This window comes from Haemaphysalis longicornis, unplaced genomic scaffold (assembly GCF_048455015.1).
Source record: "Haemaphysalis longicornis isolate Haplotype H1 unplaced genomic scaffold, Haemaphysalis longicornis Haplotype H1 scaffold_2, whole genome shotgun sequence".
Lineage (NCBI taxonomy): Eukaryota > Metazoa > Arthropoda > Arachnida > Ixodida > Ixodidae > Haemaphysalis > Haemaphysalis longicornis.
In genome coordinates this window covers 247,740,000-247,800,947 of record NW_027526295.1, presented here as the reverse complement: position 1 = coordinate 247,800,947, position 60,948 = coordinate 247,740,000, and the positions used below count along the sequence as shown (strand labels likewise).

At 49.3% G+C, this 60,948-nt stretch overlaps 2 protein-coding genes across 4 annotated transcripts; both read right to left on the bottom strand.

Moving 5' to 3' along the window:
• Window positions 1-807: 807 nt before the first annotated feature.
• LOC144170339 ((3R)-3-hydroxyacyl-CoA dehydrogenase-like) lies at window positions 808-19,340 on the bottom strand. 3 transcript variants are annotated; one of them, XM_077700079.1, is made up of 5 exons: window positions 19,196-19,261; window positions 18,529-18,599; window positions 7,100-7,492; window positions 5,084-5,277; window positions 808-2,284 (listed from the first exon to the last, which is right to left on the bottom strand). In XM_077700079.1, the coding sequence occupies exons 3-5, from the start codon at window positions 7,248-7,250 to the stop codon at window positions 1,880-1,882; spliced, it is 750 nt and encodes a 249-aa protein (XP_077556205.1). In that variant the 5' UTR covers window positions 7,251-7,492; window positions 18,529-18,599; window positions 19,196-19,261; the 3' UTR covers window positions 808-1,879. The 3 variants fall into 3 exon arrangements, with proteins under 3 accessions (XP_077556205.1, XP_077556204.1, XP_077556206.1); XM_077700078.1 differs by lacking the exon at window positions 18,529-18,599 and having other exon boundaries at window positions 19,196-19,340; XM_077700080.1 differs by lacking the exons at window positions 18,529-18,599; window positions 19,196-19,261 and adding an exon at window positions 18,981-19,172.
• A 5,479-nt stretch (window positions 19,341-24,819) lies between these two features.
• On the bottom strand, window positions 24,820-35,833 carry LOC144170335 ((3R)-3-hydroxyacyl-CoA dehydrogenase-like). The gene is made up of 4 exons (XM_077700076.1): window positions 35,747-35,833; window positions 33,245-33,645; window positions 29,707-29,900; window positions 24,820-26,375 (listed from the first exon to the last, which is right to left on the bottom strand). The coding sequence occupies exons 2-4, from the start codon at window positions 33,393-33,395 to the stop codon at window positions 25,971-25,973; spliced, it is 750 nt and encodes a 249-aa protein (XP_077556202.1). The 5' UTR covers window positions 33,396-33,645; window positions 35,747-35,833; the 3' UTR covers window positions 24,820-25,970.
• Between the last annotated feature and the right edge of the window lie 25,115 nt (window positions 35,834-60,948).

Sequence of the window (60,948 nt, the reverse complement as noted above, 5' to 3'; positions counted from 1 at the left end):
AATCGCCAGCGAGTTGCAGAAGATCCGCAGTTACGAGATCGCGTACACTGTACACACTTTAATGACCGCGTGTTCATGGCTATTTGGAGGCTAAGGACGATACGACGCAGACAACTTGGCCGAATCTCGCAGCATAATCACTCATAAACTTAGCCGAACCAAGCATAAGCTCGGTGGGGCCGCCAGCTCTGCAGCTTCTCCAGCCTTGCACCACTGGTGCAAGCTGCACCTTGTTTTTTTATTTCTGATCCTCTCCAACGTTGGCTAGTCATACGAACTAAAACTGACCTTGTCTCTTTAAATTCCTCGTGGATGTTTTCCTGCACATGCCCCCAACTTTCTACCCTACTTCGGCCTGCTGATTATGTCGCGGTCATGCTCCACTATCCCATGTTATCTGCGCTTGCCAAAAACTCCCCGTTCCCGAAATGCCCCCCGAGAAACGGTGGGAAGCTGCGCTGCGCAGCTCAGGCCCGGATCTACAGCCACTTTTGGTTGCAAGAGCTGCCGAGGTCGCTGATCAGTTCACGCTAACAGCCATCGACGCGACCTAACCACTACTTCCGCTTTGAAAGTGCATCATCACTGATGATCCTCGAAATTAAGATTGCCCTTTCTTCCTTTCTTTCCTGCTATTGTTGCTCTACTTGTCTTCTATTGTTTCATTGCTCTGCCAAAACAAAAGCTTTCGCTTTTTCAGAACACTTCAATAAAGATTGATCGATTGATTGATTGATTGATTGATTGATTGATTGATTGATTGATTGATTGATTGATTGATTGATTGATTGATTGATTGATTGATTGATTGAGATGATAGCAATGCAGGCCTCACACACCAAGTTTATTTCCAAATATTCAGTTTACAACACCAGCGTAGGACATTCCGGAGCAGCGTCGAGTGATACGTTGGATGATTCAATTTTGAGGCGCCCCTTTCCATTCATACTATGTTTTCTTACAAGAAAACCCTTATTTTCTCGTCTTAACCCTGCGGGAATGATTTCTCGTTGCACGGCTGAGGCTCACTGAATAAAATAGATAACGACTGACACCGTTCGAATATTCATAAACTGGCTAAAAATCAACACTGAGCATGCACGTACATTTGTCGAGCGAAGCTGTCTATGGGTCTTCCATGAGTTTAGCCTTCGTAAACAGGTGTCCACTCCGCCGGCGTGGTCTAGAACTATCTCGGCGCACTCTTTTATCCGGTCACGTGTTCCACTCAGAGGTTCTGGCTCCGCTAGGGCCAGAACTCCCTTCCGGCTGCGTTGTCTCTTCGCTACAACTATTCCGCTCGATTTGCATGGAGCGGCCCTACCACAATTTTGACCACAGTGCTCCGCCAGCCAGACAAGACTTGCACTGGCTTGCACAGAATCCGCGTTGCTTGCACATTCGTCAGCGAGCCCTCGGAGCTCGCCTGAGAAGTGAACCTTTGTTCCAGGGTGTCCTACGCACAAGATAGGGGTTTTTCGCCAGTTCGTCTCTTTGTTTACATGTTTATTCCCCCCCCCCCCCAAATCACAGGATTAATAAATCTTTTCGCACTATTTCAAGGACAGCGAACATCCTTGTCCTCTACGCATTTTGCCACTCCCATTGAAGTTTAGAGCGCCCAAATACACGCACCTTATACACACAGCCCGTGCCCTCAACAAAGCCATACTGGTCTTGAGAGCAAAAAAAAAAAAAACAGCTTTGCACCACTCAGAGCACGCACTGCTACAGCCCTGGATTGCTTTAAGTTAGCTACAGAGGCCCCTAAGACAAGGGGGTTACGCAAGTGGGCGTGTGAACCCAATCACCACGAGCCCGCCTGGCAGCTGTCTGACGTAGCAGCTGGCCAAAGCTGCGAACAGCAGGATGCGAGCGCTCACATGCAGAATCCGCCCGTCACCTCGAAGGCGGCGCCGGTAACGTAAGAGCTGTTCGGGAAGCACAGAAAGGCAATGGCCTCGGCCACTTCCTCGGGCTGGCCAAACCGCTTTAAGGGAGTGCTGGCTTCCAAGAGCTTCTCCGCGCTTTCATCAACCAGTGCGATGGCCATCGGCGTACGTGTAGCCCCCGGAAGGACGGCATTACAGCGGATGCCATGCGGGCCCAACTCCTGCGCCGCTGTCTTGGTGAGGGCGACCACGGCCCCCTTCGTGGCTGTGTACGCTCCGAAGTTGGCCATTCCCGTCTTGGCCGCGATGCTGGCGACGTTTACGATGACTCCATTCGGCACGGCCGATGCGATCATGCTTCTTGCGGCCTCCCGCGTCATAAGGAACGTGCCCTGCGGGGAATACACAGCGTCCGTATACGTGATGACCAGGCGTACGACCATTCGGACTGCACAAATCTCTGCGCCCCAGCATGTGCGTAGGCTGAATGGCTCAAAGAATAACGTGTAACCACTCCAGCCGGACTGGATAGCTCTCCTCCAGTGCCCACACCAATCAAATAAGGTGAGTAGTCTTTAGAGATGCCTTGAAATAACACTAAAGCATTGCGCTTGTGTTTAGTCTTGCTCTTTTAACAACAAACTAGTACCCTTCTACCTTGATACCGAAATACAATTTGCACTAACTTGTCAAAACGTTTAGCGGTACACCATAGTCCCTTCTTTTGGACGTTCTTATACCGGCCAGGATAATCTGAGCGTTTAATATTAATTAGGCGCATCGAAATGATTTAAGTTCAACTGCAGCCCTGCGTATGCTTTAGCACACTTTTAGCAGTCAGAGAAAAAACACATCATGGGGGTCGACGTGGTTCCCGAACAGAGGTGATGACAACATAATGACTTCTAGCATCGCTAAATGGTCAGTGTGACAATAAAGGAAAGTACTGTTGCTCCGAAATATGACGTAGCTCCAACTCTCGTACGTGTCGCCTAAATTTCAAATATCCCTCCCTTTTTAGCACTACCTTGATGTTACGAAATGTGCATACTAGGTGGCGCCGCATGTCCGAAGATAAGCTCAGAGAAAAAATGGAACGTGGAGTGTAACCAAGGGGGTTGCATAAATACGACCCAGAATTCATAGATGTATTTTTCCGTAACAATTAAACAGAACTTAACTTCTTGGCTTTCTTAAACAGCCGTAATGTTTTACGAAAAGCCAAATTTCAACCACGTGCCTTGCGGAGAAGTCAAGCAAACAGATTTGCTTGCGGTAAAGCTTCATTTTTAAATGCAAAGCATTTCTTTAACTAACTCACGATGTCACCCGTTCTTGGCGTCTGTAGTTGTCCGCATCGCTTCCCTCGACATGCCCGGCTCAGACGTTTCGCTATCGGCGCGATCAACATTCGATAGCGCGCCCAGACCCGTTTCAAGGACACTCTCTCCCCTCTCTCGGCCTCAACGTGCGCCGAGGCTGCCATTTTTACTGCTGACGAGCGCTGTCTCGTCAGCAGTTGCCACAAGTGCAACAACATTAACGTAACGCAAACTACTTAACGTCGTGCGCCCCCGGAAATGCTCTGCATTTGATCGTGCCCCTCGCGAGGGGGATGTTTCACTGCGTCGCCATGCGAACAGTTTGCCACGCTTTAGTTTCAGTTCCGTTTATCCCCGCCGCGGCCGTGGAGAGGCGGCCGGCCGCGACTCTCGCCACCGCGGCGCTGCGGTTGCGAGTTGCGCTAGGAAAGCGAGCGTCGTCTGCTAGCGGGGAGCGGAACGCGTTCCGCTCGGCATCTCCGGTCTTCGCCACTTCTGGCTGCGCACTGCAAAAGAAATAACTTTTTTAAATGCAGAGCATTTCAGTAACTCACGATGTCACCCGCGTTGACGTCCGTCGTAGTCCGCACCGTCGTTGTCCGCATCCCCCTACACTATATAAAAAAATACTATCCGGCGCCTGGTTTCGATCCCTCGACCCTGCGGGCTCAACGCAATGTACATGGTACTCTACCCACTGCGCCACATAGCCGACAGAGAATGGGAGGCTACGAACGCGCCTTATATCCTTGACTCATTCAAACTACGTCAAGAAGCTGCTGATACAACGCATTCACTACCACCAACTCCCCAAACACTAAACGTTAACGCTCGCGGGGAGATGGGACCGCCAAAAACAACGCGTTGTGGACTGCGCAGTAAGGTGCCGGCACGTGCGAGAACCGCTCGCGCTGTTCGTTCCAGGCAGGAGGCGCGCGAGCACTGCGAAGGCGGGAAATTTGATCTGCTTTGGACAAACCTCCGTTCAATTCATCAAGAGAGAAGTGAGACAGGGAGGCGAAGAGCGTGATGGGTAGTAGCAGTAAGCGGATAACGGTAGCACAGGCCGTTATGGCGAATCACTGCTCTGCATTTACGACAGCTTTCACGTTGAGTGGAACGGCTTTAATTTTTTTTTTATTATCCTCGATTAGTGGGGGAAAAAAGGCCACCGGGGGCACTGGGAAGCTTTCCAATTCCCCCTTGTTATCTTGATGTCTCCGAGTTCTCATTTCAGAACCAGTGATCTAAGTTATGCTTCCTCAAATACACGCTTTACACCTGCAATATCGCCATTCTTAAGTAACATGGTTTAATCTAATGTCAAGCCGCTGATACCGGGGCGAATTTTCTGCTTTCTCCCAGAGAATTCACGTCTAAAATAATCTTAGCGTCAGTAGCTGCGTCTTGTTAGTCAAACCAGGCAGTGAAAGGTGAGTAAATTGCATATCCATCGGTGCTGAGAAAAGGAGCTAGTAATGGTCCGTGACAAGTAACAGAGTTTTCTTTAAAAGTATCAGGGTTGGCCAAAGAGGCGTCGCAGTAACTTCAGCAAGTCGCACTACAGTAGTGCTGTACAAAGTACAACCAGGTTCATAATTTGATGATGTCAATTACATTTTCTAAACAGATATATCTTTTCGAAAGCAGGGAGATCGGTTGACACGACACAGGTAACAATGACAATGCCACTTGAGGAGGAGGAGAAGGCAGAAAGGACAGAAAGGCCGGGAGGTTAACCAGGTGCAGAGCCTGGTTTGCTACCCTGCACTGGGGAACTGGGGTTCAGGTGATCAAAGAGAGGGCAGGAGAACAGGCGGAACGTTGCTTCAGAGGTAATGGTGAGAACGACATAGTTCAGGAAATCACCTTAACGTTGGTTTGCATAACTTTGTCGAAGTCTTCATCTGTCGTGTCAACAAGGAGAGACTTCCGGGCTATTGCGGCGCTGTTCACCACGATGCTGACAGGCAGCGATTCGGTCTCCTTGATATCAGCAAAAATGTGCCCCACAGACTCAGTGGATCCAACGTCCAACCATACAGATGTATGGCACGATGGGCCTGCAAAGAGCCGTATTATTTGTAGCCCATACATAGCTTAATCAAGAGGATATATAAAGTTCGCTGCACAGGCCCTATTAAAAAAATGGCTGCAGCGTACAGAATTATTGTATCTCTGTACATAAGATTACATGCACTGCATTCTTCCCAAAATCTCATGTATCTAGTGGTAGAGCCACCCAAGAATCAGCTGCCGTTCTCTGCAATGACAACTACTACTACCACCTTCTATCAGCTACGAACACCAAAATGACATCAAATATCACACGTGGACTGTAGCATAATCCCTCGCAGTATATCGTCTTATTCACTAATTCTTAACTGTTCTAATCAACAATGCACAAACCAAACTCTGCACGTACGGCTTACATCCGTGAACTATAGGCGTCGCCAAAATATGCTGAACATGATTGCATCCATGCTGCCCAAGCAGCTTCCTTAGCTTTCCTTGTGATTCCGCGATATTTCTCGACGTCGTTGCGCAAGTCTAATGTCCGCTGATTTTGCGAGGTAATGCGAGGTATTGAAGGGTCTTGATTGAGAAGCGCTTGAGCTAGCCACTCTAGCAAGCAGTTAAATAGTTTCATGATGATGCGTTCTCGGGAAGCGCTTCTTCGTCGTCATCGCCTCGGCGTCACGGTCCCAACGTCGAAAGTTCGTTCATAGGCTTGTTGTCGTCGCCATCGTCTCTCCTTGGTGTTTTTAAGTCACGTGACAATACTTTGTTCGACAGAGATCTTGGAGTCAATCTCGTGGCTAATTGTCTTTACAGGACTTCTATGTGTAGCAAAGGTGGTGGAAGTACTCCAGTCCCTGCTGAGTCACTCCGGAGTGTTGAGGTTTGGGGGTGGGACGTGAAAGAATAAGTGCTATAGGCGCAGCAAAACATAAATGCCATAACAAATACATATTTAACTGCCCACGTGCACATTCGGTAGTTGGTTGTAACGCGGCCAGTGCTGTATGTGCTTTGGTGGGCTGTAATTTCCGCACGTTGACGCATAGTTTGATTATAAGGCATCTTTTTAAACTCTTGAGTGTCATGCCGATACCGTCCACTGTCAGGGCCGGCTGTAGCAGAAGTCGGTGGAAAACAGCGATCATAAGTTGCCTTGATACGAATACATTTATTGCGTAAGCATTTTCTGCCTAAGATCACTGAAGGGCACTGCCTGGTATTTGCGCGTAATGGTCGAGGTTAACCAATTTTGGGCGTTATAGGAGTGAAAATGGAGATAACTTGTCGAAGGAAATTTTGAAAATGAGGCAAACGAATGGAAAAAAGCTGAAAATTATATAATGAAAAAAAAATGTCTATCTTACACGCCGTCACCGGCCGACTAAGACAAAAATAATTTTAAAAAGACAAAATAGAACCAAAAAATTTTCAAAGTCCCCCGAAAGTGTAACGCCTTATATCACAAAAAGCATAATTCGTCAAGACATTTAATCTCTATAAAAATTAAAGTTAATTTTATAGAGAAAAATTTTAAAAACACAATACAACCAAACCAAGGCAAGGTCTCCTAAGATAGGCTTATAATTCTACGCAGGCATTAATGAATAAAAATAGCCTGGTCGGGTCAAACTGGTCTATTAAATAAGTCGCAATAAAGACAGTCGGCATAACATTAGTTATGCATTAGTCGACAATTACTAGAATTTCTGTACGATTTTTAGCGCATATCGTTAGAACTGCGTAAACGACGACAAGGAAAACCAGGATATTGACATCCTTTCGGCATATGCTATGCGTCGTTGTATGTCTCTACGGCAACCGTAATAACGGTGTCGCGGAAAAACCGCTACAGCAGTAACCCACCTGGCAGCGACCGAGCCACATCCGTGGCGGCGTCCAGGTTTATGTCAGCGACGACGACCTTGGCTCCCTGTGCGGCGAGAGCGCGGCATGTGGCCTTTCCGATGCCGCTCGCACCGCCGGTCACCACGGCTAACCGACCGCTCAGAGACATTCTGCACGATGCTGGAAGCTGCAGTCGTGGTCAAGGCCGGATCCTTACGCGCTGTCTCGCGTCGTTCGTATAGACACTAAAGCTCGGTTCTTATCGCACAACACTCCGGCGGCGGCTGATAGGAAATTCTGTGACGAGGTACTGCACCCTATCAAAGGTGAATAACCGTCTGCGTTGGCTCTATAGCTTCCTTCTCGGCGATGAGTACGCACAGGTAGAGTGCTTCCGTAATCAGTGAAGACCTGAAACAATAGGGATAATTAGAACTCCGTAAACAATCTTCACAAAGGTGAACCGGTAGGAATGGTCCCAAGAAAAGCTCATTATATAAATATACTAAATCTGATGGCGTATTCACGTGTTCGCGGTTCGGCCGCTGCATTTTCGGGATTTCATGCCACGATTCCGCGTTTTTTTTTTTTTTTCGAGAGGTGCGGACGCCTCGGTCACAGAGTCGACGTGTGCCCAGTAACGATGGCTACCGTGTCGGCAAAGAAAGTGTATGGGACATGCGGTGCCACGGAACCGCAGGATCATCACTTGTGCGAACCAAAGTGTGCCTTGTGCTGCAAAGGACACAAGACAGCGGACAAAAAGTGTCCTCAGCGGTACTAAGTTCCGTACCTGCTTAAGAAGAGAAGGCAGGAGAGGCAACAGAAGAAACGCAGCGGAGGAAACACCTCCAACATCAACCAGGGGCGCCCAAGCACTCAAGGCCATGGAGGGATCCTCAAGAACTGCAGGGATCGTTCCGAGTCCTTTCCTCGTCTCCCGTCGCAAAATGACGTAGAGAACCAGCGCCAGGGCGGCCACGAGCCTCAGAGTGCGTCCCGTTCGAGCCACCGACGTTCCGAGAGTTCCAAATCGTCTCGCACCGGCAACTCTAGCAGAAAATCCGAATCCAGGTCTGCCAACAGACGCAGAGGAGGGCGACGGGCCTCCAGATCGCCGTCGAGACCGGGACGACAACAAAGCGCCTCCACCTCGAGAGGAGGACTGGGAACAAAAGGCAACAACAAGGGGAAACCGGCGCTGCAAGACAAGGGACAGAACTCGAACAAGACCAGGGAAATGCTGACAGTGGCGGCATCCTCGGTCGAAACCAGGGTAAGCTGGGCGAGCGCGGTCTCCCAACCTAAGAGGCAGGGTAGAACCAACTCGCAGGAAAACAAAGATAAATATGCACGAGCCACAGCAGAGCAGTCCAAGCTAACCAAGGTTAGACAGATGCTAGAGATTATCATTGCATAGAATCGCTCCCTAAAGGAAAAAATAGGAGAAAAGACCGCCGCGCAGAGCGCTGAGGGGGATCTGGCCTCCGCTAGCGAAAACGAGGATATGCTGGTGATGGCAGCAGATGATAAAGGTGAAGGGGTGGGGACGAAGCCGAGTCTTGCATTTTCTTGCCTGTTTATGTACCATTTCAACAAAATAAACTCAAACTCAAACTCAAACTCAACTCCCCCTGCAGCCGACATCGGGGCCATCGGTTTCTCCCGTGACAACGGAGATAGAGGAAAAGCCGCCAACGGTAGAGGCACCCGAACTCGAGAGAGACTTAGACCTGGACGACTCCGAGATTGAGTCTCCTCCACAAAAGCGAAGGGTAGGCCGCAACACCGGTAGATCAGGAGTCAAGCGCAAGGCCAAGAAACAAACGAGGATACAGGAAAACACAGAAATGAAATTTGAGGCATTCAGTAAGGCTTTCTAGGCGAAAATGAACGCGAAACTCGAAGAGATAACGGCTATGTCCAACTCGTTTGCGGAAAACGTAACCAAGCAGCTTGACCCTTTCAACATGAGAGTGTCCGCACTATAGAGTGCACAGACCGCAGCCAGACAGCAGCAGCAGGGTAGGGGAGTAGGTCCAATCAAATCCACAAAGCCGTACTCGAGACCAGCAGCAGAGGGTTTGAGATCTGCCTTGGTTGATACAACGGTAGCAAATCGAAACTTAACCGAATAGTCATGGCTAGGGACGATCGCAAAAACAGCAACAGGTACACCATTTGGCAGTGGTGTACCTGTATTGTCCTGTATGTACCTGTATGTACCTGAATTGTCGTGAGTATCGGCGCAAGCGTGGTAACCTCCAACAATTCATAGACTCTGAAAGCGCTGGGGAAGTGCCAGACGTCATTGTCCTACAGGAAACGGGAGGGCACGCAAAATTATCGGGGTACACGTCTTATTTTGACGAGGACCACTCGGACGACAAGCGGACCCCGGTCACGACCCTGGTTAGGCGCAACGTTCCGGCGATGCGACGCGAAACGGGCATAGGGACCGTAGACCACGTACTCGTGGAGATTATCTCCGCTCAAAAAATTCACAGCATATCCACGGGGTGAATGATGATGAGTGCGCGAAGCTCCTGAGGGGAAATCATCGGTAAAACCGTGACTCTTCAGTGAAAGTTCGCCCACTACATCTGTGTCCGAACGTAACGTCTAGAAAGTCTCGCTTAAACCGCGCGTCGGCACCTTGGGGCTGAGCTCGCCTGATGCGTTTTGCAGACGCCTCACGAGCTCTCACTGCATCGGGGTCTGCCTGCCGATACGCGCGCTTTCTCGCCGCTTCCCGTTCTCTGACGTTTTGGAGATCCTCTTCGTGCCGCAGCCGTGCCGCTTCGCGTACGGCAGGGTCCTCGCGCCGTTGCCGTGACGCTTGGGCCTCTCGTTCTGGAACGCTGGGATCTTGGCGGCGTCGTCGCGCAGCCAGACGACACGCTTCGGCCTCCCGCTCTCGTACGGCAGGATCTTGGCGGCGGCGTCGCGCAGCTTCACGGAGCGCTTCTGCCTCGCGGGCTCGCACATCTGCAGCCTTATCCATCGGGCGACTCCGAGCGCGCGCCAACGGCGAACGGATTTTATTACAACGCTCCCCGCCATCTAGTAAACAATCCAAGAACTAAACTAGAGGTAGCCACGCCATCTAGTAAACAATCCAAGAACTAAACTAGAGGTGGCTACATACATACGTCGAGGATGGACAGACCCACGCCCTAAGGAGCTTCGCCCCTAAAACGAGGACAGGGAAGTGTCTTCGTACTGAACGCTGTGGGGATCGTGACTTTCACGCGAACCACTTTCTGGCTAGCTTCCCATCGCGGCCGGCGTGCACACGCGCCTCGCTCACGCGACGGGAACCATACGGGAGGGCGCCAGCGACTGGACGGTTTTTTGTCGCCCTGGTGAAGGCGTTGACCCTTTTCCCTTCTGCCTTACCCGAGAACCAGTTCTTCCTCGATACTAGCCACCAAAAGGCGAGGTGTGGTGGGTTGTCGGATGACGTAAGGACGCTCTCTTGTCTTGGAAATCCGGTAGCGCGCGGACGTTTCGGCGCGCTGGTGCTGACTTGGGGAACGCGCCACAATGGGACGCATCCGGGCGAGCTCGGAGGACTGCACCCGCGTTCGCACGCGCAGCGCCGCGCTGCTCCGGTGAGTCGAACCATCTCGATCTCTAGCGTTGTTTAATGCCTCGCTCCCAATGTTACCGTTATGGCCTACGATCAGCCTATATGCAGCGTATTTGATTCGCACTTTGCAATAAATGCTGCCATTGATGTTTTGCCCTCGCCGCCTCCTGCCTTTGTCTGTCTCCGCAAACAACGGACCCGTCCGCAGCCGGCGCTCGCAAGGCATGTTTGCTGAGCGCGGATGGCTGCGGGGTGGGAAATAACTAGTGTGTGAAATGTTAAACCCCACAACGTCTACAGTAGTCCTCAGAAGAGACATAGATTCAAGAAACTTTTCCGCAAAGTCCTAGATATTGCGGGTAAGCAGCCGCTTGTAATAGTGGGAGACTTTAATGCACCGCACCCGGCGTGGGGGTACAAGAAGGATTTGATCAAAGGGAGAAATCTTTGGCTGGACTGTCAACAAGAGGCCCTCACTCTCGTGACGGATCCCGGGTGCCCCACGAGCACGGGAAACAGCGTGAGCGTAGACACCACTCCGGACCTTACATTTGTAAGCAATGTCGGGGGAGGCACCGTACGGTGGACGAACCTTAAGGAAAATTTGGGCAGCGACCACTTTATCGTGGCCACCGATTTTGTGGCGGGCCCAACTAAGGCTGGGTGTGGTACTCAACTGAGGCTAGTGGACTGGGATTCCTTTAGGCTCCAGAGGCGTTGCGAAACCGCTGATGGCAACGAAGAGTCGGTACCCAGGCGGCACAGAAAGTGTGCCCCAAGACCGGCCCGTCTATGGCCGCTTTCTGGCATGTCCGGCCAGCATCCAGGTTCTGGCAGCCACTGATCATGCGTTGAACGGCCAACATTCGGCAACCAGCGCTTCGGCATTTTTCCGTCCGCCTGTGTCCGGACGCACAACGGCAGCTAACCGGCTGCCAGATATTCAGTTCTCTTACGGCTGCCGATGTTGAGAAAGAGAACGGCCGAAGTCCGGCATTCGGGCATCCGTTTTTTCTTCGGGAAGCGGTAATCGGCCGAAGCACGGCAAGCGACCGGCCACAGAATATGCGTATTCTTGCGGCAGTTGGTGTTCGAAAGGAGACCGGCCGGAGCGCGGCTGCCGTGCATTCGTTGTTTCAACGGTGAACCGCGCGTCCGGCGGACGTACGGCCCCAGAATATACGTTTTTCATTCGGTTAGCTGTCCTCGGCCGAATTACGGCAAGCGAATGGCCACAGAATATTTGGCAACCGGTGTTCAAGAGGAGACCGGCCTACGTAAGGTATCTGGTTATACGTCATTTTTTCGGCAAACGGCATACAGCCGAACAACGGCTCGCGCCTGGGCGCCGAGAATTCATGCACAGACGTGTTTGGAAGAAGACCGACCGGCTTTTTCCTGGGGGGAGAAAAAGCCGTTAGGGAGCCGAACGACGGGGACGCGTTTTTCATCCGCTCCGTGTTTCTACGTTTTAAATGAACGAACATCGTTTGTCAAACAGTAATGAGTGTTCTCGGTGAACGGGCAAGGTGCAAGGACTCACTGGACATTAGCAGGGAACCTTTTAGGCCATCGAAATGTCATTTATTGCCACAAGAAGACTGTGCCACACCGACGGGTGAGCTAAGCCTCGCCAGTCATCGCCGCTACCACGCCTCTGCCGCCGGTTTCGTCGACGCATCAGCTCGAGGCTATTCGCCCGCTCAAGAAATGGAAAGCATTGGAGACATCGACCCGCCAGAGATGTCCGATTCGAGATGGAGATGGTTCACCAAAATAACTGGCCTTCAAGGGCGTCGAGCAAGCGGCCACCACGCTGGAGCTAAACCGCCACCATGTCAAGGACTCCCCACCAAAGAAAGGCAAGTGCGAGCAAAAGCGCAAGTCATTCTGCTTACAATTAAACTGCGACAAGCAATGTTGCACTATGTTGTTCGTGATAAACGTAGAAGAGACTCGCTCATGCATTGGTAGGATCAACTTCATGCCTGCACTATGTTACTTCAGGGGATTTTACGACTGCCTATTTAGAAAAAAAAATTATTTTAAATTTGCGATAACAACAGAGCCTTGTCACTGACGAAGCCTAGCTGTTAATTTAGTTCCGATGTTTGAAGGTGAGCTTAGCTACTCTTGGGATATGACTCATTTGGGTAAACATAATCGCCAGCATCCTAGCAAACACGGATTTTGTCAGGATTTTCTTGCTCAACGCAGATTGTTGAGTTCACGCACGATTTGGCTCTTGCAATAGATAAGCTTAAAGTGGTTGACTGTATATTCTTGGACTGCAAAAAAGCAAATGATGGTGTTGCATATCACCTTCTGCGTAGTACATTTCATCCTATGACCTGAATGAATCGGTTTTTGCATTGTTATTACTATTGGCCCTGTAGCTTTGTTCAAAAGTACTGTGTAGTTAACCGGACTATAGCGAATGAACTTGATTCCGTATACCTGCAGCTTTATTCGAATTTAATAACATCCTGGTGTGCTGATTCAGAAAAGTTTTTGGATGTTAAACAGTTTGTTAACGGCACCTTTACAAGAAAACCTTCATTCCAATTGGATACGTATACCGTAAATTATGCTGCTGTGACAACGGCCGAGGAATATAAATACCTAGGAGTTTATTTAGGGAGTGGTTAGAGGTTAAATAGGCAGGTTCACCAGATAAAAGTTATGGCTGCATATGTTTTTGGCTTTCTGAGACGAAATTTTAGTGAACTTCCATCTAACTGAAAAGAACAACCGTATTTCACTCATGTGCGCTCAATCTTGGAGTACGCATGTGTTTTCGTGGATCCATACACCAAAGAGCTCGTTTATACGCTCGAAAACATACAGAATATGTCAGTGCGATTCGTATTACGTAATTGGCACGCTCAACTTAGCATGAGAGAAAGTAAAAGTAAACTGAAATGGCAGGACGTGAAAGATAACAGACGAAACCACAGGTTGAACTTTTTTCGTAATATCTATCATTCGAAAACTGTTGTAGAAGGGGAGAAGTATGTAGCGCCATTCTACATATTGCAAAGTGGGACCGCTAGCTTAAAGCAAATTATTAACTTTCCTTTAAAGGTGACGCCTTGCGCGATTCATTTTATTTTACATCAATACTTCAGTGTAATTATCTTCCACGTATGATTGCATTAACTGTTTATATTGACGATTTTCAGCGCGCTTTGTAGAATTATTTTGTTATTGTGTCTCATATTTAATGCTTAGTCTTATGTATCTCCCTTCTGTAATGCATGCAAAGGCAAGCAGGCATCAAATAAATAAATAAATAAATAAATAAACTTCCAGAGGCGCAAGTTTGCCTCCGACGGGTTGAGAACCCTACGCATTCAACCTTGACCAATAAAATATTTATTGCCCTATTCGTTGCAGTATGCAAGGTTTCCTGTATGCATGCTACCATTGCTATGTTATTGGTTTGAAACAAATTATGTAACTCTAATTTTACGCCTTTCCTTGCGTGAACACAAAGGGATACAACTGCAGCCACCTGAAGCAGGGCGTCATTCGCGACGCGTCTAGAATTTTTTGAACGTAGTATGACATTAGAAGAAAATTAAGCTCTTTTGGACTATTAAGTGGTGTGGACGTATACTCATGAAAACAACATTAAAATAGATTGAAAATGAAAGTACCTGTTCGCTCCTTCTTAGGATCAGCCCTGCGCAAGATCATCAGAAAAGTTGATCGAGTAGAAAATGTCTTTGCAAGAAAAGGGCAAAAACTGGACACACTTTTTTGTGAAGGAGTTATATTAAATGCTCCTGAGTGTTTTGTTGAGAACCAAAACGCTTCGTAAAGGCATTCACGCCGGTTTTATATACATCAAATTTGGTCAAGCAGCTGTTATAAAAATAGTTTATGTAGTCATAGCATGAAAGTGTTCAGGAATATTGCCCTAAAAGAAATTGGCTAAAAGCGGCGCAATTTATCTCTCTGAAATTCAACCCACTAAAGTATGCGCCCTCCGCCGCCCCCCCCCCCCCCTCCTCTTTCCCCGTTTATTACAGGTAAGCCGCCCCACAGAGGATATCAGGACCTGGACAATACATCTATTCAAGCTCTACAAAGAACTTAATATTTTCTGTGTTCGGCAGTAAATGAGGCACAGCAATTAAAGGAACGACAATTTGCGAGCACTGTTTAATAAATGAATTTTACTGTCAACTGAGGCTGGTAATTAAGCAAGGCTGCCCTGAAAGCTTGACGGCTGGTGGTTGCGCCCGAGCTCACTTTGATATGGCTGCATTGGACCCAAAATGCTGGGTTTGTGCTGCTTCTGCACTGCGCGAATGAGTCATCTGCTTGCGTGACATGCAGTGACCGGCCTCAGTACAGCTAACGTACTGTGGCTCAACTCCAATGCCCGTAGCACGGCCGTATTTCCGGTAGCTGTAGTCCGGCTGGAGTCCGACGACCGCATCTCGGCTGTCCTCCGGCGGACGTACTTCGGCCGTACACGGGTGGCTTTGGAATGGCCGGAGCCCTACGGCTGGAATCTGGCCGTATGACCGTAAGCCGGTCGACTGGCCGACGGACACTGGCCGTTGGACAGCCATGGGAGTACGGCCGTATACGGCCAAAAGGCCCACATTTGGACATGGGCCGAAAATGGCTGCCGGAAAACGGCCGGACAAAAAATCACCGGCCAAAGTACACCGGCCTGTTTTAGGCCGAACAGTCCTGTGCTGCCTGGGTAGGAGCTACCAGCGACATAACAGATTTGGGAGCGTGGGTCACGCAGCTGCACGGTGACGTTAAAGCGTCGACTAAGACAATCCCGGAGGAAGCCGGATTCGAGCAGACCGACGCCAGGCTCCTGCATATGTGGGAAGCCAAAGAGGGTCTGCAAAGACGACTGGCCAAGCAAAAATACAATCGCAACCTCCGCAGGCGGCTAGCCAGACTCAACAAAGAAATTGAAGACTACGCTAATCACTTGGCACAACAGACGGGGCACAACATATGTGACGCGATGGACAGGCAAATGGGGCTAGCAAAGACCTGGAACACACTCAGATATCTGATAGACCCCCAAACGAGCACAACAACTCAGAAGCAGAATCTAAGCAAAATCATTCACAAATTCGAAGGCTCAGACGAGGAGCTCGTAAGAGAGATCCGAAACAGATACGTGGGCAATGACCCCCGCGTGAAACTCAAGGATTACGAGGGACCTTCGAACCCTAAGTTAGATGAACCCATAACACTCACCGAGGTGCGCGGAGCCATTCAGGCGCTGCGTACAAAGTCGGCTCCTGGTCCCGACGGAGTGACAAACAAGATGCTCCGGAACCTGGACGACGACTCGATAGAAGCGCTGACTCGGTACTTGAACTGGTGTTGGGAACGCGGCGAGATACCCGCACAGTGGAAAGACGCAAATATTGTAATGATTCCGAAGCCTGGAAAAAAACTTTACCTAGAGAATCTAAGTCCCATTTCACTAACGTCGTGTATGGGCATATTGTTAGAACACGTAGTCCTAAACAGACTTCACGCGCTCATGGACGAAAGAGATCTTTTCCCCCATACCATGATCGGCTTTAGACCGGGCTTGTCCACTCAAGACGTGATGTTGAGCCTCAAGCATAAAATCCTTGACGGAGAAGGGTGCTCGCCGTTAGACACCAGAGCCATTCTTGGCTTGGACCTGACGAAGGAATTTGATAGCGTCAAGCACGAGGCAATTATGGAAAGTCTAGAGGGCCTGGGGGTCGGCACCAGGACTTACAACACGCGTTAGGGACTTTCTGTCCAACAGAACGGCACGCCTGGTCGTGGGCGGAGTAGAATCGGATGTTATAGAGATAGGGAGCAGGGGCACGCCTCAGGGCTCCGTCCTGTCCCCGTTTCTCTTCAATGCAGTTATGATCGGGCTCCCGAGAATTTTAGTTTCCATAGAAGGGCTGGAACACAGCCTGTATGCAGACGACATTACCATCTGGTCGTCCGGAGGCGGTAGCGATGGAGAGATCCAGGAGCGACTGCAGAAAGCCGCGGACGCGGTGGTAGAATACGCTGCCCCGAAGGGTTTGCGTTGCTCGCTGCAGACGTCCGAGCTTCCGAGCTTCTATAATATAATCCTAGAAAGCAAACAAAGAGCGCGATGGAAGCAGCTAAGTGAAGTCCTCCGATTGAGCTCTGGGCCGAGGGACTAAGGTTTCCCGTGGTCCACAGCATCAGGGTTCTGGGGCTCAGGATCCAAGCGAACGGGCACAACATGGAGGCTATTAAAGCGCTGGAGGGTAGCGTGCACCAGACGACCCGACTCATCTCTCGCATAGCCAATCGGCATCGGGGAATGAAGGAGGAGAATCTCCTTAGGCTCGTACAAGCCTTCGTCGTGAGTCGCGTGGTGTACGTGGTGCCATTCCTCAATATGCTCACAAGTGAGAAAGAGAAAGTAGATAGGCTGATGAGAAGAGCCTACAAACAGGCCTTGGGAATACCAATCACGACATCGACCGAAACTTTTGCGGCGATGGGGCTGCACAACTCGGTCGACGAATTGATAGAAGCGCAACGCATAGCGCAAGCGGAGAGACTCTCGAGGAGCCGGACGGGCAGACACATTTTGGCTTCTCTCGGTATCCTCTACGAGTCGCAGTTTGGAGAGAAACACTCTCTCCCGATTGCTACGAGAGGGGTGCTGAAGATTCCCCCTCTCCCGGCAAACATGCACCCGCAGAGGGACGTGGCGAGGAGAACGGCCAGAGCGGCAGCTCTTAAGAGGCAGCTCGAGCCCAACGCGGGCACGACAAATGTAAACAGAATTTACTACGTGGACCCTGCGGACTATGAAATCACGCGAAGATCGCCGAGCAGATACGGCGCAATGGCTGCTGCGGTAGCGGATCATGAGGGGAACCTGGTCGCTTCCGGCTCGGTCTGGACGACGAGGCCCGAGATGGGGGAGGAGGTGGCAGTCGCCCTGGCAATCAGAGCTGCAGTCGCCAACGGGCACCTCGAGGACGACACACCGCTGCAACTCACCCTCGAGACGGCCACCACCAGTACTCCAGCATGGTCAATAGGGGAAAAGGATGTCACAGCTCGCATAGACAGGGTCGTGATTGTGAGTGACTCGAAAGCGGCGATTAGGAACTTCGCCAAAGGCCGCGTGTCGCTTGAGGCTACAAAGGTACTCGTCTCTCTATCGGAGAGCACAATCAGTAGACTGAACAAGAATCCCATTACTTTGCTATGGGCGCCGGCACACTCTGGCCTCCCGGGCAACGAACGCGCTCATGAAGCAGCTCGAGCATTAACAATCCGAGCTCGCGTCTGTGAGTCCGCGTGTATCGGTGCACACGCAGACGGCAGAACAGAGGCGCGTTCGTCGCCGACTGGGTCGGAGGGAACCGGACAGGCTGACGGCGGAGTCAATCTGCCCTCGAACCCCTGGCCTTCCGCGAGGGGTCGATTGGTAACGTATAGGGAAATATTGGACCATTACAGAAGCTCCCGGCTCAAATACCCGCCGGCGGACAAAATACTAGAAAGGGGGCAGGCGGTGTCATGGCGACTCCTTCAGGCGAACAGGTATCCAAATCCGGCGTTGCACAACCGGTGCTACCCCGGAATGTACGATGCACATTGTAAATGGTGTAAAGAAGCCAAGGCGGATCTCGCACATGTGCTCTGGGCCTGCTCAGGCCCAACCGACAATAACAGGGTGTCAAATGACATAGCACAAGCTGATCCCCCACACTCAGGGAAAGACGACGCCAATACAATGGTAGAACAATATAAGGAGCGAGAAAAGATCCTATCATCACTAGGCATAACGGGACCGCTGAGTTGGGAGACCACGCTGCTCAGTACGGACCCCCAGATCCAGAAGAAAATGATCCAGCTGGCCGAGGGTGCCGCTGGGGCCCACGGGCTCCTGGCCGCCACCTGAGGAAGAGGAGAAGCTGTACATCCTCCTTTCGAAGTGGATTCAAATTAAAGTTATTCTCTCTCTCTTGTAAACCTATGCGGCCATCGTTGTCATTTTCAGATTTAAAATCCTGATTTGCTTAACGGGGGCTTTTTAAAACATCACCACAGCGTCCAACTTTGAAACTGCACTACTAGTTCAGATTTAAAAAAAAAATATGCAAACCCGACGAAGATGCGCAAGTCTTGCTTTCGCGCCAACAAACAGTACAGTGGTTACCCACGCTCAGCAAAGATGACCAATAAAGCTCTCTCTCTCTCCATCTCATTCCCCCCCTCTCTCTCAGAAAGCCTCATTACTGAATTAAAACAATGCTGTATGAAGCACTCCCCACCTACCTTTCATTCGCCAGACTGACCAATTCGAACATGCCCTAGACTCGCTAGCGCATGCACAGTTTGATCCCCCTGTCGACTGCACAAATGAACGTGTCGCTAGCGTGCACAGTCCGATGAAGAAATGGCTACTCCCTCCGATGAAAGCGTTGAAAAGGTAATTCAAAAGTTTTCCCAGGTGCACGGGTACAGATTACACCGTCGACTCCTTAGCATACCTATGAAGGCCGTGAGAGACAGCAGAGCCCGTATGGTAACCCTCGTCCGTCTTCAGCAACGCCCGGCAGGCCACTACGAAGCATCTCCGGCAGTACCGCGCGTTCCTCAGGGGCGAGGGGGGAAGGTGCGGCTGAAGGAAAGGCGAGGATGGCTTGTCCGGTGTCATTCTCGCTCGCTGTGGTCGCTCACCTGGCCTTGGGCCAACATGCACGCCTCAATCGGTGCACGCGCAGTCCTGCGTCGTTGGTTGTCTAGACTTTCCTTGCTCTTTATGCTTTCTTACTTTTCCGGACTCGACAACTGGGATAAGCTTCCTTGCTTCTGTGCATCGCACTGCGTCGTTGGTTGTCTAGACTTTCCTTGCTCTTTATGCTTTTTTACTTTTCCGGACTCGACAACTGGGATAAGCTTCCTTGCTTCTGTGCATCGCACTGTTTCTCTACACGCCTCCGGGCACGTCCGACGTGCCGAGTGACGGGCACACGTACAATGTGCGTGCATACCCTCGCCGACTTTCTGAAGTTCGGCCGCTCTAATTTCCACTTCCTCTTGAAACGATGCCATGTGTACTTTATTATTATTATACAACCGTGTATCTTTAACTTTCATGTTTACCTTGCCCCCCTCACCCGTTACCCCACGTGTAAAGGGACACTAAAGGATAATGGAAGAAAGAACGCGTTTCTTAGCTCTGTCCGTTTTTGTTCGGCGGCCAACGACGCCTCGCTGACTGTGAAATAACAGTTATAGCGTGAATTTCTTTTTGCCACTTCCTTTTGATTTCTTCGTGACGTTTCAGGGCACGTCCCAAAGCAGCCAGAGTGAGCCCAGCCCGATTTTACTCGATCGTCACCATCGCTCTGAAAGCTTCTCGTTGGCTTTCAGCTTTGTGTCAGCTTAACAGACAGGGTCTTTTTAACGCCATCCTTAAGTGGTGGCGTACGCAACATCAGCGACCAAGCCCCAGCTTTTTATTGGCGTGGTGTGATGACACCGACGAAGCTTTCCCAGTAAGGCCAATGCCCAGGAGGTGTTACCGCCTAGGGGCAGGTGCTGAAAATACATGCGTCGTTGCTCAAAGAAGTTGAAGGCCATCTCGTTTCAAGTCGGTTACGCTAATAATATCTGGTTTTACCATTGGCTGTTACATATACTTTCAACATCTCAAAAAAATGTTGTCAGGGATTTTTTTTTTTCTCAGCGAAACATTTGAGCGGCACACTTCAACAAAATCGAAACTGAAACTAAGCCTGCCGTCCGGGCTCGGACATCATATTTTATATTACTTGCTAGCTAATGTTTGTGTCTTTTAGAAAGCGCATGGCCAGTAAAAGCTCTCGGATGCACTTATTTACACTTACATGTGCCTGCATCAGTGTTTGTTTCAGAAGAACGCTTTCATAATTCGCGGTTTGTGATGTTACAAATCGTCACTTGTCTTTCCTCCATGCAAATTGTAGTGCGAAAAAATGTATTGGGGTGATGCCTATTTTCACACTTTCGTAATTCTGAACATTTATAAGTAACTACTGCTGTTGAAATCGGTATTTGCATTTACGGCACTTTAATCTACCGATATATGCCTACTTGATTTTTCTCTCTAATGTTCCTTTAAGGGAAAATCAGAGGATGGAATGATGAAGTGTCTACACCAAACATCAGAACCAAACTGCACAACACCAAAACAATGACCTGAGAAAGGAGTAAGTTTGACTTCACATGCAAGATCATCGGAAAGGAGAGCTGATGACAAGTCAACTTTGTCAAGCTGAGCATGGAACTATCCTGGAACATACGCATATATACCAATAAGGACATCTCCCCCCTCATGGGGCGACCTAGTGTCCACTAGCCAAGAAGCTGCTGTGGCGGACAGCGCTTCAGCGTTCCTGTTCGTACAAGCTAGACGCTGAACCCTACCATATCCTTGAATAGAACAACATGGTGAAAGATCACAGAAAGATGTAAGTTTTCTAGTAAACTCACACGTTTGGCACAGTATAGGTCTAGGTTCGTACGAGTATAAGTTTTTCAATCTGTTTTACGTGCCCTTTTGCGTCGTGGTGTTGGAGACGTACTGCTTGCCAAACAGCATGATATCTCTCCGGCATTTTCAGGGCGACTCATCTAGGTTTATTTATGTAGCGTGAGTCCGAAGCGGTTCATTGCCGCTGATAGCTCGATACTGCGTACTTTTCTCAGGGCGAGGCTTTTGATGTCGTCACTAAGCACTTGCGTTGCTAGTAACAAAAAGTTAAACTGCTCGATTCGAATAAAGGTAATCATTTTCCCCACGTTATAAAAAGTTACATGTGTAAGCGGTCCTGCTACGTAAATATTAACGGCCAGCAGTCTTACCGTAATTGTTCGTAGATGCTTCATCAAAGGCGAAAAGCGACCGTCGTCATCGTTGCCGTCCGTCAACATGAACGGTGCCAAAATGGCCGCCGATGTAAAAAGAAAATAAATAAATAAATAGAAAACACAAGTCGATCGATGGGCTATTTGGTGCTTCGACATCCTTGAAGCATAGCGCACTAAAACAGGACAGAGAGAGGGGCGCGGACACAGCGCTGTCTATCGACTGAAAAGGCTTATTGAAAGGGTGAACATATATTCAAAATACAAACAAATAACCACAAACAAAACACGTGCACTCGAAGTATGTATTCTCGTCTCATTGACGGTTTGCCATAAATTTTAGTTATTTTGGGTATGCTAATACAGTTCTCGTTCAGCCAGGGCATTTCGAGGGCCTCGATGATTTCTCGGGTGACTGTGTGACGACCATTGCCTATCACACTGCGCTCGTCGTACCGCGGTTTGCATCCACACTGCTTCCAGCGAAATAAGATGCCCTGTCGCCACGAGCTTTTCTACATTGTTGTGCTGTTCCCTAAGCCGTTCGTTTACACATCTTCCTGATTTTCGGTGTTTGGAGCCGCAAACAGCCATCTCTCCGTATCTTATCCTTTGTGTTAACTTTTGAACACAAGCAAATAAGTTTGCACGGGGCCGAGAAAGCAACATTCAAGCCTGCGCGCTTGCGCGCCATCTTAAGGTTGTGCGCAATGGCGTGAATATGCGGCAGCACAGCTACGTTTTTTAAGTCTTTTTCTTGGGTGTCCACCAGTGCGCCTTCCGAATTTTTATTGCGTGCTGCTTTTAGCATAGCTGTTGCGACTGAATACAAAAGATGCAAGAGGTAACCTGCTGCTATAGGAGGCGGGTGCACTGTTGCCGGAGTGTATACCTTCAGAGCGATGTGTACAGGACTTTAGCAAGGCACTACTGAATGACGACCTAATTATGCCTCTTTACAAGCTTTGAGTGCGCAGACGGAAAGGGAAGTAGGGGTTTCATATTCCTTGGCTCAAAACACCACCAATTATGGGAATCAGAAAAATAAAGCTTTAGGTGAAGAAACCTTATCGAATCACACTGGGACATCTCGTAGGTCACTTCAAGGGGTGCAAGGCATTCGCAAAAAAACATTAAGAACATGTGTCGCATGGGAAGGAAACTCGTCACCGTCTCAACCTAAAATCACCAAGTGTTCATCCACATACCTGAATATTTTTACAATGCTAGTTCCTTGCAAGCACGTGCTCAAATTCCTGCTGTGAAAGGCAAGAAAACTGAAGGAAGCTCCCACTATAGACTTGAAGGTAGCGACGCTGTACGCAACCGCAGCGTTTTTCCTCTTTCGCCAAACGGCATTGTTTAAGCCTCGCCCCTGTACGAGAGACCACAGCTGGATGTTCGTCTTCCTCTATCGCACACGGCTCTGCACAGCACGTGGCCTCGTCACCTTCCTTCGCTGAGCGCGCTTCGCTGAGGCGCCGGCCTTCTCGCCCTTTGGTCATGCGCACGGGTCTGGTCGTGCACACGGTCCTGCGCACGGGTCCCGCGCACGTCAGGAGACTGTCCGCCAGGGAGCCACGGCATGCACAAGCACTGCACAGCGTCCGCCACCCCCCTACCCTGAACCCTATGCAAAATAAAGTGGCTCTACTACTACTACTACTCCCGACTCGGAAGCGAAGTTGCACGGTTACATCCACCCCAGACTGATTACACCGGCACCGTACGATTCACTACGTCAAGCGAATCGACCCGACGTCAACATCGAATGGTAAAGGAATCATTGCAACCAGCTGAACAGTGCTTACTCAGCTCGTAAACTTAATCCAAATGTATTTTTAATGTATTATTTAATGTATTATTTAATGTAATCCAAATGTATTTTTAATTTAAACCTAATGTATTTGACGGCAATTTAAGAATATACGAGGAAGATCTCAGTGCAGGATAACGCTTTTAGTTCTGTAATAATATGAAATAACAAAATTATTAATATTATCGTTGACATTTTAAATTAAGTACAGGCAGTTGGACCAGGCTCAGCCCGTATTTTTTTTTTCCGTATACATCGCCTTTGCGGTACTCCACTTTAAGGCTATAATAGGTTCACTAAGCTGACATTTTTAAGGCCAAACCTCATGCAGCGTATTTTCCGCGTTTTGACGCATCGGCGTCGCCCGGCGCTGACACGTGCCAGCGCGTCACCACAATGACTGGGATGACGCCGCGTCAGGAAGCATCAGCAAGCGAGCGGCGGCGTCCGGGTTTCTAGTCCGCCTCTAGGTTTGGATTCCGCTACCCACAATACAATCTTTTTTTCTGTTGCGGCAACCGGCAAACGGATGCGACGTCATCGGTCCAATCCTGAATATTACGCTGATGAAGCGGCAGCGAATAATCGTCAGCGAGTTGCAGAAGATCTGCAGTTAGGAGATCTCGTACATTGTACACTTTAACGACCGAGTGTCCATTGCTCTTTTGGGGGATAACGACGACGCGACGCAGAAAAATTGGCCGAATCTCGAAGCATAACCACGCAGAAAACTTAGCCGAGTCGCCAAGCATAATCACGCGTAAACTTAGCCGAACCAAAAATAAGCTAGGTGGGGCCGCCAGCTCTGCAGCTGTTTCTCCAGCCTTGCACCACTGGTGCAAGCTGCACCATTTTTTTTTAATTTCTGATCCTCTCCAACGTTGGGTAGTCATACGAACTAAAATTAATCTTGTCTCTTTAAATTCCTCGCGGACGTTTTCCTGCACATGCCCCCAACTTTCTACCCTGCTTCGGCCTGCTGCTTGTGTGGTGGTCATGCCACATTATCCCTGATAATCTGGGCTTTCCCTAAAAATCTCTTACCCGAAATACGGTCCGAGGTACGGTGCCGCGCTACGCAGCTCGGACCCTGACCTACAGGCCTGTTTGGTTGCCAGAGCTGCCGAGGTCGCTAATAAGTTCACGCTGACAGCCATCGACGTGACCTCACCACCAGAATCGCTTTCAGTGTGCTTTATCACTGATATTCCTCGAAATGAAATTTGCTCTTTCCTTCCTGCTCTTTTTGCTCTATTTGTCTTCTGGTGTTTCCTCGCTCTGCTGAAACAAAGGCATTGGCTTTTTCCGAACATTTCAATAAAGATTGATTGATTGATTGATTGATTGATTGATTGATTGATTGATTGATTGATTGATTGATTGATTGATTGATTGATTGATTGATTGATTGATTGATTGATTGATTGATTGATTGATTGATTGATTGATTGATTGATTGATTGATTTAGATTATAGCGAAGCAGGCCTCATTCCCCAAAATTAAGCTCAAATTTATTTCCCAATGTACAATTTACAACACGAGCGTAGGGCATTCTGGAAGAGCGTCGAGAGACACGTGGGATGATTCATTTTTGGTGGGCCCTCCTCCATTCCTACTACGCTGTCCTTACAAGAAAACCATTATTTTGTTTTGCCTTAACCGTGGCCGAATCGTTCCACGTTGTACGACTGAGCCTCAGTGAACAAAATCAAAATCGACTGACACCGTCCGATTATTCGTAAACTGGCTAAAAATCACCACTGAGCGTGCACGTATATTTGTCGAGCGAAGCTGTCTATGGGTCTTCCATGAGTTTCGCCTTCGTAGACAGGTTTTGACTACGCAGGTGCGGTCTAAAGCTATCTCGGCACAACCTTTTATCCGGCCACGTGTTCCACTCGGGGTTGCTGGCTCCGCTAGGACCTGAACTCCTTTACGGCTCCGTCGCCTCGTTGCTACAGCTATGCCGCTCAATTTGCATGTAGCGCCCGGGCCACAATTTGGACCACCCGTGCCAGTAGTGCTCCGCCAGCGCTACAAGACTTGCACTGGCTTGCACGCAATTCGCGGTGGATCCACATCCTTTAGTGATGCCTTGGAGCTCACCTGAGGTGAGACTTTTTTCTAGGGTGTCCTACGCCGAAGGAAAAGGTTTTTCGCCTGTTCGTCTCCTTGTTTACATGTTTATCCCGAAAAAAATTCAGAGAATTAATCAAACTTTTCGCACTATTTCAAGGACAATGAACGTCTTCGTCCTCCGCGCATTCTTTCCCTCAGATTGAAGTTTAGAGCACTCAGATGCACACACCTTACACACACAGCTCGATCCCTCCTCAAAGTCGCACTCATTTGCGCTTCTTGAGAGCAGAGAAATCTGCTGCTCACCACTCAGAGCACGCATTGCTATACCGCCCTGGATTGCTACAGCCCTGGATTGGACTGAGCACGCACTGCTGCAGCCATGGATTTTCAGCTACGGAGGCCCCCAAGAAAGGGGGCTACTCAAGTGGGCGTGTGAACCCAAGCACGAAGAGCACGCCTGGCAGCTGTCTGATGCAGCAGCTGTCCTAAGCTGCGCACAGCAGGACGCGGGCGCTCACATGCAGAATCCGCCCGTCACCTCGAAGGCGGCGCCGGTAACGTAAGAGCTGTTCGGGAAGCACAAAAAGGCAATGGCCTCGGCCACTTCCTCGGGCTGGCCGAACCGCCCTAAGGGAGTGCTGGCTGCCAAGAGCTTCTCCGAGCTTTCATCACTCAGCGCGATGGTCATCGGCGTACGTGTAGCCCCCGGAAGGACGGCATTACAGCGGATGCCATGCGGGCCCAACTCCTGCGCCGCTGTCTTGGTGAGGGCGACCACGGCCCCTTTGGAGGCTGCGTACACTCCGAAGTTGGCCATTCCCGTCTTGGCGACGATGCTGGCGACGTTTACGATGACTCCATTCGGCACGGCCGATGCGATCATGCTTCTTGCGGCCTCCCGCGTCATAAGGAACGTGCCCTGCGGGGAAAAAACAGCGTGGATTTTGGTGGTATTCATTGAAAAGTTTAGCGGGCAATTTCTTCGCTTGCCAACACTGAAAACCGCCATGTCCGTGGCCGCTGTGCCAGCGCATGCGCTTTGCGCCCGTAGCTCGCGGAAAAAGAAAACACACCAGCGTCCATCGTCAGCTGCGTTTCAACCCGATTATCGGTAGTGGCGTCAACATATATAATATTAATCGCACTCACATTATGTGGTGGCGCTCCACCTGCGCTCGAGCACTTCGCATCAGCGGAGGATGAAACCAAGTCTGCGAACGGCGCGCATAAGTCCGACGCTGCAGTAGGCTGCCGCTGTGGATGTCGGCGCAAGTGCACCCGCACCGTATCCACGACTTTATGTAGGGTAAGGGACCTCTAGCTAATACGTGGTTCAGTACAAAAACCGAATAATTTTTTTTGATAAATGTTTCATGCGTACGCCGATTTAGCGCTGGCTTTTTCATGCGCTAAGTGTTTTACGCTCAGCAAAACAACTCACCTCTGACATTAGAGCGCGGCGGCTGGCAGTCAGCTGCGGCAGCGACTTCATACGCGTCTGGCGATAAGTAGATCGTACTGTGCTGCACTCAACAGTACTTGGGGTCCAGGTATTGCTTTGCGTTCAGTGAGCAACAGTTTGAAAATGATGCAGTTCCTGCTGTCAAAAGTACCATCGTGGTAACGTTGCAACCTTTGTTCCATTCCACGAACAACTCGCACTCACTCGTGGGTGTGCGAAGAGGCTGGGGTTGAATTGCAGATAAGGTCGTCACACTCAGGAGCGGAGCCATGACTTTTCGCGTAACCAACGCTATCGCGATACAACTGACTATCGAATCACTCGCAGACGCCTTGCACGAAAACACAAGGTCACGCCGCGGCCCGCGGCCTGCCTGGCCGTCATGCAGGCATGGAGGAGAAGAGGGGTGCCTGATCTGGGGGCCGTGCGGGCCGTGCACACAACGTCGCCTTTGCAACAGACGCTTGGCCGCAGATATGGTAATGCGCACACATGGTTGCCTGCATGGTTTACACGCCAATGAATACCTCCTATATGTGATGACCAGGTGTACGACCATTTGGACTGTCCAAATCTCTACGCCCCAGTATGCGCGTTGACTGAATGGCTTAAAAAGTACAGTGACACCACCGTGCACAGCCGGACTGGATAGCTCTCATTCAGCGCACACCAATTAAATCGCTCGTTCTTTTAGAAATTCCGTAAAATCACACGAACCCGTTGAGCTTGTTTCAACAGCGAAGCTCCTTAGCAAATAGTTATGTTTCGTGTCTGCAGTTAAAAATAGCAAGAAAATGCCGAGCGCACCTGAGCGCGTGCCTCGATGCCACCGCCCGGCAGTAAGAAAAAACAAAAGAAATGCCGAGCGCTTGTGTGAGCGATCCTCGCAGCGACCGCCCAGCGTCCCGGGCGCACGTTTGTCAAGACAAGCATGCTCGCTTAGGGAGATCGGCCAAGATTGGCACAAAATAAAACTCCAGTGTTCGCAGTAATCGTGGAAACACTTGCCCGACACGAAAAAGGGACGTAATAACGTACGACCTAACCAGGGTGATGCGCAATGATTATGACTTCTAAAACTACGAAGGAAGCTCATACTTATGACAAAAATAACGGAGTAAAGGTCGTTGCGGCAGCGAAGAGGAAGCAAATCGGCTGTGATCGTGTTCTTAAACCACCGTGATGGTCATAAAGGCTGCGTACAGCTTCGCTACCTTCAAGACTTACGCGTTAGTGTGAGGTTCCTTCATTTTTCCGTTTACTCTTTCTTTTTTAAAGGCAACAAAGGAGCACCCTTCTTCCTTGACACCGAAATGCAACTTTCACCCTTTTGCCAACACGTTAGCGGAAAACCACAGTCCTTTCTTTCGAATATTCTTAGAACGGCCAGGAAAAGTTCGACGTTAAAAAGTCATTACGTGCATCCAAATGATTCAAATGCCACTGCAGCCCTGGGTATGCTTTCACACACTTTCAACAGTCAGACAAACAAACAGTGTAGCGTGGTGGTGAACAGGGTTCCCGAGGAGAGGTGATGGCAACATAACAGCTTCTAGCATCGCTAAGCGGTCAGTGTGACAATAAAGGAAAGTACTGTTGCTACGAGTATGACACACCTGCAACTCTCGTAAGTGTGGACGAAATTTCGAATATCCCCCCTTTTTAGCGCTACCCCGATGTTCGGCATATGCATACTAGGTGCCGCCGCATGTCCGACGGGAAGAGCAGAAAAAATGTAGAACGTGGCGTGTAACCAGGAACGCTGTATAAATACAACCCTAGAATTCATAGATGTATTTCTGCTTGACTTGACCTTAACTTTTGGCTTTCTTGCACAGCGGTAGTGTTATAAGAAAAGCCCCCTTTCAACCACGTGCCCTGCGGAGAAATCAAATGAACAGATTTGCCTTGCGGTGAAGTCGCTTTTTTTTTTTTCATCGTGACGCATGAGTGGAAAAAAGAAAAAGGAGAATATAGTTTTATAGGAGGCATTGTGAGTCTTTCAAATACCTTTCCTTACACCTTGCGGTCTCCGGGTTTTTATTTCAGAACCAGTGATCCAAGATATATCTTATGAAATACACTTCCTTATACCTTCAATTTTGCCATTTTGTTGGTAACATGGTTTATTGAAACGAAAAACCGCTGATTTCGGGACAACTTTTCTGCTTACTCACAGAGAATTCAAGTCTGTGCAATATAATCTTACCGGCAGAACCGGCCTCTTGTAAGTAAAACCAGACTACGAAATACATTTGAAAGTTGGGTGATTTGGTGATAGATTCTAGGAATGTATCACGTAGAAAAGAACCCGCAGCGCGCCGTCCTGTGGGTTCTTTTCTACGTGTCGTGTTTTTCGCGCTTATGCACAGGCAGCGAAAGGTGCATTGGTGCTGAGAAAAGCTGTTAGTAACGGTCCACGACAAGTCGAAGAGTTGCCTTTAAAAGTATCATGGTTGGCCAAAGAGGCACTGCAGCAACGTCAGCAAGACGCACTACAGCACTGCTGTACAAAGAAGTAGATCCAGGTTCATAAGTCGACCATTTCAATAACAGATATATATTTTCGAAAGAAGTGAAATTGGTTGGCCCGACACTGGTAACAATGACAACGACAGTTTGATGAGGTACAAAGAACGGAAAGGCCGGGAGGTTAACCGGGTTCTAGAGCTAGGTTTGCTACCCTGCATTGGGGGAGTGTGGTTCAGGGGATGAAAGAGAGGGCGGGAGAAGGGGAGGAAAGTTGCTTCAGAGGTAACGGTGAGAGCCACATAGCGCAGGAAATCACCTTAACGTTGGTTTGCATAACTTTCTCGAAGTCTTCATCCGACGTGTCGACAAGGAGAGACTTCCGGGCTATGCCGGCGCTGTTCACCACGATGCTGACGGGAAGGGATTCGGTCTCCTTGATATTAGCAAAAAGGTGTCCCACAGACTCAGTGGATCCCACGTCCAACCATACAGATGTGTGGCACGATGGGCCTGCAAAAAGCCGCATTCTTTCAAGCCCAAGCATAGCTTAATCAGGAGGATAAGTAAAGTTCGCTTCACAAGCCCCACTAAAAAGTTGTTGTGGCATACACAATTATTTCATCTCTGTACACAAGATTACATACACTGGATTCCTCACAAAATCTCAAGTTTCTAGTGTTAGAGCCCCGAAGAGGCAGCTGCCGTTCTCTGTAATGGCAACTACTACGAATGTATAGCACATTCTTTCACGTACAAACACAAAAACGACATTGAATATCACAGGTGAACTGTAGCATAGTGCCTGGCAGTATATCGCCTTATTCACGAATTCTTAACTGTTCGTATCGACAATGCCATATGGCAAACGCCACAAGTAGCGTTTACATCGCTGAACTATATATGCGTCACCAAAATAAGGTAAACATGCACGCCCCCGTGCTGTCCAAGCAGCTTCCTTAGCTTTTCTTGCGACTCCGCGATATTTTTCAACGTTGTCGCATAAGGCGGATATCCGTTGATTTGGCGATGTGTTGTATTTCTTTTTGCGCGTTTCTTGGGGCCTCTCCCAAGGGCGGTGGAGGTGAAGTAAGGTACAGTTCAGAACACAACGAATAGCATACAAAACTAATAGCACCTCGCCACGAATAGCATACAGTGGGTGTTAGTGTAAACGTTTTGACGCGGACAGCAAATGCACGCTTGGGGCGTGGCCTTAGGCTTTACTGAGTGTTAGAGGCAGTGCGGAATGGTCTTCGCCAGCTACTCGAACGTGATTTGATGGGTTCGAACGTTCGAACTTGAACGTAATGATGATGCGTTCTCGGGAAGCGCCCCTTCGTCGTAATCGTTTCGGCTGCATGGTCTCAACGTCGAAAGTACTCCCTGCTGTGTCGATTCGGAGTGTTGAGGATAGGGGTAAGACGTGAATGAATAAGTGCTATAGGCACAGTAAAAGATAAATATAATAAAAAATGTATGTTTTTATTTCACGCCCCTTCTACAGTGTACACGTTAGGTAGTTAGGTAGTGATCTAACTACCTTAGGTAATGATCTAGCATAAAACTAAAGTTTTCTGTAAAAATTCCGGGCCATCTCCACTAACGCGAAACCTGGGAAGGGGTGAAGCATGCAGTGTACAAGTGTATTCATGGCGCCTTGGGGTTTTTTCCAACGGAAATAAAACTGTTGGGGGTAGAGGTATACAGCTTTGCTGTAAAAGTCTCGCGTCTTTGAATCACGTGGAACTCTAGCGCGAGGATTAAACGAGTGTCCCGGTTTTTTTTTTAAAAGACGATAGTCTTTCTTGGGCTACTTTGACGGGAAAATTTTGGTCTGTCTGTCTGTATGTCTGGCTGTCCGTTTGTGACTCGATTCAACCAGCCGGCCAAAGTGAAACTAATTCTGCGCAATAGTCATATACTCACTGCCAAATCTAAACGTCTAAGTCCGGTTTTAATGTCCATACTTGTCAAAATTGTTCAACAAAAACAAGACATTGCGCAAATAAAAGGCAGAAAATCAATACATGAGTGACATTTGCAGTGTTCCTTTATTAAAAAAATTACGGATGCTTGCTTTTTGCGACAGCAAATGAACTACTACATCAACTGCAGAAAACCGTCGCCTGCTGTCGCCCGCGCTACCCGGCGGAAATAAAAAATATGAAACGGCAGCAGCGACGAAAGGTTCCACTAGATAGTTTTCGCGTTCCGATTGGAACGCTCGTGGAGTAGGGCAATGGGGTTCTATAAACGTTGTAGTCGGATGCCTCGACTCACGCGCGTCTCCGTAGTAATGCAGCGCTGGCGTCGAGGCACCCGACTTGGAGCAGTGGAACGCGGTTAATTCAAATTGACTTTATAAAACCTCTAGCGTGTTATCGTGGGAGGAACGAGGCGGGAGAGGAACAGCATGAGAGGTGAGCGGGAAACAGAAGGGTTGCATTTACTTGCCAGGGGCGCCAGTCGACTATCGTCTTGCGTCGACATTTGCAACGAAAGCAGCATATACGCGGCCATTTTTTTTTTTTAGTACGCGTTACGTTCTAGCGCGAGGCGTAAACAAGTTTCCGGGTGTTTTAACACCGTGACTACATGAGACGACGATTACGACGACGACGACAACCGGAGACGCCAACAGCCCCAGGCCCCAAGGGGCTTCGCCCCTAAAAAAAAAATGCGCGCTGTCTTACATCAAATTTCGACATCCATTAAAGAAAGTACTTCGCTTTCTTCGGTTGAAGATATCTGTCGTAGTAGCCGAAGCACAGTTAATGTACGCGACTCCACCCTTTCTCTGCGTGCTTTGGTGGGCTGTAACTCCGGCACGTTGACACATAGTTTAATACGGCGGCATCTTTTCGAATTCTTGCATGTCATGCCGATTCCGTCCACTGCCAGAGCAGGCTGTAGCAACGTCGGTGGAAAATAGCGAACATAAATTGCTTTTTTACGAATACCTTTAATGCGTAAACATTTTCTGCCTGGTATTACTGAACCCCAATGCCTGTTAGTTGCTCGTAATCACCGATGATGGTGACAAAAATGTGATCGTTATGGGAATGCAAATGGAGATACTTTGTCGAAGGAAATTTTGAAACAGAGGTAAACGAATAGAAAGAGGGTAGTAGTCATCTAACGGAAAAAAATATCTTACACATCCTCGACACATGACTGAGACAAGAATAAGAAAAAGCAAAAACGAAATAGAACCACAAACAGTATAAGAAAGACCCAAACGTGTAATGAGTTGTACTTTCACAAAAAGCGCAATACGCTAAGAGTAGGCATTTAAGCTGTGTAATAGTGCACGCCATTAGACACCATTACAACACCATTTAAAAACTGCAAAAAAAATACAATATAACCAATCTCCTACTACAGCCATATAAACCCACGCAAACTAAAACTACAAAAAGCATCTTAGGTGGGCTGATTGATGCATAATAAAAACATGAGAAACGGCGCGAAGTGCGGGCACTTAAAGTAAAATTACGCACACGGCACTTTGTGTGTCTCTCTTAATCTGTGTCCCGTCAGTTCGCGCTGTTTCTCACGTTTTTGACAAAAAGCAGTCTAGTTTGGTTGCCCATAGCAAACCTGCCTAATAAAAAAGGTCATATTTAAGACAAGCGGCGTAAGAATGATTACGCATTAGTAGACAATTATTGGAATTTCTATGCGATTTCTGCACAGATTGTTAGGGTGTCGCAAGAGACAAGGAAAACCGGGATATTAATATCATTTCGATGTATTGTATTCCTCCTGAAATTTCGCTCAGTTCCTAAGAGTTTGCAACTGTACGGCAGCCGTAATAACCCTGCTGCGGAAAGACGGCTTCAGCAATAACCCACCTGGCAGCGACCGAGCCACATCTGTGGCGGCGTCCAGGTTTATGTCAGCGACGACGACCTTGGCTCCCTGTGCGGCGAGGGCGTGGCATGTGGCCTTTCCGATGCCGCTCGCACCGCCGGTCACCACGGCTAACCGACCGCTCAGAGACATTCTGCCCGATGCTGGATGCTGCAGTCGTGGTCAAAGCCTGATCCTTACGCGCTGTCTCGCGTCGGTCGTAGAGACACTGAAGATTGGTCCCTATCGCACAACACTCCGGCGGCGACTGATAGGAAATTCCCCGACGAAGGTGTTGCAGGCTATCAAAGGTGAATAGCCCTCTACGTTGGTTCTATTGCTCCTCTCTCGGTGAGGAGTACGCACAGGAGTACCCTCGAGTGCTTCCGTAATCAGCGAAGACCTGGAAACAATAGGGATGGTCGAAACCTTAAAAAAAACATATTGCCCTTCCACTGTGTGAAGAAAGATGACATGCGAAGTTGCACGCCCTCCACGGAGTGCACGAAACAAAGCACGTTTGTTTGTAATTTACGACCGAGCATACTTCCGAGCCAATTACATGAATGAGATTTGGAAAGACCCGAGCTTTAGCTTAGCAGATAAACGTAGAGCTGTCTCTTTCCCCGCCGCGTCCGCGATCGTAGGCATCGTATCCTTTGTGTAACACGCCAACACAATCCACTCTACCACTGAAGACTCCGGACCGGTCGCATTGGGCTGTTTGACGGCCACGTTTAAACCTCACGCCAACACAACGGACATGTCATCAGTAAGGGTATGGAACATTTAGCTGCGAGTGCCCGCCCCCTTCCTCTCTCTACTCCCAGCGCGTGCATGAATAAACCGGCAACCGGCCATGAGCGGGTGCTTAGAAGCGGCAGACACTGTCGAACATATCTCTCTGAAAGCCTTTAAGCTGAAGAAGTGATATTGCCCCCGTCGGAGCTCCAAGCGGGTCATTTGCTGTTCATCCGGGGGGGATTCGTTCGCAGCTACTCGACATGCTGGAACTTGAGGCGGCAACGGTGGCGGCAGCGGCTCTCCGTTGTTTTCGCGCGCATTCACGCTTCTGTTCGGGATGACGCTTCTTTAGTTTCCGCTCTTCTTCCTCCAAGTGAAACACATGCGTCCGCACCATAGCGAGTTAACACCCCGAAGGCCTCGACCTTTACTACAGCGGACAAACACATGGGTGTCCCTTTCGCTTCCCAGTCGTAGACAACTTATTATCTGTGTAGCACACCAACCCAAACCCAAACCGCTCGATTGCAGAGGACAGCTGACAGGGCCGATTGGGATATGAGAGTCCCACTTTTTAATATTCCGCTCCCACAACGGGTATGCCACCGGTAGCGGCATTAAGCCCTTCTGTGCGTGCATTCCCCTCCCCTACACCCTTAACCCGTACTCGCCTAAACCGGCAAGCAGGGATGGGCGCATAATTAAGCGTGAAAAACACCACCGAAGGAAGAAAAACTTAATATGCAGCGAGACTAAGATCTATTATTATTCTTCCGCCAGAACAACTATGACCAGCTGGTTAACGAGGGCCGCCGATGCGACAATGTCGCTCGGAATGGCTTTCAAGCTAATGGATGATAATGTGCTGACGCCGGCGTTCCAACGGAGCAAATTGCTTTCAACCGGCCAGAACCCGCAGCTAGTGGACGAGGTGTAATTTGAGGCGGCAACAGCCACGGCTACATTCTCGGCAGCGGTGGCGGCGACGGTAATAACCGTTGTGATAACCGTTGTGAAAGAGGAGTGGGCGGTGGCGAGGAGGAACACCGGAGCGGCGCCGAGTAACCGAGTAAATCGGCTTCACCGGAATGAAAACTGGTGGGGTGAGACATATACTGCTTCGCCGTAAAACCATCTTCACAAAGGCCCGAAGGTCACAAACAAAGCTCATTCTATAAATATACTCGTTCTGTTGTCCTGTCCTAGTGTCAGCAGACGGAATCACGACGCGGAGTACAGAACCGGGTTGACGTGTTCGTGGCTTGGCCCTGCATCAGCCGCTTCTTCGAGATTATTGTGTACCAGTGCAGCGTTATTCGTGAAGCTATGTATGCGACAGCCATCATTTTCAGATTTACAGTGCTGGTTAGGTTGCCGAAGGTTCCTTACAACGTTATGGCCCACATACAACTTAGGATGCACGAGTGTTGCACCCGTGACAACGACGAGTGCAGTTCTGGAAAGCTTCATTACTGAAATAAAACAATGATGTATGAAGCACTCCTTAAATGCTTTCAATCTCTAGACTGGCCAAATTCGGGCACAGCCTGGACAACGTAGCGCATGTGCAGTTCTATCATCCTGTTGACTGTACCATTTACGGCGGCGCTTGCCCATTCGGTAGACAAGACGGCTCCCCCCCCCCCCCCCCCCCTCATTTCCTCACCCGTGGTGAATGCGTTGTACAGGCCGGTGGGGCGCAAACTGAACGCTTTCCCAAGCGCACACGCATACATTACACCATCGTCTCCTCAGCATACCTGTGATTGCCGTGAGCAGCGGCGGAGCTCATCCTAGTGTCCGTCTTCAACACCGGCTGGCAGGCCACTCAAAAGCGTCTCCGGCAGTCTAGGGCACCAGGGGAGAAGGTGGAGTTAAGGTAGGGCAAAAGGGCTTGCCCGGTGTCGTTCTCGTGTCATCGTAGCCGCTAACCTGGCCTTGGGCCATTACGCAGGCCCCAGTTAGTGCACGCGCAGAACTTGCGTCGTTAGTTGTATAGACTTTCCATGTCTGTTACTTATCTCTTCTTTCTTTACTTTTTCCAACTCTACGGCCGCAATGACCGCCACGGCTTCTGCGCATACACGGCGCGTACGGCATTTCGGCGTTTCTACGCACGCTATACAGGCACGTTCAACGTGCGCAGTGACGGCTACCCGTACAGTGTGCGTGCACACACTGTCTGCATGGCTGCCAGATGTACGGCCGCTGTAATTTGCTGTTCCTCTTGTCAAGTTCCCCTTGCCACCCCATTGCGTACTACTCCGCCAGGGGCATTTAAAGGGGCGCTAAAGGCTGAATATTTCTTTTTCTTTTAACTGAGAGCGTTTCTCAGCTCTCTCGGCTTTTACTCGGGGGTCGGCGGCGCCATATTTGCCGAGAAATAAATACTTACAGCTTGCATTTTTCTCTGATCTTTCCCCTTCATTTTTTTTTTCGTGACGTTTCAGAGCGGGTCCCAAAGCGCCCAGAGCAGGCCGAGTCCCACCCACGACGGCAGTGGCTAAGGCGTTGTGCTACTGAGCCCGAAAACGCGGGTTCGATTCCCGGGCGCGGTGGCCGCTTTTCTGACATAGGAGAAAAGCGACAACGCCGGTGTGTTAAAGTTTTCAGCACCCGTTAAAGAACACCAGGTGGTCACATTTAATCCGGAGCGCTCCCCTACGGCGCGCCTCATCGCCTGTAACGTCGCGCGTTAAACCTCATAATCACTCAATCAAGTCGATTTTATTGTGGGGTTTAACGCGCCGACGCAACGCTGCCGATGAGGCGCGCCGTAGTGGAGGGCCCCGGATTAATTTGGACCACCTGGGGATCTTTAACGTGAGCCTAAATCTCGAACACACGGGCGTTTTTGCTTTTCGCCTCCATCAGAAAAGCGGCCGCCGCGGCCGGGAATCGACCCCGCGACCTCGTGCTCAGCAGCGGAACACCTTAGCCACTGAGCCACCGCGGCGGGTAATCAATCAAGTCAAGCCTGGCTTTACTAGATCAACGCTTTTTTTCCTGAAAGCTTGTTCTCAGTGGCTCTCACTTTCGTCGCGGCCAATTGAAAATCGCATTATTAATGCCCTTTTTGTCGGTCTAGAGCAAATCGGCGACCAGTCCCCTACTCTTTATTGGCGGGGCATGATGACGCCGGCGAAGCTTTCCCAGAAATGCCCACGAGATGCTAGCCTTTGTAGAAGCAGATGTTGAAAATACACGCTCCGTTTATCAAAGAAGTTGGCGACCGTCCCGTTCCAAGTCGACAGCGCTAAGAATATCTGCTTTCATCATTGGTCGGTCGGTACGGTAGGCTCTTGCATTCAGCAGCATGCATGCATCTTCTAACTGCTCTTGTATGCAAGTAGAAACATTTCAACGAAATCGAAACTGCCTACCGCCTGGGCTGAGGCATCATAGTTAATAATGTTTGCTAGCTGAAGTTTGTGCCTTTGTAAAAGCCCTTGACGAGTGAAAGTTATCACATACATTTAGTTTACGCTTACATGTCCCTGCATCAGTGTTTGTTTCGCAAGAACACTTCGAAAAGCTCCACCAATCCCGTTTCACCATACAAGATTTGCGATGGCACAAATTGTAGTGCGCGAAAATGTATGGAGTGCGGATAGTGGTTTTCGCGCTTTTTGCATTTTCTGCATTAATAAGAAGCTACCGTTGCTGGGAGTGGTATGACTGTATTCGCGGCACTTTAATTTACCTATATAGGCTAACTTGCTTTTTCACTTTAGTGTCCCTCTAAGGGAAAAACAAAAGGTGGAGTGACGAAATGCACGGAAATGAACAAATCAAGAGAGGTGCGCGACAGGAGAACGCGGCCGAACGTGGAGCAGGAGCACGCGGAGAGATCGCACTGTGGAGAATCTGCGGCTTGAATTGAGGCTAGTCTGCCCATGGCAGTAGTTAGCGTAAAAAGATTTCATTAAAGAAGTCTTTGATAGTCGATAGGCTTCATTTCCAAACCACGTAAGCTGGCTTTAGTGTCCGAGGAATTTCTGTCAACAGCGCACTCAGCCAGGTCAGTGCAGTAGTATATCCACTTCGTTGTCCTCCATAAGCTTGTATCGTGTATTCATTTTATTGTTCCATCGTTTGGAATTTTGTTTTTATAGATCAGTAGTTTGCCTGTTTTACTATCAGCATTGCATATTATCTTGCTCGTTGCACCGTACGCTGTCGGCACTAGGTATTCTTTTTCATTTTAAAGCAAATCTTTTTACCTCTATCCCCCCCCCCCCCCCCCAAGGGTTCTTTCGTGACCGTTGGTGTCAACAGAAAACTCTCGCGAACAAATAAAAGAAGTTACTGGCACCGGAATCGAACCTGGAACTAATAGAGTAATGGAGCGGGGGATCGTTGTCAAACCGATTGAGCTACGAGCCCTTTTCTTTTTCTTCAATGCCGGTCTTCGGCACAACACAGAACCACAACACAAACTTATTTAGATGAGCAACTCGAGCGACAAGCCACCAACCCATGAAGGCTGATGCCTCTTTAAAATTCCCTAAGCGTAGCCAAGGGTTCTATCCTTGACAGCCACTCAGGAGCGCATGCCTTGCGCTTCTGCACTTCTACGTACTTGGATATGGACTCACGAAAACATTGCCGCGTAGGGCGGGCGTCCACATCACCGTGGAGCCAGGCCATGCGCGAGCGCCTTATGCTATGTAGGGCCACCAACATAACGAGGTCCAAGGGTGCCCCCTCCTCATTTTCTACAGCTAGAAAGCGTATGCCATGAGGGCTCAGCGGGAAGTCTTTATGAAGGGTCCTCTGGAGAACATCCCACAAAAATACCGCAGCCCAACAATGCAGAAAAACGTGCTCTATCGTTTCTGGCTATTTAGAAATCGAACACTACAAATAGAACCATGACACAAATATCCCTCTATCCTGCATCCAGGTTCCAACAGACAAAGTGTCTGTGTGTAATTTGAAGAAAAATGTTTTCACTCCAGGGTGACCCTCCAATCTTTTGACGCGCTTTAGCACATTTTGGCCTGGCCCAGCACGGTAATAATATCTATACATAGGGACGGGGAAAACAACGTCGCAAATGTCCTTATACAGTTTTTTGCGGGTCACAGAGGACAGGTATCCGCCAGAAAAAAACATGCAAATAGAAAACGGGCCGTCATAACTATTTCCTTCAAATACCCATACACGCCACCTGGCATGCACCATGTTGATACTACATATTCTGGCATAGCACGCGCCAGCCGTACTTGCATGACACTCTGCAAAAACGGGTCGCGAGCATTTCGCCAAAACAAAAACCGGTTTACCAGCTGCCGCACATACAGGTGCTCCAGCCCCAAGCCACCATCTCGGACTCTCCGAAAAAGGTTTGTTGTGCTACACCCCTCCCATGTTGAACCCGAAACGAACACCGCAAATACCCGGTGAAGCCTTTGGACGTTGATTTGTGAACAATGCAGTACCTGCATTGCAGTACCTGCATTGGCGGGGCACTCACCAAGCACATCTGCGGGTTGACCCCCCTGATTTCTCGCTGAATGCAACGTAATAGCCTCACGCGAGCTCTCGCGCCGCTCTGCGCTTCGGCCACGGCACGTGTAGCGGCCGCGTGCGCGCCTTGCGCATGCGCCAGGAGTTACAAAAGTTAGAGGAAGCTCATTTCTCACATCTCACTTCTAGTACGCCAATATGCTAAAGCCTGTGGCCTACAATGTTCACCTCAAAAATCAGAGCTTTTTGTCGTACGTCCTCACGCCCAAAGACACACCAAGGAAGACATTCAAATACTACTTGATGGCAAGGCCATCACTCCAAGCCCCAGCATCAAGATCACGGGCCTACATCTCCACGCCAACACCAAGAGGGACGTATCCTTGCAGCGCCTCAAACACAGCATCAATCAAATCATACACATGATCAGACGAGTTGCCACCCAGAAAAGAGACCTCAAGGAAGCCGATGCTCTTCGGTTAATTCAAACATTTGTCCTCTCGAGAATCACTTACGTACCCCACTATCTTCTTCTCGGCAAGGATGACATAAAGATGTTTGATATAATGATTAGACAGGCGGGGTTAAGCAGGCCCTTGGTGTTCCCATGACTGCGTACACGGAGAGGCTGCTTAGTATGGGGCTCCACAACACGGTGGAACAGTTTATAGAGGGCCACCAAAAGCTCCGATTGAGCAGAACTGCAGTGGGTAGCGTATTCTTCACCAGGTTGGCTGGGCAACACAGAATGTAACTCCGCGTTATGTATTCCCAGGCTCTTTGCGACAAGAAGTAAAGATGCCCCCTTTACCTAAAATTATGAACCCCTCACTCGACAAGGGTCGCCGAAAGCACGGGCTCAAGCGCTCAACACCACCCTCGGCGGGGATCATGCAGTTATCTACACACGCGCCCCCCAACATCGACGGCAGCAGTACGCGATCATCATGGCTACCACCAGAACCAACCTCCTTGCGTGTGTCTCATTCAAGACCCAAGACATGACGGCAGCAGAAGAGGCAGCCATCGCCTCGGCTCTCACTCAACCAGAGGTTCGAAAGGTAGTCACCGATTCCCAACAAGCCTGCCGGAATTACCAGTCGGGGTGACTGTCCCGAGCTGAACTGCGTGTGCTAAAAGAACACTCCCAACCTGTTCCATTCAGCTCATCTGGACAACCGCTCACGCTTCTATGGAGGGCAATGAATGCGCCCACCGACAAGTCTGTGCTTTTTATCCCCCTGCAGGCTATGGAGCTGCACCAGGACAGTCACCCGCTTGTCACGTTCAGGTACATAACACAGCGCCCTACCCTCGTCCCTCCCTGACCTTTCCAGGAAACAACAATCTACCTTACGGCTCATACAATCCGGCTCCTTCCCACACCCGACGCGTCTTCACTTAATGCACCTGAATGGCTGTGACGCTAAATGTAAATTTTTCTCAGGAGTAGGAACACTCCACCATATAATCGGGTTGTGCGACTTTAGCCCAGAGCCCATCCCTCTCTTCCCGTCAACTACCCAACAAGAGCAATGGGAGATATTGCTGTTCAGCCCCTCTCTGTCTACGCAGCTTCAGCTGGTGGACAGAGCACAGGCGGCACGGACTGCAATGGGCTCCAGTGAAAAAGGAATCACTCTCCTGGGCCGCCCTCTGGGCCGTTCAGAAATGTGAATAAAAGTATTTCCTTCTCCTCCGCCTCCTCCATCCCTGCCGCCGATCTCGTCGCCTCCGTCGGCAGCGGCAGAGACGGAAAAGTGAGATAGTATAACACCGCGTTTGAGCTCCCTTCTTACAAAAAAAAAAAAAAGAGTTTCCACTCATGTGCTTCGCAAATACAACTCAACCAACCCGTTCATGAATCATGCATTGATTTAACCTTAGCAAATAATATCTGTTCGGAGTAATAAAGGGTGTGGTTAAGTGCATTTCCCTTGTCTCTGGTTTCACTATTTCTAGAGCCACGTGAGTGAGTTTAAGCGACGCCGCATGGGTAATCGTTGTGGGTGCTGTTTACAGCTTTGCTTTCCAACCACATTCACAGGGTGGATTGGCCCCCATTTTTTATGTTGCCCATATTAGGCACTGATGTTCTCAATTAAACGTTCGTACGAATTCACTCGTGCGCATATGTTCCTATTTATTTGTGCGACGAAATTATTCTTTTCTGTAGTATCGTGACAGTTTCATTCATATTGGCTCGCATGTAAAGCGCATTGCACGCCTTGGAACGAACGCAAAGAGACATGCATGCATTTGAAATTTGATAACCCTCCAAATACCAAGTTTTGCTTTCAAGTAAGACTGACAGAAGCATCTCTTGGCCTTGAAATTTATGCTCTATTTTTTTTTGCCCTAACCATGGCGCAGTTTGTTCTGGTCGCCACTCTTAACCTCGGAGAACGAAAGCGGTATTCAGTACACGGTGGTACCGTCACCAGCCGCATTTAAAGTACGACAATCAGCAATTCGACAAGTTCAGCGCTATTCTTCATCTGATAGTTTGTTTGTTTGCTCGCTTAACCCAAGAAAAAGCGTGCCAGGATGGTGCGCTGCTAGACGCGAGAGCTGACATGCTGTAGCCGCCTGCGAGTTTCAGGACAGCGCCTGTTATGTAAGAGCTGCTCGGAGTGCAGAGGAAGGCGATAGCCCCGGCAACTTCTTCCAGTTGTCCCACTCGCCCCATACATCGGCGTGCGGGAGATGAACTCCCAGGTCTCTTCGCCGAGGAGTTCGCCGCCCATGGACGTATGTACTATAAGCCCGGGAGAGCGGCGTTGCAGCGGATGCCACGCGAGGCCACCTCTTGCGCCCCCATCTGCGTGAGGGCCACCAGGGCCGCCTTGAAAGATGCATAGGCGCCAGAGTTGGCGAAACCGCCCTTAGACACGACGCTTCCGATGTTCACAATAACTCCATTGTCCACGGCCGCTTGGATCATGGCTCTTGCGCCATTATGCGGCGTTGGGAACGGGCCCTACGGGAAGAAATGGCAAGCGTGCTGGCGGACCAACCTGTACTGCTTCCTGAACTCCATAGAGCGTTGTGTCAATATAACAATGGCGCCAGCAGGATTGCGCAAACAGTATATCAGGGCGGAATTCTGGCTTGTGCTCGTTTCAAGATTGTCCATTTCGCGTCCATTTCAATCGTGATGTAGTTTCACTTCCGAGGCTTCTGACCAATGACATGCACAGAAACCGAAGCCTGGCCTTGCGTGTGCTGCGCCCCATCCGGGTCGTCTGGTTTCTGCCAGTCAGGACTTAATAGAAATAGGCACTTTGAAATTCCCAGTAGCCCCACCCAAACCGCCTATAATATCGTTTCTTCAAGCTACACAACACTCGCTCGTCACAAGCACATTTTGTCATCTTTTTCCATCGAGTGTGGGCCTATGCTGCGGCAACACATCGCGCATTCTTGTGCCTTATTTTCCCTTCCCCATCTCTTACACTTTCCCTATAATAAAACAAGCACCACCCCATCACAACAGAGATTTATTCGTCAGCATCATTATCACCACCATGAGATATAATAAAATGTGCAGCTAAAGGGAAGAAATTGCCCCTCGAGCGACAATGGAAACACGAACGCGTCAGCATGAAAGAAACGAAAAACAAATAAAATACCAGGTATCCGCTTGCTGAGATTAAATAACGGACAACTCGGTTTTACTGCTTTTATTCACAGTGCACGTGCACATCCTATCCTCAACTTTACTCGAAGTTTTGTAACAATATATCATGCAATACCACGTTATAGTTCTTTATAAATGCATCACTTAAGCAAAAGTAATGAAAAATACACAATTCTATTACTTAGCTCTTTAGTATCACTGACCGAAGGAGAGGAAAACATCTGTACGCTGCAGTGAAGCTTTTCTCATTAGCTTACCTGCGAAACTCTCCTTCGGGCCCCTGTCGGCGCCCGCGACACAAATTCCTGTCCTTCCCCTGCTCTCCCCACCTTAGCAGGCCTTCTAATCCTGCGTCGTATGTGCCTACCCTCCCATCCTGGCTTACCCGTTGCGAGCAAGTAGTGATTCGGCAGTCGCAAACATATGCACTGCACACACCAACTCGGCTCCATCTATCCCAACGCACGCCATACACCCCTGTCCCACTCTGTCCACACTGCGTTATTCCCCCTACCCAGGACCACATTCTGTGGGAGTGCCCTTACAGCACTACACAACAACCCAATTACGCTGGAGAGTGGCCAGCTATAGGGGTGACTCTCCAAGAGCAACGGGAACTGGCCGGCTCACATCATCAGACCCTTCAGCGGCTGCCTCGACAGAGGCGGCTGACCAATAAAGTTTCTATCGATCTCTCTAATCGGTTATCATGGCCCGGAGTCGGCAATAATTTTTAACGTGGCATTTTCTTAGTGTCAGTGCAATAAGAGTAACCAATATCTAGGAAATACTTTCATTGGTGCAAAGAAAAGAAAAGCTATGGGTGATAAGCAGTCAGAGAGCTCTCTACAATCAGTGTTGGCCAGATAAGTGTAGCGTGAAGTTAAGCGAGATGTAGTAGGCAAGTGTTTTATAAATACGTTGAGAAAAGGCGCAATGAGTGTGAATTTTTCTCGAGGGTCGCACAGTTGCAAATGGTAGATGGTGCTCAACAAAAACGATATTTTTTATTATCGGTGTTCTACGATAGCGCAAATTCTCGCAAGATCTGCTTTTTGGAAATACGAGGACCACCATCCTTTCCAGAAAAAGGTTAGATCGTTTGAGGTGATACTATAGCGGGGAAATATGGCAGCAAGGGCGGTATTCTCGTGACTGTCCGTTTTGAAAACATCCGTTTTGCGACCCTTTCATCGTGCGGTACTTCTGGTTACCAGACGGCCTTTGATAATACCGTAACTGTTTTTGCAAACACATTTTAACGAACTGAAACCATGTAAAAATATCTTTTAGGTGTTTATTCGAACGTGTTTTGAACATTTAATTGCGGTGAGATTTTTTTTTTGTCATGACGTTGAAAGTTATAACCACAAGGGGGCGAACGTCTATAGATGGCAGCTCCAGACAGCTGTTTCCTATGACAGTAAAGTGTAAACAATGCTATGAATACTCAGTTTTTTTTTTTTTTTGCGCTTGGTCCATGTTTTGAGGCCGGTGGCAATGACCGTGCATCAAAATAGCCGTTCCGTTACGTATTTCGGCATCGACGCACTTGCGGCATGCTGACGTGATCTTGTCCAGGAACCTCGAATGGTGCGTTACGCCGTTGACATTTTTGTTGTGCTCTACAAATGAAAAAATGTGTAAGTGGGGAGGATTTTTGTTTGTTGACGACGCGTACCTGTTGCGCGTGAAGCCTACGAACGTTAAGCTAGTATGTGTAAGCGTCAACTACCAATAAACGGTTATAAATTTCATACCCAGTGCTTGTGTAATTGTGGTCGTCTGCTCGACAGCTATCGAGCACGTTGACGATCGTTTATTTCACTGCGTGATGGCGACGGCATGGATACACCGGCTCACGGAGGGAGCTGGGACAGCGATATTCTTCCTTCACTGCGACTGCTGTATGAAAGTTACCGGTAGTGAATAAAGAAAGGGCGCATATCACTTGGTTCTCGACACTGGCCCTCGCTGCAGTCGGCCAAGTTCGTCCCAGAATTCGAAGCAAAGACACCACACTGTCCTCTTCGAGAGGCGGAAATGCTTCTGTAGGCATTTCAAATGTGTGTACATTACTTCTCGACCGCCTGTTCCGCCGGCGAGCTAACAAGAAGGCGATAAACGGAAAATTCATGACTGACCTTCGTCTTTTTCCGTGAACTAACTCCGCCGCACTTGCGTTACGTCACATACGGTTGTTCGCTTTTAGCCAATCAGGACTCGCTCAAAACGGACACTTTTGAAACGGACACAAAAGGGACAAAACACGAGAATACCGCCCCAGAAGTGCACAATGTTACTTCAAAGATAAGAGTGTTTTAGGTGGTCATCCTAAAGGCTTACTTTTGTGTTTTAAAGGGCCAGACAACCGATTTTTGCCGAGTATATATTCTCTATCCCGAATGAAAGGGCATCACTTAAGGCACCTTAACGAGAAACGGTTTTTCTGATAACGCCCTAGAAGTTTTTAAATCAAATTTTTTAGTTCTACGAGCCGTATGTCCTTCCAAAAATAATACTGGCAACAATGACATGCGGTAGCGCGGGCCCCAGTGTTGTACACGTTCCTCTAAAATAGGAACGAAAGCTCGTTCCTCGTTCCTTCCCAATTTTGAAACGAGTTCCCGTTACAAGTTCCTTTATTGCGAAAGGAACGCGTTCCAGTTCCACTTCAAAAATTGGAACGTGTCGTTACATTAACGTTACAATTAGGTTTTTAAATTAAAATATAGTTTCGGATAATACTGGGGCAAAATTAAGTGAGAAGTTTAAAACTCACATCGAACTACGTATATTATACAAATATTAACACCGCCAGCAGCAGATTATCTGGAGATAAAAATAATCAAAAGAAAATCTCCTAGGAGAATTTTTTCAGGGGGCACCGGACAAACTCCAGGCGGCGCTAGGACATTTCGGTGCAGGATATTTCGGTGTGGAAATTTCGGTGTGCGGACATTCCGGTGTACAGACATATTGGCGTACGGGCGTTTCGGTGCTCGGACATTTCGGTGTACGGACAATTCGGTGCGCAAACTTTTCGGCGACCAAATTATCCGGTGCTTGCCTGTTTGCGAGAGTCGTTCTATTTTTATTTCCGCTTAACGTGGGTTATGGACAACAATCTGGAGCAGTGAATTTTTTTATTGATTGATGCCATGTTTGATCTTTGCCAGGTATTTTTAGAAATTCTACATTTATATATTTTTATTTAATACCTATTCCTGGGGACACCTGTTATGCAGCCGATTGAATTCTTTAGCACACGTTTTTTTTTTTTTCATTTACGATTGGTTGTTAATTTATATTCGCTCTTTTTTAGCTAAGACCGGTGTTTACGATGGTCCAATGCCTTTTTTGTATTTTTTTTAATTTACACACCCCCAAAATTACATAAATTACATGCACACTCTCAATATCTAAAACGTGAACATTAGCTAGCCCCCCAGAATGCAGAAAACCTAATGAAGGGTATTACGTAGGCTGGGCTGCCTTGCTAAAATGAATTTGCGAACACTGGTCTAGGATATTGTCGTGAAGGAAGAACGGGCCTTCTTGAAAACAGCTGCAGCTTTTAATGTCCTAAATATTGATTAATGGCGTACGGGTTGTGCATACAAATTCCACCCATCCTGTTCGGGAAAACCAACCTTCATTTTTTGTTTACATGCCTACATTCACCACATTTTAATTCTATGTCCTAGCCCCCCTCCCTTCCCGCCTGCACGCTCGAATCTCGACCAGATTTCTTTTTCAGTCATATTATTTTTGGTTTCCCCTGAAAATCCTACAGGCATGGCGGAGGTCACGGTCTCCGAAGCCTTACCACAGTGCTACCGGAAAAAGCTTTACATTCACCAGGAGCTCACGATACCTCTATAATATGCAACAAAAAGCCACCCAAAAAGCCGCTGAGAACACAATGGCCACTATATTTTGCTGGCTATGCCCTTCCGCGCGTAGCGGTCATACCGATGGCGCCCCCACTCCAGGAATCGCTCTGTCTTCGCCTTCAGTCTCCCCATTAGGAATAAACTCTTCAAGTCGCGCATATCATGGACACCCCAGGCATACATTGCTTTCTCCCATTATAAGGAGCAAAAAAATTGAATATGGTAGTGTGACGAGAGCGGCAACAGTCGTGTTCAAGTTTTCGAAGTCCAGTTGACGCAATGGTGAACCAGAAGTGACACCCCTCTCTTTCTACCAAGGGGGCTTGTAGCCGGCGGGGCTCAGCCTTCCCCTCCCCTAAGTAACGCCCCCGTAAGTGCGATCGTTGGTTTGTTAGTTTTAAGTAGAACCGACACCGAATGCAACGAATACGACATTGATGGAGCAAATAATTAAAACGGAATGCACACGCGCTTAATCTACCTCGTTTTTCTGTTGCTTTTTTTTCGCGGATGTTTTGCTGTGCTTGTGTGTGGAAGGGGGGGGAAGGCTAAAAGCAGCAGCGTCTTGCACCGTTGGGTGAAGTGAAAGCAAAGCGCTTTGGTAACACTTAAAGTGGTAGGGTTGTTCACATGAATGTTAAAATAAAAAAAGGTTGAACGCATGCAAATTAACAACGTTAATTTTTACCATCTACTACAGAAATTGGGTTTTACGTGGCAATGCTCCGCGAGGGTTTAGCGTTAGTTTCCACGCACGGCGGCGCAAGCACTAGTCTCGAAAGTAAAATCATATCAAGTCAGGAAATTACAATATTAAAGCTAAAATGTTCAAAGAATGCCTGGGACATCCGTGACTCAAAATGTCTGGTCCAAGACGTCGTGCACCAAAATGTTCGTGCACAGAAATGCCCGCACCGAATCGTCCTGCACCTAAACGTCCTGCACCGATCGGCCAGACGCGCGTCCTGGCCTCCCCAGGCAAACGATGAAAGGTGAAAAGCATTCTCGCGGCTACGCTATTCACCCTTCGAACGCCGCGTAAGTTCAATCAGCATGAAAGAAACCACAAGCTGCGGCCTGCTGCGTGGTTATTCTTCTGCCTTTGAACTTCGAAGAAGCACTTACCGCTGAAGGGCGGGCAAATTGACCAGCTTATAGAGAAAGAAACGCAGTAGCGACTTGTGGATATTTGTACTCGAGCCTTGGCATCAAAAACAGCCAAATCCTAGCGATGTAACGGCAGGAACGCCGTTCCTGCCGTTCCTTAAAAAACCTAACGAGTTACCGTTACAGTTCCACCGACCCTTAATGGAACGGTGGCGTTCCTCCGTTCCTTCAAAAAGGAACTAGTTCCAGGAACGCCGTTCCTTGTAACGCCGTTCCGTACAACACTGAGCGCGGCAACATACTTTTGTCTGTATGCGAAATAAAAAGCGATATTTAAAAACTTTTCCCCAGTTCAAAAAAGTGTGAATCGCACGCTTTCTTATTCCTTTATGTGCTTTTTTAATTCACCTGTCCATTTCGCACGAAGGCGCCATCTGTTGGAATCGACATTTGGTAGAATCTGGCTTCACATTGTGGAGGTCGGAAGTTCGACTCTCCCCGGACGTGTCCTTTTTTTTAGCTGCCATTGGAGTATTTGGAATCTGAAATCGAATATTTTGGCAGAACGAATGCCCCTGACTCAGACAGAATCGTCAAAGCTCCTTCACTGGGTTTGTTTACTGAACGCTGCCGTTGATTCTGGGCATGGAGGCTCAGTTAGCCACAGTGAGAGCAAGCCGGCGGCTTGCGGCGTGTCTTAAAAAAATTCAAAATAGTGTTTAAAAATACATATACAATTTAAACTTCTACAAATACTTGTGCCCCGCACGGGGCACCTTGAGTGTTCATGGTGACGGTACTGGCGATACCGCGGACCCCGAGCCCCCCAACATAAGCTGTGACCTACCGTGATGATGTGTTTTTATGGTGAAGGGTAGAAACCTCATACGGTGGCCGTCGGAGCCCAGGTCAAGCTCCGGCGGATGGGCTTCCTGTCTGTTTACCAGGCAGGGAGCTCCGGGACCTCTCTCGGTATCAGGGTAACCCGAGCGAAGGAAGTACCCCCGTCCCCTGCTTTTTCAAACTATGCCATATGGTAAATCGAAAACCCCCCTCCAAACATGATCGGACCCTGAAAAGGGTCCGCACCGAAGAATCTTTTCCACCTCTTCCTGCCATCAACTCACTGAAACCTGACAACTACCCACGTTTTTTGATAGTTGAATCGGTTGACAAATCCAAGCCTCTTTCCTCACAATCTGTATTCCTTGTATCCAAGTTGCTTGAATCTATCCTTGGCAAGACATACAATGCTAAAAAACTAAGAACTGGCGAGCTCCTAGTTGAGGTTAACTCACAGAAGCAAGCCACAACTCTCATGAGCCAAACCCGCATGGCAGACCTGGATATCAGAGTCACACCCCACCGCAGCCTCAACAGCTCCCAGGGTGTGATATCTGAGCCAGACCTCCTAACCGAGACAAAGACCGATCTGCTCGAAGGCCTAAAATATCAAGGCGTGACAGCAGTAAGGCGCATCGTCATTAGGAGAGATAACAAAGAAATAGCCACCAAACATCTGATTCTGACTTTCGACCGCTGCACACTGCCCGAGCATGTCAACGCAGGTTTCATCCGTTGTTCTGTCCGGCCATACATCCCGAACCCGCGGCGCTGTTTCAAGTGCCAGAGGTTCGGGAATGGTACCAACTCCTGTCGTGGCAGAACAACATGTGCCAAATGTGGCCAGCATGATCATCTATCCGACCACTGCACTGCAACCAACCTTACCTGCCCGAATTGCCAGGGTCCACATGCAGCATACTCTCGCGCTTGTGAAAAGTTTCAACTAGAGAAAAAAATCATTAACATAAAGGTAACAGAAAAAATCACCTTCCCCGAGGCGCGAAAGAGGTTCGCCTCTTTTCCCCTGGGGAGGTACGCCGACGCAGCTCGCCGGTGGGCGGAGCAGCGTCTGGTTTCGGCGCGGACCCAGTACCGCGAGTTCGACTTGGTCCCGCCCCCCCCCCCCCCAGGGTTGCCCCGGGCAGCCCAACCAGCCTCTGCACCGCTCGCTCACCCAGCAGCGGCTGTGGTGGCAACAACGTCTGTTGGGGATGCCGCTGCATCCACTGCTTCCTCTCCACCGGCCCAAAGCACATGCAAGGGCACGGAGATGGAGACGGAGGCAGTCGCAGCGACGCCCTTCCCCGCCTCACTGCCTGTGCCATCTGTGTTGCTCCCGACGCCTTCGGCACTGGCAGCGCAGGCAAAGAATACCCGAAAGGGTGCCACGTCAAGGGGGCCCGGTCCGCTGGGCACCCCCTTGCCTTCAGATGACGACATGGACGTTGAGTCCTTCCGGCTTTCATCGCAGCGGAAGGAACGGGCTGCGACGTCCAGGTCAGTAGAGAAGGCCAGAAAACCCCTTCCAAGAGTCCGAGCCCCGAAAGACCCTACATAAATAATCACACTCCAGTAGCTCTGAACACATAATGATGGGAAGAGAAAATATTGTTCAATGGAACTGCAAGAGGCCTTCTGAATAATCTCGACGATGTGTGTGAGATTCTGCATACCAATCATCCAAGTGTAATGTGTGTTGAGGAAACACATTTGAATTCTAAACACACAAATTTCTTGAATAGTTACCTGGTATACAGGAAAGACAGGGATGGCTGCACACACTCTTCTGGCGGTGTCTCCATAATCGCCCGGAAATCCTTAGCATGCCACCCTGTCACTTGAAACACCGTCCTTGAGGCTGTAGCCATCCGCACAATAATTTTTAATAGGTTGATAACGGTATGCTCCATATACATTCCTCCTGATGATACACTTTTGAGCTCTGACTTTGAGGCGCTGGTCGACCAGCTGCCCGAACCGTACATTCTAACAGGCGACCTTAATTCACACAACCCTCTTTGGGGCTCCTCCAGAACGGATGCCCGAGGTCGCCTGATAGAGAGGTTTCTTACATTATCGGGAGCATGCCTGTTCAACAATAAACAGCCTACATATCATAACATAGGACACAACACATACTCATGTCTTGACTTGGCTATTGGCTCAGCAGTTCTCTTTCCTCTTCTCGAGTGGGGTGTGGGAACTGACCCATATGGCAGTGACCACTTCCCCACCTCACTTACATATATAGGTAAAGGCCCAAGCAGTTCATCCTCCCATAATAGGTTCAATGAAGTACGAGCTAATTGGAACACATTTACAGAGACATCGAAACTACACTACACAACTATAAGACACCTACACGTGGATGAAGCCGCACAACTCCTCACGGCGCACATGCTCGACGCCGGCGAAAAGTCTATTCCCCACGCCTCTGGCGCCCCGCGCAACCAGCGGAGGCCGTGGTGGAATGAGGACTGTAGGCGGGCGCGAGAGGCCCAGAACAAGGCGTGGGGTATCCTCCGTCGGTACCCCACGTCGGGAAACCTCCTCTTGTTCAAACGGGCCAAGGCATTTGGAAAACGTGTTCGCCGTGAGGCAAAAAGAGATAGTTGGCGCTCATTCATAACATCTATAAACTCATACGGACACACGCAAGGTATGGACACCTATACGCAAACTCAAAGGACAACAGACACACAGCCTGCCCCTGGTCAGTACAACAGGGGACACACTGGAAGACCTGGCTGACACACTCGCACAACACTTCCAACACGTGTCCAGTTCAGCACACTACACGAACACTTTCCTGAAGTATAAAGACTCTTGTGAAAAGAAGTCCCTACACGACAACAACAAATCACAGACTTCTTACAACTCCCTGTTTTCACCACATGAGCTGAGGGCTGCTCTGAGCACGTGTAAACCCTCAGCTCCAGGCCCAGACAACATTACATATACAATTATACAACACCTACACTAAGACACCCTTGAAACACTTCTACATCTATACAATAACATATGGCTTTCGGGGCACATCCCTCGCTCTTGGAGGGAAGCCATAGTAGTGGCTTCCTTGAAGGAGGGAAAGGACCCGTCGTCCCCCTCAAGTTACCGTCCTATAGCCTTGACGAGCTGCCTGTGCAAGCTCTTCGAGAAGATGATCAATCGCAGGCTCGTGTACTTCCTCGAGTACAATGGTCTTCTCGAGAGCTGCCAGGCAGGCTTTAGGGTGGGGCGATCGACGAACGATCAACTGGTTGCACTTGACTCATACATCAAGGATGCCTTCGTGCATAAGCAGTACTGTTTAACTGTCTTTTTCGACCTCGAGAAGGCCTACGACACCGCTTGGCGTTATGGGATCCTTAGTGACCTCAGGTCATACGGCGTTTCGGGTAATATGTTGAACACCCTTGTTAGTTATTTGTCAAAGAGAACGTTCAGAGTAAGAGTTGGTTGTGCACTTTCAAAGGTTCACGTCCAAGAAAATGGCGTGCCGCTCAAATGGCGTGCTGAGTTGCACTCTCTTCATAGTAAAGATGAACTCTCTTGGAAAGGCACTGCCACCAACAATCTCTTATTCTATGTATGTAGACGAGGTGCAAATATCTTTTAAATCATGTAATATATCAATATGCGAACGTCTTGTCCAGCTTGGTGTCAAGAAGCTTGCTGGCTGGACAGACAAAACTGGCTTTAAATTGAATCCTCCAAAAAGCTCCTGCGTTGTGTTCTCAGGAAGCGCGGGGTCCATCCGGACCCAGACATTACTCTTAATGGCGTGTCGCTTCCTGTGAACAAGGAGCACAAGTTCTTAGGTGTTGTGTTTGACCAGAAACTCACATTCATTCCACACATCAAGGAACTTAAACATAAATGTCTGAAAACAATGAATATACTTAAGGTTCTCTCCCATCAGTCGTATGGTTCCGACAAAGAACTCCTACTACGGCTCTATACTGCTTTGGTTGGGTCTCGTTTAGACTATGGCAGTGTGGTATATGGGTCGGCGTCTAAAACAGCGTTGCGAATGCTTGACTCAGTGCTACACTTGGGGCTACGGCTTGCGTCGGGTGCTTTTCGCACTAGCCCTGTCGAGAGTCTGTATGCCGAGTGTAATAAGTGGAGCCTTGAGAACCAACGGACGTACATGGACTTACTTTATGCTTTTAAAATTTCATCGCTGAATAACCATCACTTTTACCCTGTCTTTAACGACACATCCACATCTGTACTTTTTGTAAATCGCCCTTCCGTTCCTCTGCCCTTTTCACTTATAGTGAGAGAGCAAGCCTCGGATCTGAGTGCTTCGTTTTTAGATGTGTACAGATCATCCTTTTCACACATTTTACCTGCTTGGAAAGTTCGCCCTGTGTCCTCCGACATTTCTTTTATGAAACTTGACAAAAACCGTGTACCGCGAGCTGCAATACTGCAGCACCTTCTGTCTCTGCAGTTTAAATACCCACTTGCAGAATTTTACAATGACGCGTCTAAAACCTCCACTATGGTCTCCTGCGCTGCTCATGCTCCGAATTTCAGTGCAGCCAGAACCATGAGCGTCCACACAACAATTTTTTCAGCAGAAGCATATGGAATTTTACTGATTGTACGACACATACTTGAAAATCAAATTCCGAAGTCTATCATCAACACAGATTCCTTGAGTGTTGTCCGCGCACTGTCATCGCATACACCCCCCAAAAACCACATAGTTAATCTTGTATTTAACACTATCATGTCTGTGTATGCGCAGAAGCACCAGCTGCTCCTCTGCTGGGTCCCAGGACACGTTGGGATCGCTGGGAACGAGTTGGCAGACGAGAGGGCCGCTGTTGCTGCACTCAGGAACACTGTAGACATAACAATCGTACCATATACAGACCTCAAGCCACACATAAGACAACACTTGCATAGAACATGGCAAACACACTGGAGTGAACAGACAGATAACAAGTTACACATTATAAAGCCACGCTTGGGACCATACACCACTGACACACGCAACAGACACACGGAAGTCGCCTTGGGTAGGCTGCGGATAGGGCACACCCATGCAACGCACTCGTATCTGCTGACGGGATCTTCTAGACCCCAGTGCAGCAGGTGCGGTGAGGCCCTATCCGTAGTGCACATACTAATCACATGCAAGGCACTTCACACAACACGTCACAAACACTTCAGAGAACTCTACAGACAACATATTCCCCTACATCCATCGCTGTTTCTGGGTGACGATGCCATGTTTTCCGTGAAACGTGTGTTTGAGTACGTGTCAGACGTCAAGTTTTTAAACCTCATTTCCTATCGCGCATAATCAAATCTGGCCCTATGCACCAGCCATCACCATTATTTTTAATTGATTTTACTATGTTCTGCTTACTCGTTGTTATACCTACCCTTGTGTGGTAATCACTTCTCTTTAGTAAATAACCTCTTCTTTGGCGCTCTTTGCCCTCGTCGGCCTTGCGCCATTAAACACTAACCATCATCATCATCATACAAATACTTGTGTTAAAAAGTTTTCAATAGGTGAATAAACGTTTCAGCAGTTACAGTACCTGCTAGGTTTGCAGGTCACGTGACCGGGACACACATTACAGTGTCAAGTTTCGACACCATGAACCACCACCCTTCCGATTTCAGAAAGTTTGCTGCCAAATAAAAATTATTTCCACCAATTTGCTTATAAATTGCTAGTGGTTACCCAACTATACAAAACGCTGGCTTTCATACGAGCTAGAGAACATATTGGCGACAAAAATCGGTTGTCTATCCCTTTAATGTTTATATGAAAGTTGACTTGAGTAACTTTGTCGAACCCCTCACCTGCCGTGTCGGAAAAGCCTTCATGGCAATACCGGCGTAGTTGACCACGATGCTGACAAGAGGCGATTCTGTATGCTTGATATTGGCGAAAAAGTGTTCCACTATCTCAGGGCATGCAACGTCCAAGTGTGAAGATATGGGGCATGACGAGCCTGCAAAGAGGCATGTTCAAATGTTTGATGTTTTATTCAAAAGTTCAGTATAATTTTAAGCCAAGAACAATCAAGAAGGCCTTGATTAAAATTCTTGGCATAAAAAAACCTTCCATCTCCACTAACGTGAAACCTGGGGAGGAGCGAAGCATGCAGTGTGCCAGCTGTGTAGAAGTGTGCCACACGGCGCGCGCTGATTGGGCGCAGGAGAAGCGCCGGTGGGAGGAGCAATCGCGCGCTTGCTGAGGAGGTGGCGCCCTCTCTTGCGTTGAACCGGATTTAAGCAATTTGCATGCCCACCTTCTTCAGTTTCGGTCAACGCGAGAGCAGTGAAATGCCCGCGCCTCGCCCTGGGTGCTCCGCGGTGATCTACAAGGCCCCGGCATTAGGGAGGTATGCCTTATCTTTCTTCGACCGACCAACCAACCCGATCAGCCCAGCGTCGTGAGCCGGTGGGTGAAAGTGTGACACAAATTATAACCCGTCTACAAACAGCTTCTTCTTGTGCTTGACGGTTGCTGAAGCGGACAGGGAGCGTTCCAGGAACCTATCAATCATGTTAGTTTATTTTGAACCAGTTTGATCCATTGCTCAATTTTAGTACCCGTTACGATCTAGCGCGAGGCGTTGGAAGACGAGTGTCTCAATTTTTTAGTGTCATAAATACATGAGACGATGACCGGAGACGCTGTCAGCCCAGGCCCATAAGGTGCTTCACCCCTAAAAGATTATTTCAGCTCCATGCACGCCTCTGGTTCTGCATGGCACGTCACGATCATAAACTGTAAGTGCAACCAGTCTTGGGTCTTTATTCTATTATATTGTTATGGTGTCCCACCTGTTGCGTAACAATATTAAAACTATTCAGCCTTGAAGGTACCCTCTTTCGTCTCCGAACACTGTTGAAATAGAATTCACTCAGCTATGCCCGCACAAATACAATTGGACATAACAAAATTCGAAATGACGTACGACACGAGTACGTCCGATTTTTCCTAAAGTAGAGTCTAAGGGAAAAATTTAGAGGTCAGACGAGTGGAAGTTTGAGAAAATTTGAAATCCCTGTGGAATCCCTGCAAGTGATTCGTTTGTGTGCCGGGTTCTTTACATCCCAAATAATCATAAAAAGACTCGCAACCGGATTCACTCCCTATGGCACGGGGAGGCAAAATGCCCCGAAAACTTGGCGCTTATGATGCGTAAACATTTATTCTTGTCTGTAAATTTTGGCACATACTACTGACGATGACAGCATTTTTTTCTTTTGTTTCTCGTAGTGCTGTCCTGACGTTTGCCCAGATTTGCACGTCGCCAGAATAAGCTGAACGGGAAATCATGCTGTCGAAGCTGTTTTAGGCGGTTGTTCTGCAGCCACTACTCGGTTCAATGTTACTGCATGAATCAACTGACCACTGGTATCGCAAAGTGGTCATTTATACCTTCTTTGCTTGTTTCTTAAAAATTAATGCCTGGGAGGCGTTAAAACTGGAGTTAGATTAAAAATTATAAACTAGTAACATATTATGTATGTTATAGAGAACGTTTTATTCCACAGAATACAGACAGCATGAACAACTGGCGCAAAGCTGTATCTTGGAAATCAAAGTTCAGTATTGGGCGAGATGTCACCGTGTCAACAACGTCTGCATTAATGTATCCAGAGTTATATATAAGGAATACTGGAGAAAATATACTTGGGATTGTGCGAGTGCAACAGAATTTTGCAAAGAACGTGAAGACGATGGAATGGACTGGTGCTTCTAGGAATTACTACATTGAGCAGAAGACAATTCTTAAATCGAAAACTACCCAAACAAAAATGTATGGTCGTGGCCCCTTTGTCCGCGTTCCACTTTTTATGCATTTGCTTCGTCTAAGGATTCCCCCTCGTAACTACAAGCTCGTGGTAATGAATTTGCACTAGTCATATCATACAGACTTCGTGGATCAAACGATACTAACGATCACTCACGGCAAGGGTCCTCACGCAATTGATAAATTATGTGCGTCTTATCCCGTGAACCACCATTGAGGGAAGCACCCCTTCTCACTTTCTTCCTGCACCCCTAGTGATTCCACGCCCTAGTGGGCGAAGCAAAGGGTAATTATACAAGTCCGCAGCTTTTCCGTGCACTTTCGCGCGCTAAGAAGGAGCCATAATAAGAGTAGCTTCATCAGGCCTTTTCTGTTAGGCATCTACATGACATGACAATATCTCGACCATTCAGGAAAGCTGTTAAAAGTCGGTGAAAAGTGGAGGCAAAAATAACTGTTGTAAGATTTTATCTCATGCTCGGGGCTGTGTCCCTCCCTCCCTTGTCGTCCGCCGTCCGCACTCTACTGCGCATGCGCGTCTCTTCAGCCCCGTCAGCGTTTCGGGTGACGTCACAGCAGTCCACTAGAAAAAGAAATAGTTAGGCGGCGCCCGGTTTCGGTTCCACGACTATCTGGCCGCAATGGGAGGTACGTGGCGCTCTTCCCACTGCGCTACAAACCGAGACGGGAGCATGTGCTACGAACGCGCCTTATGTCCTTCACTCATTCAAACTACGTCAAGAAGCTACTGATACAACGAAGGCACGCGAAGCTGAACGTCAACGGAAACGACGAACTGAAAACTCATGGGAACTTCAGTCAACTCCATGACTGCTTCGCATACTACTCAGGGTTCCCCTACGGGAAGATGGTGTAATTTGTTTTGTACATCGCGGCGACTTGCGTAAGAAGACGATAAGGAGTATCAGGACAGCGGTGACATTTCGGTATACATGATTATTCGCTATATGCAACTGTTTTTAAAGCTCTCAGCAGGAGTGCATCTTATTCGGCTGTTGGGAACAAAACACAACAATAACAACTCACGTAACAGGGACCAGGCTCAAGTCTGTGGCAGAGTCCAGGGTGATATCAGCGACGACCACGTTGGCATCCCGGTGTGCCAGAGCGTGGCATGTGGTTTTGCCTATGCCGCTCGCACCGCCGGTCACCACAGCTAGCCGTCCGCTCAGAGACGTGCTGCACAGGCTGCCTGCAACTGCACTCATACTGCACTCGTGGCTGAGGCAGCACCCGCGCGCCCTATCTGGGGTGCTTGATATAGCCAAGGTAGGTGGCTATCGCACAACGCTCTGGCGGTGGAGCTCTACAAGGAACCGGTGCATGCTGGAAGCTAAGCGCGCTGTCAGACGGGAAGATCATAGGCGCGCTCAGGGTGAGTAAAAAAATGGCGGGGTATCTGCTTACTTCTCTGCAACCAACGTCGAAATACAAAAGGGTTACTTCCGTGGTCAGGTAAAACCAATTTCCTTAATTTGGTTGCGGGCGAATATCCAAAATGGCATGTTGAATTTCAACTTGTCGACCTGTGCGATGGCGCTGAAAGCCTGCATTGCAGTGGGGGTGTTGGTGGTGGCAAAACGTTTATTGAGCCAAAGGGAAGCGGTAGAAGGGCGCGGTTAGCTTTCTAAGTCCAGGAGGCCTCTTGTCCGGGCTGCCTCCAGTGCGCGCCGCACCAGGACGACCTGGCGCTCCGGTGCGGAGCTGGTCAGCTCGGACACCCACTGCTCAGGGGAAAAGGAGGAGTGGGGATGTGGGTGTTGGGGGCAGGAGAAGACGAGGTGGTAGGTGTTGAGAGGGATGTGACAATGTGGGCAGTCGGGTGGAAAGAGAGAGGTGGAAATGTGGGATAGGATGATCTGGTTAAAGTAGGTTTTGGTAGTAGTCGGCGGAGGATGTAGGCCTGTTGGGCGGTGAGGGAAGGTTGGGGGGCGGGTATCGCCGTCGGGAGTTAGTGTGGTGGGATAGGATGGAGTTGAACGCGGGGTCGAGAGGTGTCAGGGCTGCTGGGTCGGGGGTTGGGGTAGTTGCTTGGTCGAGGCGAGGCGAGGGAAGTGCCCGGGTAATGAATGCGCAGGCTGCGGCGTGGGCCGCATCATTCCCTGCCAGGCCGGAGTGGCCAGGGGTCCTGACAATGGAGAGGTCAATGTCTTCAGGGAGGCGTTGAAGGAGATGAATGGCTGCTGGCGGGGTGAGGCCGGCTTGGTAGAAGCGGCAGGCTTGCTGCGAGTCGGTGATTATCGTCAGGTAGGGTTGGTGGCAGTGGGTCAGGGCAGCGTGGACGATGGCCAGGGACTCGGTGGTGAGCGTGGGGATGTGGCGGTAGGAGGCCGCGGTGGGGAGGCGGCCCTCGTTGGTGAGGACTGCGATGGTGGTGCTGTGGCGGGTCGAGGACTGCGCTATGTCGGTATAGCGGGCGTTGGGATCCGTGTCGTAGCGTTTTTCGTGGAATCGGACGCGGGCGTTGCGGCGGCCTTGGTTGTAGAAGGCGCGCATATGCTTGGGGACGGAAGGGACGTGGATGCTTTGACGAATGGACAGGGGAATACGTTGGGGCGCTTGTGGGGTGGCAGGGGCCATGCGTCCGATGACCCGAAGTACCCGTCGACCAGCTGGTGTGAGGGACAGTAGGTGCAGGTGGGAAGTACGTTAGGCTTCCAAGATTTCTGTGAGGGTGTTGCGGAGGCCAAGCTGGAGGAGGCGTGTGTTGGAGGCGTAGGTAGGGAGTCCTAAGGCTGCTTTGTAGGTCTTGCGGATCCGAGCGTTCAGCTTGTTAGCGTCCTGTATCTTGAGGTGGACGAAAGGGCAGCTGTATGTGAGGCCTGTGTATGCAGTGTATGCGACTGTGTATGCAACTGATGAGGAGGGCTTGAACGAGTTTGCAGGTGTCGGATTCTTTGAGGCCGTTGGTGGAGCCGCGGATGGGCCGAATGAGGTGTGTAAGTTGGGTGATTGTTTTGTGGAGCTGTGGGAGAAGAATGGCGCCGGAGCCGTGTCAAAAGGAACTCTGAGCACCCGGAGGGTGGTGACTTGGGGAATGGGAGTGCCGTGGATGGTCACTTGTGGGTCCGGGGTGGGTTGTGGGGGGCGGCCGCGGGTGCGGGCTCGGAGAACGTGGAGGGCTGACTTCTTTGGCTCGACCGTCAGGCATCTGGGGATGAGGTAAGCGACGGTGGTGTCGATGGCTTGCTGGAGGGCGTCTCGTTGCGCGCCGCTGGAGCCGTTGGTAGTCCATATAGTGAGGTCATCGGCATAAAGCGCATAGTGGCGTCCGGGTATGGCATTCAGGAGAGTGGGGAGCTGGAGGAGGGCGATATTAAGGAGTAAGGGGGAAATTACGGAGCCTTACGGTGTGCCTTTGGCAGGGGTGTGGAAGGTAGGGGATTGGAGAGGGCCGAGCCAGATGATGGCAGTGTGGTCCCGCAGGAACGCGGAGACGAATTGGTAGGTGCGGTGGCAGCAACCGATGTGGTTGAGGTTATTGAGGATGGCTTGGTGCGTAACGTTGTCGAAGGCCCCTTTGGCATCCAGGGTGAGGAGTGTTTTGGGGGTGTCACGGCGGAGGTGGTCGAGGAGCTGTTCTTTTATTTGTATAAGGGCGTCTTGTGTGGAGAGATGTTGGCGGAAACCGAACATGGTAAGGGGGTACAGGTTACGGTCTTCGAGGTAGGTGGCAAGGGGCTGGTAAACTAGGTGTTCATAGATCTTGCCGAGGCAGGAGGTGAGGGGGATGGGTCGGAGGGTGGTGGCGGAGACGGGTTTGTTGGGCTTGGGGATAGGGTGATGCCTGCGGGGGCGGGAGCGGCGGGAAATCGTGGGCAACGGTGCTTGGCCGGCTGGAGGTCTTGGTCAAGTCAAGCGGGCGCTTCTTAGATGGTGAAGGAGCGGGTCGGTAGCGCTTGGGGGCAATCTCGGTGGGCCGTTGGGTCGGGCCCGTCGCACAGCTTGCAGCGAGGAGTGCAGGTGTGTTGCGGTGTTGGATCGGGAGTGCCGCAGCTGTGGCACCGTGGCTTGTTGGGATGCGGGCAGACATATTGGCGGGGCCCGATATCACCGCAACATGTACAGGTTTGGAGGGCGCGACGGTGTGCTCGGTAGCGGATCATTTCACAGTCAAACTTAATATAGTAAGGAATGCGGGTTCCGGCGAAGGTGAGGAGTGCTGACCTGGTCTTGCCCAT

What these genes read in the sequence shown, in the direction of transcription:
- LOC144170339 (XM_077700078.1), bottom strand. Translation starts at nt 7,250, where the DNA reads ATGTCTCTGAGCGGTCGGTTAGCCGTGGTGACCGGCGGTGCGAGCGGC. An exon ending in TGTGGCTCGGTCGCTGCCAG is followed by an intron (nt 5,278 to 7,099) that starts GTGGGTTACTGC and finishes GGCTCTTTGCAG; the next exon opens with GCCCATCGTGCCATACATCT. An exon ending in TTATGCAAACCAACGTTAAG is followed by an intron (nt 2,285 to 5,083) that starts GTGATTTCCTGA and finishes TATTCCCCGCAG; the next exon opens with GGCACGTTCCTTATGACGCG.
- LOC144170335 (XM_077700076.1), bottom strand. Translation starts at nt 33,395, where the DNA reads ATGTCTCTGAGCGGTCGGTTAGCCGTGGTGACCGGCGGTGCGAGCGGC. An exon ending in TGTGGCTCGGTCGCTGCCAG is followed by an intron (nt 29,901 to 33,244) that starts GTGGGTTATTGC and finishes GGCTTTTTGCAG; the next exon opens with GCCCATCGTGCCACACATCT. An exon ending in TTATGCAAACCAACGTTAAG is followed by an intron (nt 26,376 to 29,706) that starts GTGATTTCCTGC and finishes TTTTCCCCGCAG; the next exon opens with GGCACGTTCCTTATGACGCG.